The sequence below is a fragment of the Zea mays genome, chromosome 3 (genome assembly GCF_902167145.1).
Source record: "Zea mays cultivar B73 chromosome 3, Zm-B73-REFERENCE-NAM-5.0, whole genome shotgun sequence".
NCBI lineage: Eukaryota > Viridiplantae > Streptophyta > Magnoliopsida > Poales > Poaceae > Zea > Zea mays.
In genome coordinates this window covers 188,931,194-189,001,454 of record NC_050098.1, presented here as the reverse complement: position 1 = coordinate 189,001,454, position 70,261 = coordinate 188,931,194, and the positions used below count along the sequence as shown (strand labels likewise).

The window sequence follows — 70,261 nt, the reverse complement described above, 5'->3', positions numbered from 1 at the left end:
CCATTTGGTAAAGTAGTCAGTGGCAACTAACACGAACCGATGTCCTTTTGATAATGAAGGATGAATCTCTCCTATAAAGGCCACAATGGTTGCAATATTTGGATTTTATGTAGTTTAAATATGTGAGCCGGGCTTAGGTCGCTATGGCTTTATAAAGGCCCGACATGTTTTTAGGATTGGACCGTGCCACGGTTTCTACTCTTAGACTTGCACGATATAGCCGATTTATGTTGGCCCGAAGCACGATGGACTTAGGTTATGCCGGCTCATCTCAATCTAATTCCTAGTGCTAGTTCACGACACATGTCAGTAATGTACATGTCCGGAAAAAATAACTCACATTGCCAGTATTATACACACGTCAGTCATTTGTATATAATTTAGAAAAAAACAGACGACGAGAGATTTATTTTTGACCAAGGGCGGTTTATATTTACTCTCACGAGGAAACGATATCACTAAATTTCATAATGACAGATGTGGCTAACTATTTAGCCGTGGCTACTGTCGTCGGTGGTGACTGGTGATAGGGTCTACTGAATCGATGGCAGGTCTTTCTGATTTTTATAAGAACTTTTTTAGTATATTTTATGGAGACTGTAAAGTGGCTGAATATCTGCTGGTTCACGGTATCACGGGGGCACTGAATTTCCGAGTCCCATCGAACACATGCGTCATGTGTGCCAATCAAAACCATGCCGTCGGATCGGAGCACAATTTTAGGCAAATCAAACACGCCTACTCCGGCGTCCTACACCTCGAGATCACATGCCTAGCATGTAGTAGTAGCCTAGTAGGATCCGTTACGCACTCAAGAACCACATGCTCGTTGAATCGCGTAATCATTTCCATGCAGAGGAGCGACATGGTCAGGTACCTGAACTGTGCCAGGTTCACCGGGTTAGCCATGGTGCCGAACTCTTGAACGCATTTTGAACGAAATCTGAATTGGACCAAATGTGTTTTTTTTTTCCTTCGCTTTTCGCTGTATTATGGGCTCGTCACCTCGTTCACGGCTGCTGAATCTCGTTGCATGTCAACACGGTACAACATAAAAGGCTACCTAACATACCTGTACTCTGCTTCTGGTAATACTGGGTAGTGACTAACCAGGAAAGATGTTGAAACAATTCACTTCCGCTTTTTTATACCCCATCCGTTCTAAATTATAATTCTTTCTAGCTCACTTTTTTTTTTCACTCACATTCGTTCAAATGATAATGAATATACACATACATGCAAAGTGCACCATATGTTGTTTAATAAATATATAATTAGTGTGAAACGAATTATATTTTGAGACAAAGAAAGTAGTCATTTTAGCTCTTTATTTTTATGTCTATATTAAATAGATGATGAATCTATCTCTCTCTATATATATATAACATAAAATAATGTTTGAATCTATTATTTTTTATTATTTTATAACTAGCTGCAACTCCAAGTGCCTATGTCAAATCAAAACATGGTTGTACATGCTTAAGTTAAGTTTGATCGCCTAGAAAATTCTCTATCTTAGACCAGCATCTAAGTTAAATGGTCTGAAGCTGTCACTGAACTTATGAGCAAGATTTCATCCAGATCCCTGGACTGTTGAATTACAGTTTTATGCCTCTAAATTAGGGAAGACAATTTAAACATGGACCAGAAATCTGAGGGGTACCTAACAGGTATGGTATAGATGAACATTTTGACTCACGGATGCATCCTCACTCAACCTAAAGTTTCGTGGGTGTTTGTGTGAGTTTCTATTTCAACTAATTTCAATTAAGAGTTGTTCTACTCAATTAATGAGTAAAGTTTAGAGACCGCTAATTTCACTTTACTCATTAATTGATGTTGATCCTATAATCTAAGATTTAGCAAAAAAAAACCTCAAATACGCAGCCATGGAAAGGATCTGAAGAGAGAACAGTGAAACTTAGCTAATTATAAAATTTCAAAATGTAAAGCAAAATTGTTTAATAAAAAAATCAGTGCATCTGATCCCCGTAATACCATTGGACGTTTGAGCTGGTCAAAGAAACAATTCGTGACCACCAACCCCTCGTGTCACCCAAAACCTTACCCGCCTGCGCACCCGCCTCACATGACCCCAGCCACGTCGCCACCGTTCACCCACGGTGTCCGCCGCTAGTGGTGGGTATCTGGGCGTCATGCCGTCGCGAAGCTGGCCTGGCCAGCGAGGGCCGCCAGTCAAACTCCACGAGCTTTGACTGGTCAACAGTCAAACTTTCCAAGCCTTATATACATTCCAACTCCCCGTCCGAACAAATCCAAAGCAGTTCCCACCTCATCGCCTTCCTCCTTCCACCGTTCCCTGCCCGCCAACCAGGACGTACACGCCGGACACACGTCACAGCCTTGAAGCCTCCCTCCCACACAACCCCAAGCCCCAACACAAACACACACACACGATCGGTCTCGTCGCAGCGCAGCGCCGCGCCGCGGGTTTGATCGTCACGAGTGGCGACTTCCTTCCCCTCCCTCTTTCGCCGATGACCACCTCGTCCTCCGGGAGCATCGAAGCACCGGCGAACTCCAGACCCGGCTCGTTCTCGTTCGCGAGCACGAGCACGAGCTTCACGAACATGCTGGGGGGATCTGCGGACGCGGCCGGCGGGGCGTCGAGGTACAAGGCCATGACCCCACCGTCCCTGCCCCTGTCGCCGTCGTCCTTCTTCAGTAACATCCCCGACGGCCTCAACCCCGCCGACTTCCTCGACTCGCCGGCACTCCTGAGCTCCAGTGTAAGCACGGACGAACCCCGCACAGACCGCGCCATCATTGCCCTGCCATTTCTGTGTGGGTCATGGTCGCGCGGCCGAGGCGCTTTGACTTATCGCGCTGAGCCGCTGAGCACTCACCAGGGCGTGCGTGTGCGCAGCTGCGCCACGTACGTTGAACATCGCCGTGCATGCAGCGGCGCGCACTGCCGTCCACATGTTCCTGGAAGCTGGAATGCTAATGCGCTTTGCACGTTTCAGATCTTCCCCTCGCCGACGACGAACGCATTCGCCTCGCAGCAGTTCAGCTGGCTGGTGACGCCAGGCGCGGAGCAAGGCGGCAAGGACGAGCAGAGGCAGTCGTACCCAGACTTCTCGTTCCAGACCGCGCCGACGGCCGAAGATGCCGTGCGGACGACGACCTTCCAGCCACCGGTTCCAGCGGCCCCACCGGTGAGATCAGCATCCATATATGCCATGCCATCCTCTACGTCATCGCCCTCTCGTGGGTCCTTTGCTGACTTTGTCCAAAAGAGAAAACTACACCACTAAAAAAGAGAGAACTACTGGCTGGCATAGCATCCTGGACTATTTGTTTCATAATAGTAAAGCACACAAATATAAAAGAACACTTGTGGTAGTATCATGTCATGATCTTATAATCCTTTTTTTGTCTATACTATAATTGTCAAAGACATAATTATACTCCACCAGAACATATTACTAATATATCCTTTGCAACACTTCAGGTTGAAGAGGCGTACAGAGGTCAGCAGCAGCCATGGGCCTACCAGCAGCAGCAAGCTGCAGGCATGGACGCCGGATCCAGCCAGGCTGCCTACGGCGGGCCGTTCCACCAGGCAGCCTCGTCGGACGCCGCCGCGATGGCGCCGCACGTGCCGGCGAGCGGCGGGTACAGCCACCAGGCGCAGCAGTCGCAGAGGCGGTCGTCGGACGACGGGTACAACTGGCGCAAGTACGGGCAGAAGCAGGTGAAGGGGAGCGAGAACCCGCGCAGCTACTACAAGTGCACCTTCCCGAGCTGCCCCACCAAGAAGAAGGTGGAGCGGTCGCTGGACGGCCAGATCACCGAGATCGTGTACAAGGGCACGCACAACCACGCCAAGCCGCAGAACACGCGCAGGAACTCCAGCAGCGCGGCTGCGGCGCAGCTGCTGCAGGGCGGCGACGCGTCCGAGCACTCGTTCGGCGGGATGTCGGGCACGCCCGCCGCGACGCCCGAGAACTCCTCCGCGTCCTTCGGGGATGACGAGGTCGGCGTGGGCTCGCCGCGGGCCGGGAACGCCGGCGGCGACGAGTTCGACGAGGACGAGCCGGATTCCAAGAGATGGTGCGTGCTTTGGTGATAGATACAGATGCAGTACCTTTTTTTTTTTTTTGCGCCAAGCTGTTTCTGTCGCATCCTTGGAAGAACGAACAAGCGGAATTGAATTCCTGTTGCTTCTGTCAGGAGGAAAGACGGCGGTGACGGCGAGGGTATCTCCATGGCCGGCAACCGAACGGTGCGTGAGCCGAGGGTCGTTGTCCAGACCATGAGCGATATCGACATCCTCGACGACGGCTACCGGTGGAGGAAGTACGGGCAGAAGGTGGTGAAGGGAAATCCAAACCCAAGGTAATTAAGATTTCCCCGTCTCGGTGGAACAAACAAAGCACTCCGTAAAAGCATATCGCAAGCGTCAGCTTTTGCTCATCGTGAACGTTGTCTTGTGGCTGCAGGAGCTACTACAAGTGCACGACGGTCGGGTGCCCCGTGCGCAAGCACGTGGAGCGCGCGTCCCACGACCTGCGCGCCGTGATCACCACGTACGAGGGCAAGCACAACCACGACGTGCCCGCCGCGCGGGGCAGCGCCGCGCTCTACCGGCCCGCGCCGCCGCCCGCGGACACCGCCGGCCACCACTACCTCGCCGCGGCGCGGCCGGGCGTGGCCTACCAGACGGGGCAGCAGTACGGGTTCGGTGACCAGCTGGGCTCGTTCGGCCTCAGCGGCGCGCCGGCGCAGAGCGGCGGCGGCGGCTTCGCGTTCTCTTCCGGCTTCGACAACCCGATGGGCTCGTACATGAGCCAGCACCAGCAGCAGCAGAGGCAGAACGACGCCATGCACGCGTCGAGGGCCAAGGAGGAGCCCCGGGAGGACATGTTTTTCCCGACGTCGTTGCTGTACACTGACTGAAGGACAAGGACGGCAGGACATGGCGTGGTGTGGTGTCCATAAACTGTTCCTTTGGCACACGGATTGTTGTTGTTGTTGTTGTTGTTGTATCTAGGATAGGTTGAACAGATTTCTTTATTTGTTTGGAGGCCTCCATGTTGGCAGTGGCAGATGCTTGCCGTGCCGCAGGGGTGTCTCCCTTAACACGTGAAAGGGGGGAAAGAAAGGGATTTAGGATACTAGAGTCTAGGACACGTGGCAATTACACAGAAGGGGTAAAGAAGTTTTGTTCCTCAAAGACAAATTCACACATGAGACTTGTTGTAGTCAGGATTGGACATAATTTCATGTCACAGAACATTTGTTAAGATTCAAATTGATTGTTCTCTGGTACATTGAGGTGCGCGCGCTAGTGCCGCAGGAGTATGCTTGTTTGTCAAGGGTAGACTAGCCCTGTAGGCTGATGATTAGTTATAAAGAGATGCGTGTTTGGCAAGTTTCTCGTCTTCTTGCGAAAGAAACATGATTTGAAGACTTGAGCTTGAGCTCAGCAGAGCAGACTGGCCTAAACCACATAATCAGTTCAGTTATGGCTCAGGCTATCTTGAGAGTCGGCGCATCCGTCGGCTGTGTTCTGTACCCCAGGCAAACGTTCTCAAAAAGTAGTTCTGGTAATTTTTCGCTCTCCCTGCCAAACTGCACGTAGCACCCGAATGGTTCGTCCTTCCTTCCACGGCCGGGTACACCTCCGCACTGTCAAGAACACGTACGCATTGACCCGAAGGCAACGAGCGCCGAGTACATGCAGCCGGTCAGCATGCTGGTCCCTTGTACCTGAGCCTTTTTATTTTAAACGTGTATAAGGATTTGACGACCGTGGATTTTGACCACGGTTCCTCCGTGTGCCTAACCACTAGTAAGATGAAGTTTCAACGGACCGTGTGTCCCAGGACAAGAGGGCAACAGACTCGCTCTCAGGGGCGAAGCTACGTTGGCGAGTTGGGGTCAGCCGACCCCGACGACTTCACAGTTGCACCTTATACACGTCGATTTTCTACCAGCCAAGACCCCGGCAAAAAAACATCGTGACCCCGGCACCCCGCACTCGGCAGCCCAAAACGCTATGGCCCAACGAGTATTTACTCCTCTCCTTTTGTCAATACTCAATAGTCATCAACGAAAATACGAAACGCATGCAGTCCAACCTGTACTAGCATACCACGTCCACACCAGAAGCCCATATTTGTACGTTCTGCCTGTTGGACGTCAGGGGTGGAGGCTAGCAAGTAGCAAGTAGCAGCAACCCAAAAGGCCAAAAGTCTTTTGTCTCTTGATCCAGGGTTCAGGCGGCTAGCAGAACAACAATCTGACGATTGCTCTCCCGGCGGCGTTATTTGCTAGTTTGCTTCGTCAAAACTGTGCTGTGCGTCTCCCCGATGCGGCGACGTCCCTACTGCCTACTCCCTTCCACTCCATAGTTCCACTCTTCCCTTCCACTCTTCCAGGCTTCCTCGGTCAATCGTTCTCTCAAGTGATCAAGTCTCAACCTCGGATTTTCTCGCGGTGTTCGCCTGTTCGGCATCAAATTCCAAGGCTGCTGGTCTGGATAAGCTGATGAGGTAACCTAATTTATATTTTATCGGATTGATCATTGGTGGCTTGATGCATTAAATCTACATCTTTATCAAGCCTAAGTTTTAGGTCTTACCGTTTTATTGATTTGTTTTATTTCTAGTTACATATAACCAGAGGCAAGCACCAAGCAGTTAGTCTCCACATTTTTTGCTCGTGACTTTGGTTCAAGCAGAGAGGTTGTCGTTGCTCTTATTCAAGGAAATGTCAAGTAAGAAAAGTGTGTTTTTAATTAGATATATGGCTGCAATAGACACATCCAATGTATTATTTAATTATGGTGATTAATTTTATAGGCAACCAAAGCAAGTTGGAACGATTCTTGAAAAGGAAAATACCCCCAGCCAATGATAATGACAATCTAGAAGGATGCACTTCAAGAAGGGATGACAATACATCAAATATCAATCGTCCTATTCATTGTTCTTCACGAGTCCCACAACATGAGGTAAATTTTGATGAACTTCCATATGATCCAGCTGACAGAAGGAGAATATCAGATTATATAGGCCCTGATCTACAAGATGACATAAGGCGAAAGTATTTGACTAGAGGTCCTTGTAGACCGCCACCTGGTTTTAAGTTTCCACAAACGATCATAGCAGGTCATCCCCGTCGGTGTCAAGCTGAATGGTTCACTACATATGGCTGGTTAGAGTATAGTGAGAAGGTGGATAAGTGTTTTTGTTTACAATGTTACTTGTTCAGAGATTTCAACAAAGGCCAAGGTGGGAATGATGCATTTGTAATAAATGGTTGGGATGGCTGGAACAAATCTGATAGGCTTCGAGATCATGTCGGCAACAAATGCAATAGTTTTCATAACACGGCTGTGAAGAGATGTGACAATCTTTTGAAGCCTGGACAATCTATTGGAAATGTTTTTAACAAACAGACCACTGTCAGTAAAGAGGAACATCTGATTAGATTAAAGACTTCCATCAAAGCTGTTCGTTACTTGTTGCATCAACTTGCAGATATGATTGCTTGAACCCAATTATTGACTTACAACTTGCAGAGTTTAATGATCGTTTTAATGAGGTGAACTCTCATTTGCTTACTCAAATTGCTGCTTTCAACCCCAAGAATTCTTTTGAGGCCTTCAAAGTTGAGAGTTTAATAGAGTTGGCTAAGTCATACCCTGATGATTTTGATTCAACACAATTGAAGGATCTTAGTCGTGAGCTTAACTTTTTCATTGATAATGTGCGAGCTGATGAAAGATTTTCTAGCTTGATCTCTAATTCTGCACTTGCAAGGCTGATGGTGGATACAACAAAACATACGAGTTTTCCTTTGGTCTATCGACTTCTCAAGCTAGTACTGGTTCTTCCAATCGCCACTGCATCGGTTGAGAGGTGCTTTTCAGCGATGAAAATTGTGAAGACAATGTTAAGAAATCGTATTGGAGATGGATTTATGAATGATTGTATCATATGCTTCGTGGAACCAGGATTTCTAGCCACAATTCCAACTGATGATGTGATAGTTCGCTTTCATAAGATGGAGGACCGTACCCGTAGAGGAAAAATATAGAAGGTATGTAAATACTATTGCAAAAGCTTATTTGTCACAATATGTTGCTTTTCTTTTTTAAACTATCGATGTTATGCATGACATTATATTTTTCAACATGTAAGTTATTATCGACCCCAGTAACAAATTATCCTGGCTTCGCCCCTGCTCGCTCTGAACGAAGGCAATGCGAGGTCAGCCACACTGCTGGATTGGAGCAAGAAAGACCAAGAGGACGCTGCACTGATTAGTTGTACGCGGTGAGCGGGGTCAAATTCCGTTCAGCACACACTGACACTATGGTACTACGTACGCACGTAGCGTTTGCTCCCTAGCTTTTTTTTCACAAAAGAAAAACGACATAACGATATGGCTAGGTCTTGGGAGCCCAGCTGAACCACTCGATGATGGCACAACAAATGTTGCGGTCGTCGACCGATTTGCGTGTTCCCGAGCGCCCGGGTCACGGACGCGGTGCGGTGCGGGGTGGCATTGCCGCATTGGCATGCCAATTGCCATGCAGGACCGGATCAAAACAGCCGCAGCTGTCGCTGCTCCCGTCCCCTTCCAGCGAAGTTGATGCGGCCAGGTCTGCCGAGGCGCCAGAGCGGGCGATCCAGGGATGATACACCTGCGAACTGCAAGGTGACGCACGCAAATAGCACCCGATAGCTTGTATTTAATTTTATTAAAGCTATTACATTATTACATATTTGATTTTTTATTAATGTTTGTTTGACTGTAATTGTTATATCTTGATGCTCACCAAATATAGTACATCTATATTTAGGGGTGGGCGTTCGGGTTACCCGAAAATTTCGGCTCAGGTAATTCGGGTATTTAAAATTTCAGGTTTTAAGAATCGATACCTGAAATTACAACAGATTTTACAATACCCGGAATTTCGGGTTCGGGTATTCCCGAACTACCCGAACTGTTGTGTCGGCTTCGTAAAAACACATACACCCTATTAAATTAGTATAAAAATATAGTTTGAATAATGATATACATGGACATTTACAACACAAGCAATCTACAATCACAAGCTATGCACATTTACACATAATTAAAGATGTACAAATTAATAATTAAGCATGACATGAGTACATGACACATGTTCGGGTAATTCAAGTATTTCGAGTACCCGATTGTGATACCCGAATTATCCGAAATAAATTCGGGTTTTACAAGTTGCTACCCAAAATTCCCGAACAAAATTCGAGTTTCGGGTATTTCGGATTCGAGTTCGGGTGTTCCGGGTTCGAGTTTCGGGTTTTTTGCCCAGCCCACCAACTCTATATATCGTCACTGGATTCTTGGCTTGAAGACCCACTCTCTTCCTTCTTATTCTATTCCTATCCAGTGACTGCACACTTTTTGGTTGTGGCAAGATGCTGGTATCCTTCGATTTTTAAACATAACTAAGTCGTTATCAAAGTCTCTAACAAAATCTTATGTTTTGCGCCCCGTTATAAAATTTAATTCTAAATAACCTTGCACCTTATCCACACGTTGCCTTTTTCTCTGAAACATTCCTAAATTCCTCACAATACTGCTAGTATATGCTTGAGCTATTATCGCCTCAAAAAAACATTAGGCCCTGTTCGTTTGTATCGGATTGCACCCGGAATCGTTCCGTCTAAACAAAGTTTATATAAATTAGAGAAGCAATCCGGTTAGGAATCGTTCCGACCCACCAATCCGGTGAAAACGAACAAGGCCTTAGTCGGTCTTCATCACACAAACATCCATTAGCGTAACCATTCCAAAACCAGACATCCATTAGTTAGTAGAAGCCAGGCCCATAGTAAGCTTTGTTGGGAGCCGGTTGGCACTTCCGGGGGGCTCTACTCCAAGGGCCAGGCCTTAAACAAGCCACATCTAGGACCCTACACGTCTCGCAACCAATCGCGGTTTGTTTGGTTACAATGACAGAACAAAATAATATAGAACTATATAAAGTTGTTTAGTTTAGGGTTAAAGATTGAAACATGACTATCTCAGTATTGTCCTCAAAATTAGACGAATGAGGGGGAACAACATGAGACATGATTGTCTCAGCTACCCCAGCTATCCCACAACCACACACACTAAATGTGTGTTTTGATGCCTACATACACACACACTAAATGTGTGTTTTGATGCCTACATATGGTCTGCCTAGACTCATGGGTGTATACGGCCAAACAGGTTGTACGTCACGACACTGACATTAGCACTATTAGGCACGATATTGTTAGTAATCATGTCATGATAGTGCCTCGACATCGGCCCAGGCACAACCCTATAGTGCCTAATCATGTTGTGCCGGCACCAGTTCCTAGGCATCGGCCCAATCATAACACTATAGTGTCTAATCATGCTGTGACGATATTATATGACACTGACACCTAACGGTGCCTATGCCGGTCTAGACACTATTTCACTTTAAGAGCTAAAAAAATATAGAAGATATTTATTATTTTATATATAATTTTAAAACTTGAACATTTATACCATTCTAAAGTGAACTTTATATGTTTAAAATCATATGAAATCATAATTCACAATCACATGCACACATCACAATCACACCACCAATTGGTCTAAATTGTGCATAATCGTGTTGTGCTTGTGCCGGGTGGCGGTCCAATCATGACACTAGACCCGTGTCATATCGGCACTGACACTATATGAATCATGCCCATGCCTACCGAAGCAATACATGTCGTGCCATACTTTGATATATGTTAGTTGGGCTTTTTAATTTGGTGCCCTTAGTTTTGGTGTTGTGCTCATCTATACCCTTAGTCGTGTTTTTTGCTCAGATGTGCCCTTCCAGTGCTATAGAACAGAAGGGCATAGCTGAGCAAAAAACACGACTAAGGGTATAGATGAGCACAACACCAAAACTAAGGGCACGAAATTAAAAAACCCATGTTAGTTTAGCTAAGAGGTCCATGTAAAAATTAGAGATCATTTTATTATTGTTTGTTAAGTGTTTAAAAAACAAATATAAAATTAATTTAGCTAATAATTAGAATAAAATATCACTTAACTTGCTTAATAATATTAATAAAAGTTTCAGTAGTTTATTAATATATTATTTAGCTCTAGGAAAATATTTAGCCTTAGAAAACAAGAAACGAACCAGGAAAAACATTAAGCTGTAAAGTTGCTCTCTTAAAATTATAGAAAAATTAGAACAAATATAATATCTAATTACTAATTTTTAAAATTATGTAAATTTTGGACACTACTAGAAGATAGAATTGAAAAAGAAAAAAAATAGTAAATTAGTTTCACGTCGTCAAAACCGCTAATTGAAACAACTTAAGAGGTTATTTGTCTGGTTTTGTAAAGGTGAGGAGTTAAAAAACCGATTTTAAAGATAAGGAGGTAAAATAGGTTACCCTCTAAAGGTCAGGAGTTAAACTGTGTGCCACTTTGATAGGAAACAGATATTCTCTGTGAAATCGGCATATCAAACCCTACATGGCCAGTTAGTTCAGGAAGCCTAGGACAAAAAGGGGAGCCCTCAAGCGCACGACAAAAGGAGAAGCGAGAATGGAGGCAAGTCTAGAAATTGGAATGTGCACCTAAAGTCAAACATTTTCTTGGTGGTTAGCACATAACAGTCTTCCTTTCGGATGAACATAAAGAAGAGGGGGATGGAAATAGATACAAGATGTTCGGTATGTTGGGTAGTATTGAATGAAGATGGGGGGTCACTGTTTCATGGAATGCAAATATGTTGTTCAATGCTCGAGGGAGGCCTGACTTGAAGGTAAAACTTTGATCGATGAATTTTGTCTCAAAGCTGAATCAAACTTTGAGTGATGAGATTTGTCTCAAAGTTGTTATGATGTGTTTATGCATGGTGGGAGGCCAGAAACAAAGCAAACGCAGGAGGAGCGCGACAAACGAGCAAGTCCTCCATCGGGCAACTATGCTAGTTGCTAGCGATCGAGTCCATGCCGTCGAAGAAGAAGGTGAAGAACTATCCGCCGAGGACAGAGAAGTGGGCCCAGCCACCACCGGCCTGGTCTACTCATGGTGAACTCTGAGACTGTGTTCAGCGGTTATCTCTAAATTTGTTCCCCTATATCCCACTCACGTGCGACGTCAGCGTTCTCTTCCCCCTATATCTCCACCTTGTACAACGGTTCTCCCTAAATCCTTTCCCTATACCCCACTACAACCATAAAATATCATTTTCTATACCTACTTTTCATCTCTTACCAATTTTTTATTGACTAATAATTAACCATGGACCCACAGCACAGTATATAAGGGAGGAAAGGAGAGCACGCTGCATTTGGGAGGAGAGAGAAAAGGGTAGTGCGCGCCTGTACCATAGAGGATGCTTTAGGGTGAACCATTGAAGCTTTTAGCGTGTTCCTGTAGCCGCTACCGTAGCGGAGGGGTACCTCCGGCGGGAAACGGTGAAGACAGTCTGACGGTTCTTTCTTTCCTGAATCAAAAAAGGGCGGCTAGGGCTTCGTGATTAGGGAGTTAGGGACTACGGTGGAAGAGCGAACGTTGCAGGATCTGATTCTCTAGCGGCTGGCTGTTCATGGTGCTGACTCTACAGAAGCCCAAGTTTGTATTACTGCTCTGCAGCTGGCATCGGAATCAAGGTTTTGCCAGAATTATTTTTGGAGATCGGCTCAATGAACATGGTGAAGGCCTCGCACTCGGATGATCCGGGTTTGTGCCCTTCCTCCGTCCTCTATAGAGAAGTGCGGTATTTGATTCAGTTGTATTTTAATTTGGTGCAAAGTTTACATGTCTCTATGAATTAGCTTGTCCGAGGCGGTTGGGCCCCGAATCAACCGTACATATGGCTTCATCCCCTCCCTAGTTTTGTAGGACTCAGATTCGGTGCAGCACGGTAAGTGCAGTACCAGTCACTGCGTGTGGGCCTTGTCGCACGCGAGGCTCACTGCACTGAATCCGCGCGGAGTTTTGTAACCGATTTGGTGGTTTGTGATTCTGGTGAAGTGTTATAACCGGATAAAAAGACCTAGTTGTGATGACAAAAAAAAAGGAACTCGGAACAATGAACAAGACGTATAGTGCGCTAACAGATTATATTTATAACTAAACTGGAAGGAGAGCTAGCTGAGAAGATCTAAAAAAAGGGTGCCTTGCAGATTTTTGAAGAGCTTTGTATAATCTAATTAGCGAACACTTGCAGAGTGTTTGGTTTGATAAATAAAGTAGTCATCAACTTCTTACTCCCCAATTTAATGTTTGGTTTGTGGATTAGAATGGGTTGATCTATCGTTAGTTTATTCCTACTAAGCTAATAATTAGTAGTAATATGATGATTGAGTTTATTCCACCAAATTTGTAGAATTGACTCTTAATATAAACGCACTTCCATGTCCTGATCTCGGATATGCATCCCATATTTAAGATAAATAGCTCTGTGGCATCACCTATGAGTATGACAAACTGCGCATGAATACGATCTGTTAGCAACCGAATCCGCTTTTAAATCGCCCGTTTGATGTTTGTTTCAGGCATTGATCATTTGAGCTGTCGTCTCCATGTTAGTTTTCGACTCGAGTAGGAACAAGCTGGACAGAGAAAAGTGGACAGGGGACGAATGTGTTTGGAATTTTAGCTAGATGAACTCAACCAAATGTTTCTGTACAGGTTGGGGCTGCTACATCGCGTGCAGTTATTTTGTCACAATTTCCCCCCTCATCTCCCGAACTAAAACGCCGCTCAACCCTGGACATCACGCAATACAGCGTCGAGGGGGATCGAGAGGCGAGAGCCGGCCGGCGCCTCGTCCTCGGTCGATCGCGGTATTCGCATCGGCAGATGAGAAAGAAAACCAAAGAATATAATAAGTAAGCGGAGCCCAAAGAGGAGAGATGGAGGTATTAATTGGAGCGGTGGATCTAGTCCGAGGCCTCCTCCACGATGCTGTCGAGCTGGGGCCGCCACACGCCGACGCGGGCGCCGCTCCGGCGCCGCCGGTGGCCGCCGCCGCTCGACGCGGCCTTCTCGGAGAGCAGCAGGTCCCCCAGGTAGGCGTCCTGCTCCGCCGTGTCTTCGCCGGCGCTCTTCCTGCCGCGCAGGTGGCGGCGGGCCGGCCGCTTGCTGCTGCTGCTCTGCTTCTTGCCCCTCCGGTCGGCCGGCAGCGTCGCGGACGGGATGAGGAAGTAGATGCGGCCGCGCCTGAGGTCGGAGTCGCGCGACACGATGACGAGCTTCCTGGAGCCGCACCCCGGCGCGCCGGAGGGGGACCACGCCGTGGTGAGCGTGTGGTTGGGGTTCGCGGCGAGCACGGCGGCCGCGGCCACCGGGCAGCTGAACTCCTCGACGTGCCCGCTGAGGTGCACGATGCGGACCACGTCGAGGGCGCCGCACGGGACCATGCAGGCCAGGCAGCACCGCAAGCTGTTGCCCATGACGATGTCGTCGTCGTCGTCGTCGGAGGTGGTGGTGGTGGTTGGTGCTCGACCGCTGGACGTGGGGGCACGCGGCACAGCTAGGCTTCTGCCTTCTTGATTGGTTTGCTGCCGGTGGTGTCCCGAACTTGGGATGAGATGACACGCCTTGTGATGGGAGTGGCGGAGGGCAGCTGCTCTTATATATAGCGCGCCAAGTGGGAGTGGAGCCGGGGGGGTTACTTGTGCCATCCTGCCACCTGCCAGCCATCTTTAAAGCCATCTCGCTGGCTATGGGATTCAATAAAACTGTGCGGTGTGCAGAGTTCAATGCTCCATTCAGATCTTAAGAAGACGACAGTTGCCGCAGCAGCGTTTTATGTAACTTTTAAGAAGATGGCAAGCTCATATCCAAGTATAGTACATACCGTAATTCTTAGACTATGAGTTCAGTTAAAGATAACTACTGATTTCGGTTCAGCTGTTTCTACAAATTCTAGACAGTACACGAAAGTGTAATCATCCATATCCTGTACTGTAGTAGTTCTAGCATATCATTGAACATTGATGGAGCATATGGCCTTGTTTTCTTTTTCTCCTTCTCAAGTAGTACTGAAGAAAGAAAATTATAATTCGCGCTGCAAGCAGGACAAGGAATGCCATCGTGCATCATGTTCTCCGCCCCCCCCCCCCCCCCCCCCCCCCCCCCCCCCCCGCTGGATTCGTCTTAAGGCCTACTAGTATTTTAGTGCTCTGTGCATCACTGGATACATGTTTGTTTCGGTTTCCAATAGATTCCTTTGGACCGTCTCTCCGGTAGTTTGGTCACAGATTGGCAAAGCCTCTTAGATTATGAATCCAATACTTTGGACTCGCTAGCATGGTCTTAATTGCCCCCTCTAATCTCACCAGGAAGCTGCCACGAAGGAGCCATTCGCAATGATTAGGAACAAACAAAACAACCCTCCTCGGATTACTACCTGTTATGGTTGTACATTTTGAGTGTAGACTGTACAAAAAAAGATACAGTACGTATATATAGCATTGAACTCAAACGTAAATTGGCACGATGTTGTATGATAAGCATGGTGATTTTTGCATCGTTACTGACGCCAAAGGTATGTTTCAGGTGGAAAAGAAGTTACCGTGACATTCCCCAACCAAGACTGATCTACGCGGCGCCAAGATTCGAGACACGCCAAAAAACGCACTGGCAGTCTGGCACGCCGCCGACGCCGACCCGGGCAACGTACCGAGCGTTGTACTTGTACCTACAAAAGTACGCGTGCCGGCGTAGTACGTCGTCGGCGCGGCCGTGCGATCTCGGGCGGGGGAGCAGCCGGATCTCTGGGGAGCTGAAAGGTTCCTGCGGTTTTGGACGCACGTCTGCGGCCCGGCACACTCGTGTTGCGTACTGTACCAAACAGCTAGCTCCGGTGGGTAGGGTGGATATGACGAAGACGAACCGTGCATGGCCCGATACATCGGCTTCATTTTGTTCCAAGATAAGGTGACCGTACCCGTACCACCCTGGCACCGTACCAGGCTGACTATGGTACGAGCTTTACCTAATCATTAAGGTAGCTCTGGACTCCAGTCCAACTAATAATAACTGAAAATTGATGTTCATATATATATATTTGTTTAATCAGTTCCTGAAAACATGTTTACAGTACCACGGAAAGAAAATGTAAAGGTCCACTCTACGAATGTCTTTCATCATTAGTCAGTTCTTGTTTAGAACAGCTCCACCAACTCTAGATTCATCGAAAATAGCTACACTTTATTAAAAAAAATTAGCCAAACGGTTTGTATATACGAAACCCAAATTCACTAAATTGGTAAAACCTATCATTATCACTGATTACACACAAAATGTTTCGTCCTTTTGTTCTTCGCGTCTTTTTCTTCTTCCTCGCGAAGATCTCGGATGCGCTTGCTCCAGACTGTGTATGCTCCTCATCTGCATGCTCTCAACCGGATGTGCATGCTTCACCACCTAGCACACGACCATGGTAGCCGGTCCCGAGGCAAGATCACATGCTCACTGAAAGGGAAATGGTCTTTTACCATTTTTCTCTAAATCGATTTTGATGATTAATGACCATCACAATCTAATTGACTAACTAGTTTGCCTAGTTGATTGTTTTACATTTGCATAAGTCTATCCATCTCAATTCTATGTCGACTGTCCGGAATAACGTAGATTATTTCGGACAGGAGAGCTTTATGAAGAAATCACCTAGGCTCGGACCGACACCTCGGCGCACCTCAGACAGGAATTATGCAAATCTCAGAACTCCTACTACGGACTGTCCAAAGGAGATAAGAGTATTGTCCGAGACCAAGCGCGGATCGTCCGATCCTCAGGCGCAGACTGTTCGCCCGTTGGAAACCAGAGAAACCTGAAGGTGCCAGGTTCGGTAAAATTTATTTCTCCTACTGCGGATCTTCCCTACGAGCTGGCCAGACGGTCTGTGAAGTCGCAGAGGATCCTTTCTCCTACATTTCATCTCATTTCTCTATAAAAAAGTTAATATATTGTATGGTTTTTAAGCATTGAAATAAATATACGTGAATTACTTAATTCTAAATATAAAAACTGATGTGGCTATGGGCTGAGGTTATAGCCTGCTACAAGCTATGTGCTGAAGCAACTGGGGCGAGAGTGGAGTCGAGAGTTGACGTGGCAGGGGCGAGAGGGGGATGGTGCACCAGCACCATCCTAGGTGTGTTTGGATCCATGGTGCTAAAGTTGAGCACTACACTTTTAGTATACTTTAGCACTTAGAGAAATAAACATGAATGCTAGAAGTTGCTAATAGGTACTAGAAATGAAGTGCTGAACTTTAGCACTTGTTGTGGTTCTTCTTCTTTCGAAGGTCCTCAAAAACACTCACCCAGTAACTGTTACTTTTGTTTTATTGTGTGTGTTGCAGGGTTAATGACGAAAGTAGATTTCAAACAGAACATGAGGGTGTTCGAAGAAGCTTCGGATGACCATCGTGTACATGCTTCGGACGAAGCATAGTATGAACAGCCTTCGAGGTCTAAGGAAATCAAACCAAGAGAAGGAGAAGGACAACTTTACCCCTGGCATGTACAATAGTTTGAATATATAGGGATTTATATAGGGATTAAGAATATAAATGTAAATTATCCTGAAACATATCCTGAGCCTATAAATATAGGAACGGTGTCAATGCACTGGGAACACTTTTTGAGGGGTGAAACTCGTTTTTGTCCCTATACGAAGCTGTAACTTCTGTACTCTCTCATTATAATTTTTATGAAGCTGTAACTTATGTACTCTCTCATTATAATTTTTACGAAGCTGAATGAGCCGAAGGTATGCTTGTAAAACCCATTTATCAGAAGAGATAAAATAAAATACTAAGGTATATGAGATGAGTTGGATATGAAGGGATTTCATGTTATTTCATTATGTTTCTATCTAAAAATATTTGTCCCATGTTCTACCACTTCAAAAGAGGGTTAAATCAAGAGGACAAAGTTCTTTATATCTAACTTGTGTTATCTTAGTTTTCGATATCTTTAAGAAATTTGAAATCAAGTACCAACAACATCGATTAGCATAAAGGAGTGCTAAATTTTAGTACGTGGGAGCCAAACATGCTAAAGTCATAAGCTATGGTATCCTGAAGCGTAGTTGGCAGCCGGGGAATCCAGATAAGGGCTTGTTTGGTTAGCTCTCAATCCATTTGGATTAAGTGGGATTGGGTGGATTTAAATCCCAAGCAAGTCAAATTTCTTCATAATTTTTTCTAGTCCCGTCCAATCCATAGGTAACGGGATTAACCGAAAAGGCCTAAGCGATCACCGCGTGCAAACCGGCGAGGCTAGGACTCTGCGACCGTACACGTAAGTACATGCTACCCTGTCAGGCCAGGCGAAGCCTGTGAGGAACACTGGCAGATGGACCCATCGCGAGCAGTGCGCCGTCTCCACGTGCACGCGGCAGCTCCAAATAGCTCGAAGCGTGCCGGAGATTGCTGCCCTGCCATACACCCTGCCGGTGAGCCAACTGGAAGCCGCAACCGCAACGAAGCTTCGTGCGGGCTCGGGCATGGAGTTGGAGCCTTGGGGGTGCATCCAACTGCCACCGTACGGCCACCGACCGCCTCGTCATCTGCGTCAGGATATATAGGAGTAGACAGGAGTAGTAGTACAGTATACAAATCAAATCCATCCATCATTTCCGCTTACGCTATCAAAATAGAGAGAATTCCCCTCGTTGGCATTGATCCATTCAATGTCGTCTAAATTTATAATTATATCACCATTATTCATTTAGATTTTTATATTCTTATCGTCATTGCCGGTGTATAGACAAATCTTATTCCCTCTGTTGCTATCTATATTTATACATAATTTATTCTCTTAAATACCATTGAGAGAACAAAACAAACATCATTATAAAGTTTTCGTTATACAGGGTTAACTTCGTGAGCACCGTTGACGATTAAATTAAATCACTCTTTATAGCCTGAATTTGATAGTGCGTTTAGACAGTTTATTTTGCCGGATTAACTAAATTTAAGTTTATCTTGGTATTATCTTTATGAAGATATCTTTTTTATTTTTATCTCTAAGATCTAATAAAAAAAAACTTGCACCCTTCGCTAGAAAGAGTCCGCATTTCACAAAGAGCTATCAAATTTTGTTTAAATAACAAATTTCACAAAGAGCTATCAGCCTATCAGATCAGAAAGAGTCCGCATTAAAGAGGGAGATTTCTCTAGAAAGTACTTGGAAATACTAGATTACGTTTGATATGGAAGAATGTGCTGTTTTTTTTTAATTTTTACCATAGGGATGTCTGTCAATTTTATTTCCTTTTCAATATATCTTAGCGATAAAAATAAATTGAACAAAATAAGTACAAATTCAAGCTTAAATCTAGTCAACCTGACAAAATAAATTGCGTGAGCATATTATAAAAACTACGCTATAAAAGGTAATCAAATTTGGTTATTTCAAACATCTTATAAGAGTGTTTTGTTCTTTCAACGGCATTTACTACAGCGGATTATCTATATAGATGTTGTAGCACATAGTTCACTTCTGAACCGGCGATACTTACTTCTAATAGCCGTATAGAATCATAGGCTATTCGTATAGACCAATATGAGTGCTTTGTGCGCAATTTATCCTTACTCATGCACACATGAGAAGACTTACTTGTCGGTCACCCATCGCAAAACTACTCTAGGCGAAGCACGCTGAACCCCGAGGTTCTTTAGAAACAAGCTTCCAAAAATGAAAAAAAGTCTTGTCGGTATGAATATTATATCAATACTATTAAGTTTTAGGCTAGGATATCACAATCCACTCGAATTAGGATATTATAGACATAAATAAAGGGAATAAGACTTATCTATATAACGTTACTAAAAATGCTAGGATAAAAAAATTTAATGATTGGCAACGAAAGAATTCTATAGTTTTAGATAGTGTTTGGTTCGGTGTCAATGAGGGTTGGGACGGGATCAACCCTGGGCTGACATCATCCCTTATTTTTTGAGGGATAGCCTCATCCACCATTTTTGAAGAATATTATTTGATCCTGACTCTGGACCTCCAAACCAAACACGGGTCAAGCTAGAATGATCTCATCTCATCCCTCTTTATCCTTCCTCGTCCCTCCATCCAAACACTACTTTAGATGACAATGAAAGGATTGGTATAGATTTAGGTGGCAGTAAAGAAATTGTCTCATAAAAAATACTCCATCGAATCCATCACTTGCGCCAGGGAGGCAGGCACTATTCTATATACTATCTCCATCCGCGTCGTGCGTGTTACAAAATATTTGTACATGTGATCTAATCCCTCCATGTGACAGTTATTCCCAAGGGACACACCCCTTGGGAACACTTGTATATATACTACCCTGCCTGCAATAAAGAAATCATCCCTGTCATTTGTCTCTGTTCTCTCCATTTGCCACTGAGCACTGCAATAGACTACAACACGTTATCAGCACTGTCTCTGTCTCAAGAAGAAATCAGAGAAGGGAAAGAGGAAGAACACGCTGTTCTTGACAAGAACAGCAAGATCGATCTACACGTCAACAACAAGAAACATGTCAACCAAAGAGTTCGAGGAACTCGCCCTTGATGGGCATAACTACCCAACTTGGGCTTCAGATATTGAAATAACTTTTGCTTCTCGTGGGATCATTGATGCCATTGCAGCACCCATCACTGGTACTGATATAGTGAATGAGGTTAAAAAGAACACATCACTTTTCCTTTTGAGGCTTTACATCCATAAGGACCTTAAGCAAGAGTACCTTATGGAGAGATGCCCTCATAACTTGTGGAAATCTCTCAAAGAGCGCTATGAACAGCAGAAGGAGCTCATATGGTCGTCAGCCAACCATGAGTGGAACCACCTTCGACTGCAAGATTTTAAATCTGTTGCAGAATATAACCATGCTCTTCATAGCATTTGTTCTGAATTGAAGTTTTGCGAGAAAGAGCCCTCTGAAGCAGACAAGATAGAGAAGACTCTATCTACCATGCTTCCAGAGGACAGGATATTGCATCAGCAGTATCGCTCTAGCAATTTCCAGAGATATTCTCAACTCATGCACACATTGACCCAAGCAGAAAAGCATCATGAGCTTCTTCTAAAGAATGCTCAGCAGCGCCCTCCTGGGTCTGCCCCTCTGCCTGAGGTACATTTCAATGTGCATAAGACTGAGAATAAGAAAGGATTCAAGAAAAACTTCAAGAATCCTCCTGGACCTCGCAAATTCAATAAGAACAAATTCCACAAGAAAGGTAAAGGAAAAGGAAAAGGAAATGGCAAGCCTCTACCATCTAAGGGCAATAGAGCTTGCCTTAAATGTGGTACTGAGGGCCATTTTGCTAGGGATTGCACTTGCCCTAAGCACCTTGTTCTTTTGTATCAACAATCCCTAAAGAAGCCAAAGTCTGATAAGCCTGGTTTTGAGGCTCATTTCAATTCTACTGAAGCACCAATTGAGGTTGGAAGTTCTTCACTGGCTTCTGGTGACCTGAAGAACACTCTTGCTAAAGAGCACCTCAATGTGGTTGACAACAAGCCTCCACTTCTACAAGAAGATGAATCTGATGATATGATCATTGAGTATATGTCAAAGGATCCATTTGGAGATTTGGCATAAATCTCTCATGCTTGGAGATTTAATCATGATCACTGTGGCTTGTGTGGTTGTTCTATACTGTCTTTATAATGTTGTTGTAATAAGTAGAGGTATACAATCTCATGTTTTGAGATGTAACACACTCTACAGACCAGTGTTGGGTCCTGTGAGTAGTGCGAACTCATTGGATGAGTCGCCATACCATTATTGTAATATTGTTTCGACATTGTGATATTTAATATCATGTTATGTATAGTACTAAGTTGCATCATAAAATTCTTATTCAGAATTTTTATTTATGTATAGATGCATAATGATGACAACTCGACAAAAGAGGAATTATGCCTTGTGGACAGTTGTACCACAAACTCTATACTTAGGGAGATCAAATACTTTCAGACTCTTAAGAAAAGAGATGGGAAAGTTTTGACCATCGCCGGACGCGATGCTGTGATAGTTGGCTCTGATCGAGCAACTATTACCCTCCCCATGGGTACTGAAATTGTGATCGAGGATGCATTATTGTATCCTGATTCTACACGTACCCTACTAAGTTTTAGAGATATCCGGCAAAATGGATTTCATATTGAAACCCATGATGAAAATCAAGAAGAGTTTCTCTTCTTGACCAAGCCGAATAAATATGGCAAGCGCATATGCGAGAAAATTCCATCACTCACGTCAGGGTTGTACTATACATATATTAAGAGCAATGCACATGTTGCATACAAGGTAATTTTCCAAGATGTTGATGCATTCCAGATTTGGCATGATCGACTTGGTCATCCTGGCATAGGGATGATGAGGAAAATTACAGGCAATTCAATTGGTCATAATTTGCCCACAACAAGTTTTCCCAAATCTCAGGATTTTGTTTGCACCGCATGTGCAACTGGGAAACTTATTTTGAGACCATCATATCTCAAAATTAAAGTTGAACCGCTTAAATTCCTTGAAAGGATTCAAGGAGATATTTGTGGGCCAATTATACCAACTTCTGGGCCGTTCAGGTATTTCATGGTACTGATTGACGCATCTACTAGATGGTCACATGTGTGTTTACTATCAACACGCAACCATGCATTTGCCAAGATAATGTCTCAAATTATCAAGTTAAAGGCAAATTTTCCTGAACATCGGATTAGTTCAATCCGAATGGACAATGCTGCTGAATTCAAATCTCAGGCATTCAATGATTATTGTATGGCACTGGGGATTCAAGTACAGCACTCGGTACCGTATGTCCACACCCAGAATGGTTTGGCTGAGTCACTAATCAAGAGGATTAAACTCATAGCAAGGCCATTATTGATGAATTGCAAATTGCCTTCGTCGTGTTGGGGTCATGCAGTTCTGCACGCTGCTGACCTTATACAATTACGACCAACTGCATACCATTCAACATCCCCAATACAAATGGTACGTGGAAATCCTCCAGGTATTTCTCATTTGCGTAAATTTGGATGTTGTGTATACATTCCAATCTCACCACCTCAGAGAACAGCTATGGGCCCACACAGGAAAGTGGGGATCTATGTGGGATTTCAATCTCTGTCGATCATTAAGTATTTAGAACCCTTAACAGGGGATCTATTTACAGCCCGTTTTGCTGACTCTATTTTTGATGAGGAACATTTCCCGGCATTAGGGGGAGAATTTAAGTACCAAAAAGAATGCCAGGAAATAAATTGGAATACAAAATGTGTTCCAGGTTCTGATCCACGTACTTCAGAAACTGAACTACAAGTTCAGAAAATTATACATTTGCAAAGACTTGCAAATGAACTGCCAGATGCATTCACTAATTACAAAGGTGTCACTAAATCATTCATTCCTGCTAGGAATGCACCAGAAAGAGTGGAAGTACCGAATAAGGCCACTCAACTCCTAGAGAGGAGAAGTATGGTGAATAAGCGCTGTTCTGTTGCTAAGAAGCAAAGAACTATAGTGAATGCAAAAGGACACCAATATGATACAATGTATCATGTGGATTGTGATGATCCACAACCCAGCTCGGATGTGCACATAACCGAGGCTGGGACATCGGAAAATCCTAGACACATCAATTTGGGAAATTCTGATGAGTCTCTAAGGAATGATGAAATTGCCATCAACTATGTTGAGACTGGTGAAACATATGATAGAAAAGCTACCAATGTCGACATATATTTCTCCGAGCAGATTGCTGAGGACCTTCAAAATGATCTAGATCCTAAGACCATGGCAGAGTGCAGTAAGCGCTCGGATTGGATCAAATTGGAGGCAGCAATCGAAGCGGAGTTAGCCTCGCTTTACAAAAGAGAAGTTTTCTCTGCTGTAATACCTACACCACGTGATATCTTCCCTGTGGGATATAAGTGGGTTTTCATTCGGAAACAAAATGAAAATGGTGAGGTAGTGAGATACAAAGCAAGCCTAGTAGCACAAGGGTTTACGCAAAGACCCGGCGTTGATTTCAACGAAACTTATTCACCAGTCATGAGTGCAATAACATTCCGATATTTAATATATTTGGCAGTGCAAAATCGTCTATCTTTGCAGTTGATGGACGTAGTGACCGCATATCTCTATGGGTCACTGGATTCTGATATATACATGAAAGTTCCTGATGGAATAGATGTACCGAATCCAAAGGCAAAGCACAACATGTATTGCGTAAGGTTGCAGAAGTCATTATATGGCTTAAAACAATCGGGCAGAATGTGGTACAATCGATTGAGTGAATTCCTTTTACGTAAGGGATACACGAAAAATGATGATTGCCCATGCGTCTTCATCAAAAGATCCAAAGTGGGATTCTGTATCATATCAGTTTATGTTGATGACCTTAACATCATAGGAAATAAACTTGATATTGATGAAGCACGTCATCATTTAACGACGGAATTTGAGATGAAGGATTTGGGTAAAACCAAATTTTGCTTAGGTCTACAACTTGAGCATTTACCTTCTGGAATCCTTGTACATCAAAGTACATATACCCAAAAGGTATTGGAAAAATTCAATATGCATATGTCTTATCCTTCAAAGACTCCTATGGTGGTCAGATCTTTGGATTTAAAGAAAGATCCATTCAGACCACGGGATGATGAAGAACAGACATTGGGACCGGAGTTCCCATATCTCAGTGCTATTGGTGCATTGATGTATCTTGCTAACAATACCCGGCAGGATATTGCTTTTGCAGTAAATTTGTTAGCAAGACACAGTTCTGCCCCAACGAAAAGACACTGGGTTGGCATTAAGAATATTTTCCGATACCTAAATGGCACAAAGGATCTAGGACTCTTTTACAAGAGAAGTAATGATCCTAGTTTAATTGGGTATATAGAAGTTGGCTATTTATCTGATCCCCACAATGGCCGATCGCAAACAGGATTCGTATTCTTACAAGGTGGAACTGCCATCTCGTGGAAATCGTCTAAGCAGACTTTGGTGACCACGTCCACCAACCATTCTGAAATAATTGCATTATTTGAAGCATCACGTGAATGTGTATGGCTTCGTAGAATGGTGAATCATATACTCACAACTTGTGGTATTGGTTCTCTTGACTCACCAACAATTATCTATGAAGATAATTCAGTTTGTGTTGTTCAGATGGATACAGATTATATCAAGAGCAATATCAATAAGCATATTTCTCCTAAACTGTTTTATCCCCATGAACTTCAGGAAAAAGGGGATATAAACATCTTGCAAACAAAGTCTTGTGATAATCTTGCAGATCTATTCACGAAATCTCTACCATACTCTACATTTCAGAAATGTGTTGAGGGGATTGGTATGAGAAGACTTAAGTGCTTGCAAGGTTCAGGGGGAGTAATTCCCCATGATATATAACCTGTATTGAACCATCATATTACACTCTTTTCTTTGTATGAGTTTTGCCGTTGCTAAGGTTTTCTCATTCAAAGTTTTTAACGAGGTAATATCAACAAAGTTATATGCTTCATCATTGATTTTCCCCACAGGGGTTTTTATACATGATGATTACAAGCATATTTTCTTTTGGAGACTATGTGAGATGATTCTCATTATCCAAAAGACATTGTGTACTCCTTATTTTTCCCACAGGGTTTTTGAGGAGATCAAGAATTTGATGACAGATTGCAGATGATCAAATGGATTAGGATTGATCAAGTGGGAGTGTTACAAAATATTTGTACATGTGATCTAATCCCTCCATGTGACAGTTATTCCCAAGGGACACACCCCTTGGGAACGCTTGTATATATACTACCCTGCCTGCAATAAAGAAACCATCCCTGTCATTTGTCTCTGTTTTCTCCATTTGGCACTGAGCACTGCAATAGACTACAACAGTGCGGACTGCGGAGACCGGAGAGATCACTGGTCCTGCTCGGTGACGGGGCCGGGGCCTGGCCTCGGCTGCCGCGGCTACATGTGGCAGCCAGAGGCGACGACCAACCTGGCAAAATGTGAGGCGTCAGTGTATTGGCTGTACGCCGGTGCACTGCACAGTACGGTTTTGACCCCGTCTCTGGCACTCTAGCTGGCGCCTGGCGGCCGTGGGCAAGTCATGTGAAGCATCTAGCCACGGTATCTACTTGCCTTGTATAAAAAAGACAGAATTCTAAACTTGCCATTTTTAAAGGTAACTAGATTTAATATGTTTAGTATAAATATATATTTTAATGCAAAGGTACTTATTTATATTATATATTATAAATATTAATGTTTATATATATAGCGTATGGTGGTTAGGTTGGTAACGAAACTCTAAATTTTACACTATAAGATTTAAAGATCGAATCAGATTAAAATCAAGCTCTATTTTTATTTATTTTTGAACTAAATTTTATTTAGCGTCCTAAGAATCATTTCGATCGTGATCTAATACCAGCTTTGACGGTGCATTCATCTCTGGTTCTGTCCCATCATATATGCTGTCACTGTTGGGATTTGGATAAGTGGTCCAAACCAAAGATGGCTCTGTCCGTGGGAGTGTGAGCAGGCAGCGCAGCAAATTTTATAGGCTCCTGTGATAAAGAAGACGATTCAAGCAGTTGCTCCGTTGGACGGTTGATGAGACTCACTCGGGAACTGGATTCGTGCGACAACGGCACGAGGCTACCGCATGGGGTTTGGTTGCACGAGCGTGACAGCCTGATGGATCCCTGCGCTGCGCTCGCCGTACTTGAAGGAACAGGTAGAACCTGTGCACGAGGTGATAGATGCCCACTAAGCATTGTCTCCTTGTTTCAGACTTTTTGAGCAGAGAGCGATCTGATGATTCTAGCACGAACCAACAATATCACTTCTGTCATGCCATGAATTCTTCGTGACTGCAGTGCTCTGTACCTTTTTTGACACGCGGTTACGAGGAAGAAATGCCACGTGAAGCCAGCCTATTTGGTTTGACATCAGGCATGCTGCTTGCCTGGCACTGGCAGGCAGGCAGGCAGCCATAAGATTCCCACGCGTTGGATTTTGACTTCCTGGGATCAGATCTGCCTGCCGCAGCCGGAGTGCCGGGTAAACTTTGCGTGGCCCGGGATTCAATCCAAACAGGAGCGGAGAGGATACATGCTGGTAATCTGTCAAGAAAAAAACCGACTTCATGGTTCACCACTCACTGACTCACCAGCGTTGGAAAGGCAAACGTGGAATACTGGAAACATAGGGACTAGTTTGATCACACCACAGCAATACCACAGGAAACATCAGGCCGTCGCACGGTTCGTTCAGACAATAAAATCACACGTGCACTCTGGATTCAAGTGCATTGCATACAAGGTGCATCACAATTCACAAGCAACGATCCTGATCCTTTTTGCCATGTGACAATCTCCAGTAATGTTTTCTGAACAAATTTCACGTGTAAAATGCTGTACGTGCTCCAAAGAATTCTTCGGCCGTCTCCTCTATGAATGTACAAACGGTATTCACCCCATGATGGTGTGTAAAAATGGCTGTGATCATAACAAGTCGAAAGTCTTCAAAAGCTTTACTCTTCAGGATTTCAGATTCGTCTCTCCACATGACGCGATGGCTAAGCTTCACAGCCTGGCTCTAAGAAGACAGTCCCATTTATATGCATGTACGGTTTGTCTAGTATACGGTGTGCCATGGAAGGAAGCTGCTCTGTGTTTTGTATGGCCACTGCGCGATAACTTATGTCAAGTCATTTGACTGGTTACTGCTGTCGTCCGCATTCTGTACCTCTGCCGTGCCACATTCTAGCAGTGGCATTTCAGATGCGCTCGAAACCTCAGGAGAAGGCAGCTCTTTGTTAGTTCTTTGCACGCCTGTAACTCGTGCAAGATCGATCCATTGCTGCAAGAAACATGGTGTCAGTACAGCAAGATGCATCACAAATACTACCATGAATCATGGAATTTCATCAAGTCCTTCTATTGTAATGTTTTATTTCCTTCCCAAGATATTCAATAGAATTTTATCAATAGGGCCTGTTTGGATCCTCATTTTGGAGAAATTAGAATTTACTTTATAGACTAGGTTATTTGGCTTGGAATTTGACATTCCACAACTTTCTGAAGTTAAGATATAAGTTTGTCTTAAATTCATAGGATGTGAGAGATAAAAATTGATTCCTCATGATATGTTTCTGCTATATAACTTGTAAAAAGTATGCACGTACGCTCGCTCGTTGCGAGCCTGCAGCGGATTATTAATTTCATTGATTTTGACTAAATTGTGATTATTAGAATAGATTTCAGTTCCAAGGATCCAAATGGGGACTGAAAGAAAAGCCCACTCAAGAAGCAACAATAAACTTAATGAGTGTTGATTGTTCCTTTTATCTCCATTAAACCAGGACCAGCCTAAAATCATATATGCTGAAGTTCGTGCAGCTAATTTGAACAGGCAAAATAAAAATGCCAGATATTAAGCAAACAGTTCCAGAGTCCAACGCTCAACGCTAGCACCTAGCGGACTGAGTTGCATTCTAACTATGCCTACAAATTGAACAACCAATCATTAGAAGTAGAGGGTTGCCCACTTGCATACCTTATTCTACAGTCTTTGGTCCTATGCTATAAGAAAGAGTCTGTAAATTCTTCTGTTCAAAGAAAGAGAACACTATTTTTTGGTGTTCAGCCAACTTCAAAAGTGCAGATTTAAATACCAAAACATTATCAAGTTAATGTAAAGTGCAAAAGTGTTAAACCTGTGTTCCCCAGTATGAGTTAACTGTCCTTGAAACAAAGGACAACAGGTTAGCAATAAGTGGCTGGTCATAGTAGGCCATCAGATTCTCTCCTAGCCGATGCTCAATCAGACCAGCTATGACCTGAAACATGTTCATTGGAAAAGGTTAACACTCCTGTGTAAAATAGAGCAAATTATAAGCTGCATTTACTAGAATAACCTATTGCATCAGTGAGTTACTGGTTGCACATTATCTGCAGTTGCAAGGCCTAATCTTGATGTTAACGACTTTCCATTCTCAGCATGTAGTATTATTACAACAAATTTTGACCATTACCGACATATGCCCCGATACATGCAACCACCCACAAAATAGCTTCGCATAACTAATATCATTTGAGTAAACAGAAAGATGCTCTTGGCAAACTACCTGATATCGCAGGTTTGCTGATGTTCCAAGGAAGCAACTATAAACAGCTGCTGATTTCCAGATCGGAGATCTTTTGCGCCCCACTTCCATATTTGCAGAAGGTTTAAGAATCCGACGGGCACCATATAAGACATCTGAAGCAACTCCAGCTCCAATACTAGAAATGAATCCAACTCCAGCAAGTTTTAGACCACCCATAAGCACCGATGCAAACCTCTGGTTAATGTTCCAGTTCTGCCCAACAATACCCTTTTGAAATGCATTATCTGGCAGTGATCCTAAAATTCCTTTCAGAAGCTCCACACTCTCACCAGAGCCATCGTCGGCAAAAGATAAGAGTGAAATTGTAGGTGCAGGAAGCCACACTGTAAAGAAGTCAACAACAGAACCCCTAATTGTATCAGTGAGAACATAGTCGATCTCTTCAAAAAAACGTCCTTTTCGTTTTTCATATTGTGCTAGAAGAGTGGTAGTTATTGATATGGCCTCTTCAATAGCTAATCTATTCAGAAACTTGGGGTCTGCTAGCAACCTTTCACGAAAACCCTGCAGAAAATGGGCAGCTTTAAGTTTCAAATATATAATAATCTCTTCCTACCTAAACTACTAAGCAACATCTTTGATTGGCATTTCCAAAAGGGGAAAGAGTGCGAGATAAAGAGTACAGGAGCTGCTTACTTGGAAACGGTGAATCAGTTCAGCCATGACAGGGTATTTCTCGAGGTCAAAGAAGTTCTGCAATATCTCAGGAGAAACTACACCAAGATCTATTCCTTTCTGAAGATCCTGATACAGAAATACAATAAATTTCATCAGCTCCGATGTAAGAAAATATGAGTACTTATAATAGCAAGATAGACTTCAAAACGAGTTACCATAGGTTCATAACAATATTTCTTGTTCTACAGTTCATGTATAACAATCAGTACTGATTGCATTTTCCTTTAGACTAATAGCTACTCCCAAGATGTTACAGGAAGCAGGTAATACATATAGCACCAAGAGCACTCAGCTTATACTGAGAAAGAATGAGTGATAACCTGAGGTAAAGCTTCACGCCTCCTGCCAGCAGCATTCATAACTCTAGCAATTTCAGCACGATCAAAGCAATTCCGACTGCATGGCTTGGCAGCAGAGTACCATAAGAAATCAGCTACAGGGATTTCACCTTCTCTCCTTATACTTTGCCTCTCAGGATCAAGAAGTATCACAACTTGATTTTTCTTTTGCATCTTTTTAGATATCCTAGCAGGAACGCCAATTCCTCGTGGCCCATACATTACATGACTCGCACCAGTTACAACAACGAGCATTCCTGAAGGATCTCCATTACTAATTTCTTTCATTATTGTCTGGGACATGGTATAATCATCGACTACTCTTGCCTGTGCTGATAAATATGAGCTTGGGCCAAAAGGGGAACCACGAGTTGATGAAATTTTGTCTATCAATGATCGACCTGAGATGGATGTAAAGCCAGAAACGAAGCCTGAGCCAGCTGGAGGAGCATAAAGCTTTCTTTGAGCTTTTGAAAGGCTTCTAATTCCTTCTGCTTGCACAGTTCTTACCACCTAGTCAAGAAAAAGTATTGGATAATATTCACACGGTAATGTAGGGTAAGCTAAGCTTACATATTACATTTACATATCAAATATGCATCATATCAGAGATTTACTAGCGAAGGGTTGAAAAGACGTGTGGCAGAGGTGCTTAAGCAGGCAAAGATATTACTATACGTGGTACAAGAAAAACCTCTCCTGTTTGAATAACGCAAATCAATTTTAAATTATTACAATTTTAGAATGCTACAATCCCACAATTCAGAAGTATAAACGAACAAGATTACTTATGGCTCCAATATGCCTGAATCACATACAGTTATCTTGAGAACCAATTAATAATTACCTCAAGTGGAGTCCCACATGCAACAAGCTTTATTCCATTATCACGGCAGTAATTCAGAAGTGGTTCATACTCCTGCCATCGCTCTGGTGCCCAGTGAGATGTATAAAGCCTTAAGGTATTGCCATCAATTCTGCATAATGCAAAGAATTGTTACAAATTCATCCACATGAAGTGTTGGAAGGCTTTCTCTGCTAGAAGATATAACAAATATAGGCGAAAGGTAAACCAACACTATAGTACTTTAATTGAGCTTAACCTGTGTGGAACCTATATGGTTGAAATAGTAGTAGTCCTGTAGATACAGATAGTTATATCAAACCCTCGAGGATGGAACTTAAGAGTAGCAGTTTATTGGGGCAGGGTCAAACTACCAGCTAGACATTTTTAGTTATCCTAGCAGAGCCACGGTTCTGGCTCTTGCCACAAGCCATTTCCCTACTTCTCTACCTATGAAAAGCAATTCATATTGTATGTAATGTTGCTCAGCTATACTTGTCACAAGTAGCAAATGGTAAGATTCGTTGTGTTAATTAAGCCAAATAAGTAAGGTAACTGCAACAACCTGCCATCCATGAACCGATTGAGCTGCTCCTGGAGGTCGCAGGGAAAGGCCTCGAGCGCGAGGGAGATGCTCCTCCCGGCCTCGGCGCAGCCGGCCGCGAGCTTCCTGACGATCTCGAGCTCGAGCACCCTGTCGTCGCGGTCGGGCACGAGCTCGGACTCACCGAGGTACACCACCCGGGCCGCAATCAGCTTCTCCCACACCCTCCGCCGCGCTTCCTTCCCGACGGCCTGGGGCTCCCCAATGACCGTGGCGTCGTATACCCTCGACAGAGCAGGCTCGTCCGCTGGAGGCGGAGGCGGAGGCGAGGCCGGAGAGGCGGGCGCCTGCGCCTGAGCCGGCGTCGGTGGGGCCGGCTTGTCATCGCCTGCCGCGGCGGAGGCGGCGAGGGGAAGGGACTGGAGGACGGTGGACGCTGCGACTAGCGAGGGGACGAGGACGAGGAGGTCCCGGCGTGTGGCGGCGGCGGCGGCGGCGGCGCAGAGGCGGCCGCGCGTGGAGGCGGAGGCAGAGGCGGGGGTGGCGGTGGAGGAAGAGGTGAGGAGCGGCGGCTTGGTGGGGAGGTGCGGTTTGAACCTGAGGGCCCCCGAGGTTCGGGATGGCGCGTGCGGCAGCATCCTCGTGCGTTGATACGGCGGTGGGGGCGGCGAGGCGCGCCCGCGCTGGTGCCGGTGCACGGCGATGGGGGTGAAATGGAGGACCTGGGAAAGCACGAAGCAGTTGGAAATAGACTCTTGAACGGACTTGGAAATCTCGGTTATTTCGCTTCTCAACAGTAGTTTGAACTTTGAGGCATGTTTCTATCAAATTTGTCATCAAAAGCCTAACCTACAGGCTACAGCCAACATGCCATCCACTCGTCACTAGAGGACAAGAGAGCCGTGTGCTACACCAGTTTCGATTGGATTATTTTCATTTTCACCGGCAACGGAACTCTTTGACCTGCCCGGCGGCACCAGCAGGCAGCACAGCCTCACAGTGCTAGATTTTCGGGCGAAATTCTTGTGGCGAAAATAGTGGCGACTTTTCATGGCAGAGCTCGAGCGGCAGTCAGTATTCGCTAGCTGCTGTTGTTTCAATTTGTGGTGGGATCCGGAACCTATATGTGCTCGGAAACCAGGGAAGGGAGAAAGAAACCTTCGGACGAACGATCAGAAGTTTACAGGTCCAAAACTGAAGGAAACCGATGCCTACGTGTATAGGATAAGCACTGATGTTGACGCCGATGGCCCCAAAAGGGGCACCAAGGCGCCACGGCAACCACTAGCTCGCGTTCACGTACAGTCAGCATTTTTTGCAAGACGAGTGGCTCACCTTTCTTTCACAGACGTGGCGCTCGGTTGGTGTACCGCGATTCGGATTACGGAGACCCACCGCACATGGCCCAACCTAGTATGGACTCTGGAGTTTAGGCCTTTCACGCCAACAAGATCTTTCGGGTGAGATAATGAATAATTTTACACAATAGGGCTAATTTTTGAAGATTGTTTGATAGTGTTTATACGTGATAGATTATGAGATTCAAAGCTAAAGATAAAAACTCGGAAGACACACAGGTTCATACAGTTCCAGGCTTTCAATATGTGAGATAATATCCTACGTATGTTTGATTTGTTCTTGATATGATATGAGATCTGGTGCCTTTTAGAGCAACCCCGACCCCTTTTGTATTCTAAGGATGGGCTATGGTTACATGGTACTATGGTAGGCAGAGTCGGTAACTAAGTTGGAAACATAGTGGAGTCAGTATCAAGTGATACTTACATATGAGTCAAACTCTATATTTATAAGTGTATCTTTCTTATCAATTGAGATCTTTGTTATATCTCCTATTCTGATGAGAACTTTGCCATATTTATGTTTATAGAATAGATTAAAGCTTCCTCCCGGTCTTGATCACCGAGTACCTAGCGCCTGACCGAGTCCATAGGCCCTTCTGTTCAAGCTCTTCTTCATAAAGCTTAAGTTGGTTATCTATGTTACATATTATTGATAATAGTCCCGAGTCTCATTTGGTTGAGTCATTAATTCTGAGAAATAAGACTTCTCGCAAACATTATGAATAACTTGAATTAGACTAAAATTTTCGCATTTATATTGTATTATTTTGGTCGGGTGTTTACCATCTCAACTTAGTTCATGGAAATGAAATGGTTTCCATTCGTTAAAGTGAAAACGAATAAATTTCTAACTTAATTATCTTCAATCCCTAAAAAAATTTGAGTTTTCAAACTAGCCCTTAAAGCAACTCAAAAAAACTCCTTATATTCTTTTTAATTGATATAAAAAGAGATTTTTGTAAAAAGTACTCTCCAACAGCTTATTCAAATGGCTATCTAAATATAGCCATTTTTATTTCGGGTTTCTCGCCAGCCAAAGATAGAAAACATGAATGGTTCTCTATAATGCAAAACAAGGTATAGAAAAGATGATGGAGATTGAAAAGATATATAAAAAATATTTTTATATAAATGACTTTTATAGTTTCGTTTTTCCTCCTTAATCGTTTGACTTTTTCTTGTGCCCATTTAGACCTTGTTGGTTCTTGTGGGTTTTATCTCTTTTATGTGTTTCCCCGTTTCGTCGTTTTTCGGTTCTCCTTTGCCTTTGTTTCCCCTTTTTCTTTGGAGGTTGAGCTCTGAGGTTTTCACACGGGGTTTCATCTCTAGCCTACCCCAACGTGCTTGGGACAAAAAGGCTTTGTTGTTGTTGTTGTTGACTTTCCAAATGATAATTTAGAGAGTGAAATTTAAAAACTCTTGAAGATGTTCTTATGTGTATTCAGGTCGAAGGAATTTGAGAGGGATTAAATCCCATCCCATTCATTTTTGACTAGGAAAGAATTTAACCTCCTATAATCCTAAATCCACCTCAAACACAACAAACCCTAAATAGACAAGGAAAAAACTGATATTAAGGCAGCGTTTACCTTCTCGCCCGGTACCCGGTAAAAATTACCGTTCCTGGTATAGAGCACGATTTCGATTTGTAGTGTATTCGATTTCAAATTTGAAAATATAAAATTCAAACTTTGGTCAACAAAAAAGTTTTTTGAAAGTACAAAACGAAAATGTAAACCCTGTATGAAGCCAAGGCTGCGGAAACGAAGCCGTGGAAAATGGTATTGCTATATTTTCTGAAAAAATTCAGGTACACAACTTGAGATACCAATCCCCAGAAAAATCCATAGAAATGTATCCTTCGGGAATGAAGAGTGTGGTCCTGTTTGTGTATAAGCCAGTCGCATGATTCTCAATGAGTGTAGCTATTCACGCTGCACAGTAACAGCTCAAATTCACCTGAATATGTACATCCTACTTCAACTGCTGCTGTTTGCATATCCTTTTGTTTCTTCTGCTACCTTTGTCCATATGGTAGCAAAATGATCCGAGTATGTGGCCTGAACATAGCAACAGAAAACAAAAAAAAAGACAGAGATCCAAATTAGTAGCTTCCATCAATGCAAGGTTAGATTACACTAATTTAGCATGCATCGTTAATGCCATTTGTTTAGATGGGCATTTTGCGCCAAAAAATGACATACAGGATAGCAAAGTGCCGTCTCTGAACAGTACATTGTGCACCCCTATATTATCGAGATTTTTTGCCCGCTTTCCCCTTCTTACGGTTCCTGTCTTCCCTCGTCAGGTATACAAGGGAGACTCACGGCGCCGAAAGGAGCTTTGTCAAGGTGCAACATCGCTTAGAGGAGTTGGAGAGGGGGAGGCGCCTCCTGTCGGAGGTAGTGGGCGCCATGCGCAGGCGCTTCAGGGTACCCCCTCCATCCGGGTCCGAGTCGCCGATCTTCCGCCTTGAGGGCCTCGCGGGTCGATTTCGGGAGCTTGAAACAGAATCCTTCTGCCAGGCCTTCGTCGTCGCCACGTCTCACTTTGAGGGGGGGATCGAGCTGGAGGCCCTAAGCGAAGGTTATTGCGACGCCTGGAACGATTTTGATCTTGCCAGCATGGTGAAGGCCACAGAGCCTTTTGCTCGGAAGCTAGGAGCCGCCCTGCTTGGCAATATCCCGCCCAAGGAAGTCAAGGAGGATCTACGCCATTGTAATGTTTATATGGAAGGATGGCCCTTCCTTTTCTCGGCGCCCTACTTAACTTTGTGAACACCTTTTGGTACTTGCTCTCCTGGGCGAGTAGATCCAACGGGAAAGTAGAAAGAGTATTCGCAAAGTTTGTCGTGGGATGACAAAAGCTTTGTTAATCTACCCCTGTGATGGCACTGTACGGGGGTATTTATAAGCACTCGAGCGACCACCCATCCCTTGTCAAAGACGTTTGTGCCCTCGAGTACCCAGTTTATCCCCAGAATATTCCCACGAGGGGAGGTTACAAACGGTCATTACAGCAAAGGCTATTACAAACGCGGCCCACAATACGCTTCTCCACGCGGGGCCCGTTACAATGGGCCGAATCCCACATGGGCCTCCCGGCGCAGTGACGACGTGAGGCTCGTAGACTTCGACAGGGCCTTCGTCTTGCGACGGCGACGACGAAGGGGGACCGCGCCTGTCTTCATCCGATCGACGCCTTCGGCTTGCTCGGGCGTGTTCTGTGGATGTAGTCTTCGTCGGATTGACGAGGCGACGAAGGCATCGAGCGAAGGGTAGCGTGTTCGCCTTCGCCCCAACATTTGCCCTCCGAGGGACCAGTTCAACTAAGTCATCTGGTGCCGAAGACGTCGCTAGATGGTGGAGACGCTGCCCTCGCTCGAAGTGGTCCCGCGGGGGTTTTTTGAAATGTGACCGTTGATGGACGTGTTACTGTTGGACTGCGTGTTTCCCGAAGCGTCGCGTCGTGTCTATAAAAAGGCGGCCGCGGCCGGGACTGTTGCTTATCCTTGTGTGCGCCGTAGAAACCCTAACTTTTGCAAACCGCCCGCCTGCCCTCCTTGCTCTCCCACTTAGGAAATCTGGCCTGCGTCAAGCAGACCGCACGCCACCGTCGACGGTACGAAGCAATGTCTTCTTCCTCATCTGCTGCGAGTGCGTCGTCGGCCGATCCGTCGTCCGAGGATACCTTGAGTGATTTGGTGGCGACGGAGCTGCAACCGTGGAGTTCGGCACTTCGAGGATTTCCTCAGTCCGCGTGCAGGAGATGCAGCAGCTCGGCTACTTTGGTGACGGTGTCGGGCGGGTTCCAGGCGCTGAGGAGATCCCTGAGCCTGAGGGCGAATTGGTTGTGTTTGAGGCATTTTTCATTGCCGGCCTTTGTCTCCCGGCGCATCGCTTCGTGGCGGAAGTTTTGCGGAGGTTCGACGTGCAGGTCCACCAATTGACGCCTAACGCCATGGTTGCGCTGGCGAAGTATGTTTGGGCGGTTGCTTCTTACGGCGGGCAGCCGTCTGTGGAGGTCTTCGCCAAGAACTATTGCCTGCACTGGCAAAAAAGGAAAATAGGAGATAAGATTGCACAATTTGGATCGTGCACCTTTACGCCGAGGACTGGAAAGACTTCGGCGGAAGTCGTGGAGATAGTCCCTTGTGCCAGGAACAAGTGGAGCAACTGGTGGGACTTTTGGTTTTATGTTTCTTGTGGGGAAGTCGAAGATCTGCCTGGGCTCCCTGCGGCCATCATGTGTTCTCACTGCTATGTGGCGTTCCCACGATTCGAGGTGGCGGAGGATGATGAAGACGAAGGGGCCCCTCGGTACGCTGCCCGCATGAGTAGCGGGCGCGATTTGGTTGAGGAGTTTATTGGCTATGGAGTGTGGCCCTTGGCACATGGCTAGGTACTTGGCGAAGTGTGCCCCCGCCGGATGTCGTCCATGGGCGATCAGTTAGTGCGAAGTCCATCCTTCGCTGTGGATTTACGGGGCCGGAACCCGGCCGCGCTCGTGCGCGAAGTGGAGGCCGAGGCCACAAGGATTGTGGGGAGATATGTGTCGAAGACCGAGACCTTGCGGAGTTGGGATATTCGCGGGTCAAATGTTTGGTTGAATCGTGTTTTTGAACTGAACCGTCTGCCATATGCCGGCTACCCGGGAGACGACGATGTCGTTGGTGGTGACCGCCGGGGAAAAAGAGTGGTGGCGGCGGTTGACGAAGGCCCTTCACGGGGAGTAGTACTGGCTGCGACCGCGAAGAAAAAACGAGGTACAACAGCTGAGGGGTTGGGGGTTTTCGATCGTTTTGTTGTGGATTTGATGGGAACCTGCGCGGCTCCCGGGGAGAGGATGTATTAGCCCGAGCTCCGGGAATCTTCCGCGCGAATGCTGAAGGTTATCGGGGGTCGCTGGCCTAGGAATGTTCCGATCCCCCGGGCGGGTGGCGAAGACATGTGTACGTCTCGATTAGCTCGTGAGATGAAGATTTTTCCTTACGGACGGAATGTTGCTGCTGTTGTATCGACAGTGATGGAAAAGGATCGCCAAGACGCGTCACGGAAACGCCAGCATTCGCGAGGGTCGGGAACCCGAGCCGCGAGGTCAAGAAGGCGCGGGGGGTCGCGAAGTCTGCCGCCCCTGGCGCCAGCAAGCCTCCGCCGGGCGCGAAGTCCGCCGCCCCCGGCCCCATCAAGCCGCTGCCTGCCCCGGAGCGGAGGCCTCCATCCCCGCCGCGTACCGTTGAGGCGGAGGTGGGTGGGGCCGCACTGGTCTCCATGGATATTTCCGTGGAGGACTATCTTGTGGGCGGGGTCGCGATGTTCGACGCCCATACTGGGCGGGGACCCGTCGGTGGGTTTTTTTTTAGCGGGGCCTGGGTTTTTGACGGGTCTGAGGTGCAGGGTCGGAGGCTGGGCAACTGGCTGTTGTTCCAGCGCCGGTGGCGGGTGGGTCGGTCGCCGTGGCGGCTAGGGCGAAGGGGTCTTCGTAGGACCCATGGTCCAAGTTTTGCGCCAGTGGCGAGATCGCTTCGGCCGCCGCCGCTAAAGACGTGGCGGGTTCGGTTGCGCAGCAGCTGAAGCATGTAAGTAGTCTTGGACTTGGTTAGTTTGTCATTGTTGCGTGACTTCGAATTTGACGGTTTTTGACGCCAGGCGACCGCCTTCGCCGAACATATTGCGTCGGGGGCCCTGACCTCGGAGTTCGCTGCTGAAAGGCGACGACTCGATGGGAGGATTGAGCGCCTCCGGACGCAGCACACTGAGGCCGTGCGGGACAAATCGGCCGCGGAGAACAAGAGCCGCAAATTGGCAGAGAAACTGGCGGCCGCGGAGGCCCGACTGGCGACGGAGGAGGATGCGGACAGGGCCTGCGCGAAGAGGCCAAGCTCGCGCGCGCAGAGGCCAACCTCGCGCTCCAACGTGCTGCGGAGGCGGAGGCGCATCACAGTAGCCTGCGCGGCCACCTGGACAAAGCGGAGGCCTCTACCCGCACGGAGGTCGACCAAGCACATGCGTTGCTCGTGGACGTGTACCGGGAGCTTGGTGCGCTACCGCCCCCTTTGATGCAACCGGTAAGGAGGTGGGCGTCCGCTTTCTCGGATAGTTGTAGGAGGAACTGGAAGTGCTTCCGTCGATCGTGACGGGTCTCATGTCCTTCGCCTCGCTCATCACCTGTGAGGGAGCCGCGAATGCCTTGTCCCGTGAGGGATGTAGGCAATCCGAAGTCTTTGATCGGTCTAACGAAGACTTCGACCACGAGATCTTCCAGGTTGAAGATGCGGTGCTAAAGCGGTCCGCTGGGCGCTTTATGATAGGATGTGGGGCCCTCACAGCCGTGACACTGTTCGAGAAAGGTCTGACCGGGCGATGGAGCAGGTACGGATTGTTATTATTTTATTTTATTTGTTTTTAAGAATGTGTACTTATGTTTGTTACTTCTGTAGATGGCGAATGATGAGGAGGTCGAAGACTTGGCAGGCCTGGAGAGCAGCCGGCGCCGCCAACTGGTGATGGCGAAGACGACCCTGTGGCCGCCGCCGCGCTGCCTGAAGACACTTCGGTGACGGCCGCGCTAGCTGCCGAAGACCCTGCGGCATCGGCCGACCCTTCGCAGGTGGCGGAATAGGGTTAGGGTGTTGGATGTAGGGCTTTGTTTTTGTGATACTGAAAATCGGTTGCTGCGCAGGTTCCGACATCTGGGCCTGCGCAAGCAACCACTACTGATGATACTAATTTTGTGCCGGCCGCAACTGCAGTGCCTGCTAACGATAGTATGTCTGGTTCTGAATCTGGGTTTTTTGCATCTGATGGTGAGTTTGGTAGCCTGTTTTCCTGGACCGAAGAGTCTTCGAATGAAGACTTGGATTATTTTGCTGCTTTAGATGTGGCCACGGCGGAGTCCTCGCTGCGGCTGGAGGTGGGCGAAGCGTCTGGCCCCTCGGCTGGCGCGAGGATCGAGCGCCGGCGACGAATAGTGGTGTCGAAACATAGCGTTGGCGAGATGTCGCGAAGTGGTAGGCGTCGTAGGATGGGGATAGAGCGAACCCGCCTCCGAGTAGATCAGTGTGGTCAACGAGGTCTGTTGTCCGCGCCGACTAGGACGAGTATTGTTGAGGGGGATTTGCGGAATCTTTTTGAGGGTGAGGAGTTAGAAATGATGTTGTTTAATTATCGGGAGGCGGGCATAATTCCGAAGGCTGAGCCGATGTATTGTGTGATGCCCTCGCTTTTCGTGCGGTAGTAAATGAAGACGCTGCCCTCCCCCGGCTCGCAATAAAGAGGGAGGGGAGAACGCAATTGTATTTATTTGTGCGGTGGGTCTGGTGGCCCTTCGCCGTGTGCATGTAATGTGTGACTTGTATTGTAATGTGGCCTGGTGCCCTGCGATTGTTGGTGTGATGTTGTGACTGTCCGGCGGCACCCTTGGGCGACTTTTGCACGGATTTGTCTTATGTAAAAGACTTCGTATGATGCACTTGTTGTGCTTGTCCGGCTGCACCCTTAGGCGACTTTTGCGCAGAGTTTGTCTTTTAGTAAAAGACTTCGCATTGTGCACTTGTTGTGCTTGTCCGGCTGCACCCTTAGGCAACTTTTGCGCGGAGTTTGTCTTTTAGTAAAAGACTTCGCATTGTGCACTTGTTGTGCTTGTCCGGCTGCACCCTTAGGCGACTTTTGCGCGGAGTTTGTCGCACGCGAGGGTAGTCTGCGCTACCTGTCGCAGTGACTTCGGATCGATCGAATGCCGAAGGCCGTCGGAGCGGTCTTCTTTCGACATGATGCCTAGGAATTTTTTGTGGGGGATTTTTGCTGGTATATTACATAGCTCCGCCTCGTTAAAAACCTCACCCCCCAGGAGGAAAAGAGTGCGGGCCTGAATGGCAGTGTACAGAGTTACAAAGGCGCGTAGGCCTTGGAACCTTAAACAAAAAATTTCCTGAGGTTGTCGATGTTCCAGGAATGCTCTAAGTCTTCGCCGGATGATGTTGCCAGCCTGTAGGCGCTGGGGGATGCCTTTGTCTTGACTATGAATGGGCCTTCCCACTTCGGCTCTAGTTTGCCTTGTGATTCTGTCTGGGTGGTTCTTACGAGTACGAGGTCCCCTTCGTTGAATTCTCTTGGAACGACTGTGTTGTCGCGCCAGGCCTTGGTTTGAACCTGATATTTGTCGAGGGCCTGCAAGGCGAAGACGCGATCTCCGTCGATGAGGTCTTTGGAAGTTGGTTCGTCGACATCGGGGACGGCTGATGTGTTTGTTCGGGGGGACCCGTGCTTTAATTCTTGCGGCGTCATGGCCTCAGATCCATATAATAGGCGGAAAGGTGTGAACCCGGTTGCCCAGCACTCTGTCGTAATTAGGGCCCATACCACTTCAGGTAATTGGTCGGCCCATTTGCCCTTTTTGACGTCAAGAAGTCTTTTCTTGATGGCGCTAAAAAATTTGCCATTGGCGCGCTCAACAACACCGTTGGACTGTGGGTGGTACACCGAGGCGAAGACAGGCTTGGTGCCGATGGAAAAGCAGAAATCCCTGAACTCTTAGCTGTCGAACTGTTTGCCGTTGTCGACTGTGAGTTCGGACGGGACTCCGAAGCGGCAGACAATGTTTTGCCAGAAGAATTTGAGCGGTCTTCGATGTTATTGTGGATACTGCCCTGACCTCAATCCATTTTGTGAAATATTCGACGGCGACGAAGGTGAACTTGAGGTTCCCTTGAGCTGTAGACAGTGGTCCAACGATGTCCAGCCCCCAGCGTTGAAGTGGCCATGTATGGGCGATGAGTTTGGTGAATTGCGAGGGGCTGCCTGAGCGAGGGGAGAACTTTTGGCATGCTTTGCATGACCTTGTGACTCGATTGGCAGTGCAAATTATTGCGGGCCAGTAAAATCCATGGCGAATCACCTTGGCGGCGAGGGCCCTGGGTCCTGAGTGAGAGCCGCAAGTTCCGCTGTGGACTTCACGGAGGATTTGTATGCCTTCGGTTTCAGTTATGCACTTCAGCATGGGCTGGCTGATCCCCTTTTTGTACAGCTGACCCTCGACCAATGCGAAGTCTCAGCTTCTGTGCTTTAGTCGTTTGGCCTTATTGCGATCGCTTGGATGGTAGTGGCCCTGCAGGTACAAAGTTAGTGGGGCCCTCCAGTCTTCGGCCATGATGAGGTTGACGATGTGGTGGCCTTCGGTGTCCTGGGTTATTTGTAGGCCTTCAGGGTTGCGGACAACTGGCGTGCCGATGACGTGGTAGAACACGTCGGACGGCAAGGCTTCGCCCTTGGTCGCTACTTTGGCCAACGCGTCGACCTCTTCGTTCTTGGCGCGGTCGACATGCTGCAGGGTGAAGTCCTTGAATTGTCTCTCGAGGCTGCGGACGGCTGTGAGGTATTGCATGAGCGCGGGGTCTTTTGCTGAGTATTCCTTCTCAACCTGGCCGGCGACTACTTGGGAATCTGTCCTGATTATGTATGTGGTGACACCGAGTGCTCGTAATTTGCGGAGTCCCAGGATGACGGCTTCATACTCTGCTATATTGTTAGTGCATTTGTCGGACTCCAACGCGAAGCTGAGGCGTGTTGCGTATCTGTACTTGACGCCTGCGGGTGATGTGATAATTGTCACGGCGCCTGCCCCCGCATGGCACCACGCGCCATCGCAGTGGATAGTCCACACTTTCTCTAGGGACTCTTCTTGTTGCCATGTTGGTCCTGTCCAGTCAACGATGAAGTCTGCCAGGACTTGTGATTTAATCGTTGTTCTGGGTTCGAAGGTGATGTGGTACCCAGAGAGTTCGGCTGCCCATTTGGCGATTCGGACGGACGCCTCCGGGTTCCTGAACAGTTCTCCCAGACCCCTGTCCGAAGTGACCCGTACCTTGAATGCTTCGAGGTAGTGGCGCAGCTTGCGCGATGCCATGACAACTGCGTATGAAATTTTTTCTAGCTCGGTCATGTTGCACTTAGAAGCCGTGAGGACTTCGGAGACATAGTACACTGGGCACTGTCGAGTCATGCCCTCTCTGTCCTGCTCTTGGATTAACGCTGCGCTGACTGTGCATGGTGAAGCCGCGATGTATAGCAGAAGAGGCAGCGAAGGGTCGGGGCTAGCAAGGGTTGCTAAGTCGGACAGGTGTTGCTTGAGAGACTCGAAGGCCGCCGCCTGCTCTGGTCCCCAAGCGATGTTTTTTGCACCACGCAATGTCTTGAGGAAGGGTAGACTGCGCTCTGCGGATTTGGAGATGAATCTGTTCAAGGCGGCCAATCTGCCCGTCAGTCGCTGGACATCCCTGGTTGACTGCGGGGGTGACATGTTGATGATCGCTTGGATCTTTGTTGGGTTGGCCTCGATCCCTCGGTGCGACACCAGGTAGCCAAGTATCTTCCCCTGGCGAACTCCGAAGACACACTTCTCGGGGTTGAGCCGAAGTCGTGCGTCGCGCATATTAGTGAATGTTTCTGCGAGGTCGGCCAGGTGATCCTCTTTGTTTTTGCTCATGACGACAATGTCGTCCACGTAGGTGAAGATGTTGCGGCCTACTTGACTTTCGAGCACCCTCTTGGTGTGGCGAGAAAAGGTTGACCCGACGTTTTTGAGTCCTTCTGGCATCCTGATGAAGCAGTAAGTGCCGAAGGGTGTGATAAAGCTTGTGCTGGCCTTGTCTTCCTCTTTCATGTAGATCTGGTGGTAACCGGAGAAGCAGTCGAGGAGGGACATGACTTCGCATCCTGCTGTGCTATCGACTATTTTGTCGATCCGTGGTAGGGGGAAATTGTCCTTGGGACAGGCCTTGTTGAGGCTGGTGAAGTCTATGCACATGCGCCACTTGCCGCTTTTCTTTTGCACCATGACCACGTTGGCGAGCCATGTAGGATAAGCAATTGGCTCGATGAAGTTGGCTTCCAACAGGCGGTGCACCTCGGCCTTGGCGGCTTCAGTCTTCTCGTCGGACATTTTGCGCAGTCGTTGCTTTTTTGGGCGCACCGAAGGGTCAATGCCCAGGCCGTGCTCTATGATGGTGCGCCCGACCCCGACCAGATCGAGGGCAGACCAGGCGAAGAAGTCCTTGTTTCGGGAGAGGCAAGAGACGAGTTTTTCCTTGTCTCGCGAGGTCAGGTCTTCGCTTATTACGACCGTTTGCTTAGGCGTAGCCAGGTCGAGAGGTACCGCCTTCGTTCTGTCGTTGCTTTGTAGTTGTGCCTTTACTTTTTCGTCGGCGACTAGGCGGGTCCCTTCAAAACCTTCGTGTTGTGCTGTGAGGCAGTGCACATTCCGTTGCCCTAGGACAAAGTCTCTTTCAATATTGCGCGCAGTCTGCTGGTTGACATAAACTGTGATCACGCCTTGCGGACCTGGGATTTTCATGCAGAGGTAAAGTCCATGAATGGCCGCTTCAAACTTGTTGATGGAGCCTCGACCCATTATGGCGTTGTATTGGTATACCATGTCGACGATGTCGAAGGTGACCTGCTCACTTCGTGCATTGGGTGCTACACCAAATGATAGGGGTAGCTCTATCTTGCCGACGGGGAAGGTGCCCTTGCCGCCGAAGCCATATAGGGGGTTGTCCGAAGGCTTGAGTAAGCTGCGGCTTATGCCCATGCGATTGAAGGCGTGCAGGAAGATAATATCAGCTTGACTGTCGTTGTCGACCAGGACTTTGTGTAGGTCCCAGCCTACGACACTGCAGTTGATTACCATGGCGTCTGCGTGAGGTGCACTGCGTAGATCAACGTCTCTGGCGTCGAAGGTGAGCGGTACATGGGACCACCTTGTTTGCACTACTGGGTCAGTGAGAGCGACGTGGTTCACGCTTCGGTAGTGATCCTTTTTCTGCCGCTTTGTTTCGAAATCCGCGCTAGACCCTCCGGTGATCATGTGGATGACTCCGCGGTAAGGTGGTTCGGCGAAGTCTTCCTGCTTGGGTGCTTGTGGGGGTGGTTATGGTGTGGCGGATTTGGGTGATGCGGAGGCGGTGGTGGTAGAACCTGCACTTCTGGATGGTGCTGGTATGCGCGGATGGGTGGGTGCTGGATTGGTTCATTGTGGTAGGGTTGCTGGTGGTGGTATGTGTGCGCGACGACCCTCTGGTTGTCGGCTGGTTGTGCTCTGGACATTATGTCCTTGGTGGCCTTGGTTTCTGGGCAATCCCTTGTTGGGTGTGCGCAATCCTCGCCATGAAACAGACAATAGAATCTGCGCGGCTGCTGCGTCCGTCCTCGTCCTCTCCCTCTGGTGCCGTTGTCGTGACCCTAGGGGGGTATTCCTGACGACGAGCAGTGTCTCCGGCTGAGTGCTGATTGGTTATGTTGTGCACTTGCTGGTGACTGCGGCTGCCCCTTGCGGAGTCTGGCTGTGATGGCCTGGTCCAGGTCCTGCTAGATTGCGGAGGGTCCTTAGGCTTCCTCTGAGATTCAACCTTGCGTTGATGCAGCTCTTCGGATCTGGCGTACTTCTCGAATAGTTGATATAGCTCTTGTAGGTTTCTGGGTGGGTCCCTGATGCAATGACTGTACAGGACGCCAGCTCGAAGGCCGCTGATTGCGTAATGGATCGCGATGTGATCGTCAACTGATGGCAGTTGCGACTTAAGTCTCAGGAATTTTCTGTAGTACTTGCGAAGGGTTTCCTTGTCCTGCTGCTTGCAGAGGGATAACTCGGCCAGGGCGTCGGTATCGGGTCTGTACCCTTGAAAGTTTAGCAGGAACTTGTCGTGGAGTCCTTTCCAGGAGTCAATGGACAGCGGTGGTAGCCTGGTGTACCAAGTCAAGGCCGGGCCTTCGAGCGCGATGATAAAGAATTTGGCCATTGTGCCATCGTCCCTTCCGGACAATGCGACGGCGACCTGGTAGCTCATGATGTATTGTGTCGGGTCAGTACTGTCGTTGTATTTGGGGTAGGTGCCAGCCCTAAAGTTGGCGGGCCAAGGCGATGCTTGGAGTTGCGGGGCTAGGGGGCTTCGCTCATCGAGATAGTTGATCCCTTGGAAAGCCGCGGCGGGTGGAATGAAGGGGCCGCGCTGTGGTATGAATGGGCCTCCGGGTTGGACGCGCTGCTGTAGTGGTGCTAGCGGTCCAAGCGGTCCATGCTGCAAATTGGACTGGCCTTCGCTCTGTATGAGCGCGATCTCTTGCTCTAGCTCCCGAGCTCTCTGCTCCTCATCTTGTATCATCTGACGCACCTTGGCCTGTATGGTGACACGTCAGCGCTTGGCCTCGAGGACTTCTTTCTGTTTTTGGAGGTTGTGGTTCTTGATGCGCAGGGCCCGCAGATGTAGCTGGTCTTCGGCTGAGATGCCGATGACTTCTCCGTCTTCTACTGCGTCTTCGCCCTCTGGTGGAGCGAGGCCTGGCGGTGGTGCATGTGGTACGCCTACGGAGCTGCAGGTGCGGAGGGTGCCCTCGGGGGTGGGGTGGTCTTGGCGCTGTCTTTTGCTGACAGCTTCATCTTCGAAGGCCTCTTGGGGGGTGTTGTCCGCGAGGGCCTTGCCTTTTTTCTCCGCAAGTAGTGCTGCCTTCGCTGCTTCGTCGATGGATGGGGCTGCCTTCGAGCTAGCTCGCTTGGGGGCCATCATGGGTTGTTTTTCGTAGCACGAACGGTGGGCGCCAAATATTGGCACTTGCTCTTCTGGGCCAGTAGATCCAACGGGAAGTAGAAAGAGTATTAGCAAAGTTTGTCGTGGGATGGCAAAAGCTTTGTTAATCTACCTTTGTGAGGGCACTGTACGGGGGTATTTATAGGCACTCGAGCGACCACCCGTCCCTTGTCAAAGACGTTTGTGCCCTCGAGTACCCAGTTTATCCCCAGAATATTCCCACGAGGGGAGGTTACAAACGGTCATTACAGCAAAGGCTATTACAAACGCGGCCCGTAATACGCTTCTCCGCGCGGGGCCCGTTACAATGGGTCGAGTCCCACATGGGCCTCCCAGTGCAGTGACGACGTGAGACTCGTAGACTTCGACAGGGCCTTCGTCTTGCGACAGCGACGACAAAGGGGGATCGCGCCTGTCTTCATCCGATCGACGCCTTCGGCTTGCTCGGGCGTGTTCTGTGGATGTAGTCTTCGTCGGATTGACAAGGCGACGAAGGCATCGAGCGAAGGGTAGCGTGTTCGCCTTCGCCCCAACAACACCCATCCCTAGCGGTGCCCCGAGAGTACCACTTTTAATCAAACCCAGAACTTGGAAAAGAAATGGTTTTGCCATCTAGGAGCGTTTGGCGATGGCCGGATGCGTGGGGTACTCATCGTTGCTTGGTTACGATGGGCCTTTCTGTCACTGTTCCGCGCCCAGCCCTAAGAAAAGCTACGTAGATATGCTTTTATTCATAGTTGTTCGAAGGATATACAAACGAGGCGCAGATCCGCTCCGACCGGACATTTTACTAGGGGCTCTCGTTAGAGGCATTACGCCCGACGATCGCTCTGATTCCTACCATGTGTGGCGCCCCACTTGTTGGTACTGCCGATGGGGCTGCAGAAGTCGAGCGGTCTTCATCCTGCTCGCCACTGGAGAGCTCTTCTTCGCTGCTCGCTGGGGAACTTGGATCCGAGTACAAGTCCATATAGAGCGTGTCGAAGATGAGGTCTACGCCGCCGTCGACCATCCCTGCGAACTCCAAGTCCTCGTAGGTGGGGACCTTGCCAGAGGCCACTAGGGCTACGATTACCGTCGGAGCGCGGAGCAGTCGAGGCAAGAAGGCGTCAGGGCCGTTGCTAGAGCCACCATAGTAGGACGACGCTTTTGCGTCGTATGACGCGGAATGTTCCGCCTAGGATGCGAAGAAGGCCAACAGGTCGTCATATGTGGGGTTGGGCCCCATATGGATCGCGATCTATCGCCTTATCTCGTCGGCCTCGAAAGGCGAAGCTAGCTTATGCTCCTCGCGCCGCCCATGTGGGATGAGACTGAGGCTACCAAGGGCTTCCGAGACGGTGTCAAGGTTTTCGGGTAAGGAGGTCAGGCGACCATCGCCCTGACCAAATCGCCCTCCTGGTTGATGACGAAACCGAGGTTTCCGAAGCGGATGGCTGCTCTAGGGGTGTAGTCGATGCGGGGGCCGCTGCTGGCCCTTGCAACGTGCTGAGACTCCTCGACGGAGGGGGTCGAGCTTCCGTGGCCATGACCTCTTCTTCGCCTTCGTCGTCGGGGGAGAAGTCGAGGCTCCTGAATTGGATCGCCGCTTCGGGGGATCGATTGGCGTTGCGCCTAGCCAACCAGAGCTTGAAGAACTTCGTTAGGAACTCGCAAGTCCCCTACCTAGTGTGCCAACTGTCGATGTTTCGAACCTCGCTCCGACAAGTAAATTTTTGTGTGCGCGTTCCGGGCTCCAAACGGTGTGCGCGGTGGGCGCAAAATTTATACTAGTTCGGGCAGAACGTCCGTACATCCAGTCATCCGCGGCTTGCGCTACCAGCACCATTGCAGATCAATACTCGTAGTAGGGGTTACAAGCGGGCGAGAGAGGGAGAGGCTCCCAAGTCTCTATATGGTGGAGGAAGTGGAGCGAAGGGCTACAGAGTGGAGTCCTAACTAAGTCTTGGGTTGGCCTCGAGGCTCCAGCCTCTGGGTCCTCGTCGGTGCGTCCTCCTTCCTCTCGTCGGTCGGTTGTATTTGCGTCTTGATGTCTGTATGGGCGTCTCCTCGTGTCTCTGTCCCTCCTCCCCTGGGGACCGATCTCCTCCTTTTATAGGCCAAGGAGGGGATCGGCTAGCGGTGGCTTCCTCAAGAAGGAGTCACCGGGCGATGGTAAAACCGAGCGTTCTACCGCAGGGTGAAGCCATGCATGCTCGTGGGTCCCGAGGTCGACTGGTTTTTCTCGTATTATTTACAGCGAACGGCGCGGGCAGCGTGCGACCCGAGCGTCATCATACGAGCTACGTCGACCCCTGGCCTCCGTAGCTTAGGGCTCGGCATGGCTTGTCTTGTTGTGTCGTACGAGCGGTCTGCGCATTCAGGCCTAGTCCCGATAGGTCATGAGTGCGCGGGTCACAAGTGGAAGGCGAAACGACGCCTTTGTCGTGGCTCCGTGACAGGCGTAGTAGATGTGGTCGGTCAATTATGGTGGACCAGTCTCGGGCTAGGTGAGGGATCCACTCGAGTGGTTTCCCTTAGGTTCGCCCGTCCCCCCCCTATCTGGTTTCGCCACGCTCGACCCCGGACTCGGTGCCGCGGGGTTCGTCCGGGGGCAGGTGCTTCCAGGGTAGACGTTTTCCTCCTCCTCCAACTGACCGACGAGCTCTAGTTGCCTGCTTTTCCCTAGTGCGCTCGCTGACCGATGGTCCCCAGGGGCTAGGTATCTTATCCCCGACAAGGAGATCGATTAGAACCAAGACAAGATGTTGTCTACCATGTGCGAATAAATACTAGATCTAGGCAATTCAAATGTCCCACAATCCTTAAGTCTTAACTCCAAAGCTTTTCCAGCATTTCATCCAAGCAGAGACTGCATTGGAAGGTTTCAAGTTTTGTTACCTGGCCATTCCCCTCCAACGCACACATGGACACACACAATTCACATAACCTTACCTTTTTCAGGAACAATGGAAGAAGCTCTGCCTTTTATGAAGATCTAAAAATGCATGACACACCTACACTTAACACTCATGTTTTTCCTTTTGTTCAAATAGCAGGCAAATACTTCTGTTAAAAAACATAGAGGTACAAAGACAGATCTACAATCATCAATAAAGTAGATTGGTTATTGAACTGATCAGCTTAGTATTTTTATTTTTGTTAAAGAACTAAAACTTTACTTCAAACTGAAAAAATAGCTCAAAACATAAACCATGTAATGAAGTTGAGAGCTTCTACCTGATCCAATACAAAGCCTTTTAGCATCTCCACCAAATCCTGGCGCCTTTCCTTGTTAAATCTTTTAATTTCATTCATGTTATTTTCCTGTATTATCAAAAAAAAGGAACGCCATAAATACTCCATATTGAATTGCAACACAAACCATTTAGGATTTAAAATTTCAACAGTGAAGCCTTGTTCCAATTCCCAAGTACTAGAAAATTGTACCTATGGTTCAAAACTCTGGACAAAACAGTGTTTGACAGTGAGTTGAAACATAAATGCTGATGGGGCAATAAAAAAGGGTAGACCCAGTGCCAGAGACTCCCACATGAGTAGGGTTTGGGAAAGGGATAAACCGAGGCAAGCCTCCCCCAGTCCCCCCACAAATGAGGAGAGGCTGCTTCGAACCCACGACCTGGTGACTCAATGAGACAGCTCTCAGCTCTCACCATTACACCAGACCTGCCCTTCCTGATGGTGTAATGCATACAGCATACCAATATTTTTGTATTCACCTGAAATGGATGCAACCTTACTCTCAGGGTTGAATAGAAATCTCCAGCTGTACAGCATTTCTAGTACTTTAATGAAAGCACTTCTTCCACACAAAAAAATAGTGCCTCCATAGTTTTTCTTGAAGGGTTCAAACAGAAAATCCGTTAACAATGCATGTACTATAAAATTCTTGATACTTCCACCATGGCGCAAACATGACAATAGTCAGAGAGAAAATCTGGACTCTTGGTATGGTAGTTGCTAACCTGTTCATTCTGCTTCTGCGAGCTTAACTTGGAATAATGTTAATTGGACATGGTTAAAAGTGTTCGCTAATGAGAATTCCATAGCACAAACTAGGACAAATAGCTTTAATCAGACTGCTTCAGCGGATTATCCAAATATATAACATTAGTTAGTGTTAGGTGTCATGCTACAAAATAACCTACACCTTATATCCATGTACTGCAAACTGAATAGTCTATAGACATATTTTTGGTATCGAGATTATTGCGCCTTCCAAAATAGAGAATAATGTGTGTGGGTCTGTTTTGAGTAATAACAACATTGCAGTTTAAATTGTCGCACATAATGTACACCTTCTTTGATTCAGAAGTTTGGATGAATTACCTTGATAAGTTCCAATTCTTTAAGTGCACGTGTTTTTGCATCTTCCGTGGCTCTTACTGTTTCTTTCAATTCTTCTATCTTTTGATACCTTGATCTCTCCTGATCCATTCCTCTCGCTGATACAGATTCAAGTTTTCCTGCCCGGGTATGCAAGAAATATAGATCTGCTGACAAATTTTGCACACGAAGCAAAGCATTGGAACGATCAGTAAAAGCATTATGAACAGAAGCCATTGTCTCCATGTACTCATGGATAATACCCTGCAAAAGCATACAACATATCAAAATAAAAGGGAAAACAATAATCCTAAAAGCATATGTCCAAGCAAATATTCTTTTACTCCCCACTTACCAGATGTTTTACAATTTCAGTGTTTAGTTTTGTCTGTGATCTGCTAACTCTAATAACAGCACTGGCAAAATTACTGATGTCAGCAGCTCGTCTTTTCTGAGAACTACACGCAGCCTGCTCCTTTTCAAACATAGCCAGTTTGATGAATGACATTCCCAAGAGACCTGTCGTTGATCTTAGATCGTCAAAAGCTTTAACAAATGCCTCTGCCTACAAATGATGCCATGGTAGTAGATTAGCTAGTTTACTCCACTAGTACACAGTACAGAAAACTTATGATGCATAAAATGTATCTTTCTGCAAGTAGCAAATGCAAGTGTATGGGCTGCTCCAAACAAGCACTAAGAAGTCAGAAGTCAATCACCTTATTTATTTATTTATCCTGTTTTTCTGCCTTTAGAACAACAATGATACCAATGAAAACAAGATACAGAGTCTCCAGCATGGAAACTAAATATTCGCAAATATGCGGTTACCTGCTGAGATGCTGTCACCAGATGTTTCTCCAAGTCCTCAAGCTTGGCCTTGTGCACAAGGTACTTTGTGTCAATCTCCTCCTCCACTAGAGGCGGCCTTACCGCCACCCACCCATTCGTCACTGTCTGCTTCAGGCCCTTGAACACCCCAAAAAAGTCTCTCCCACTCTTGGTAGGCGTCACTGGAGCGGAAGCAGCCATGGACGTAGCAGCACTCATCGCAGGGCTCCACCTGGGAGACTCACCGTCGGAAGTGGGGATGCCGCTGGGCTCGGTGAGGAAGGCGTGGAGAATGGGGTTGCGGCCGACGACGGGGTGCGCGGCGAGGCGGCGGAGGTAGCGCTGGAGGGTGACGCACCGCTGGTTCACGAAGTCGTGCCGCTGCATGACCTGGCCCTCGACGATGCTCTTGTCGGGCCGCGCCGGTACAAAGAGGCCGCGGTGGGTCTCCGCGAGGCGGTCGGCGAGCGCCACGACGTCACGGAATCGCCGACGCACGCGGAACTCGCCTCCGTCGGGCACCTGAGTGGCGATGAGGTAGGAGACGTAGCTGGCCGAGCCGGGAATGACGCCCACGGCTCCGGTCGCGGGCTCCGCGTGCTTCCTAGGCTCGGAGACAGTGATCTCAGCGAACCACGGTGACGCCTCGCGGGACTTCGTCGCGGCCGTAGCGGCATGGGGAGCCAGCGGAGGCGTGAAGTCATCCACCACGTCCTCATCCTCCTCGTCCAGAAACGCGCCATGGTTCTCACCGGCGGTGGGAGAGAAGGTGGACGAGGGGGGAGGTGGGCGGAGCAGCGGGTCCGTCGTAGCCGCGAGAGTGGAGGAGGAGTCCAGGGGTAGTGTTTCGACGTCCTCGACGAGATTCCCCGGGGACAAGGGCTCGGTGGCCATCATGGCCACCGTCGGCGGTTAGGGTTGGGGCGAGAATGAGATCTGGCGGGGAATCCCGCGGCGGAGTCAAGTGACTCAAGTCCGGTTGGAAGGTGGGCGCCGTGATTCGCCGCGCGTACGCATAAGCAAAAGCGAAGGCAAAACCATTTCGTGCTATACACTCAATGGCAGGTGGGCCAGGTCATCTCTTTCGTTTCACTTCGCATTTCGCGACGGCGTCCCACTCGAACACTAGAGACTACTACTACAAGGAAATTTTTTTTAAAACTTTTTGAAAACTATTTCTAATGCTAGTTTGGAAACCTATTTTCTAAGTAATTTTTATTTTTTAAAAATAAAGTAGTTCATTTTTCTTAAAATAGAAATTTCTTGGAAAAATAAAGTTCTCAAACTAGCCCTAGCAGGTTTTTTTAAATTTAAACCATCTCAGTTATACCGTACCAATCAGTCTAATATGACCTTGGTGCTTGTCGTGACTCGAGTGCACTAGCTATCACCTAGGGGTGTTTCGGACTGCTATGCTCTAGAAAATTTTAACTCCACTACATACATCAGTTGTCAAACACTCCTAACTCAAATCAGCTCCGTTTCTGGAAAAAGAGTGAAGTTTACCTTAACTCCACCAATTTAGCGGAGCAGCAAAAGAGATGCTCTACAAATTTATGATTTTGTGAAGTTGGTATACAATTACCTGCCATACCAGTGATTACACGACTTAACGATTTGTTATGTTCTATTTTATCCACGTGCAGGTGGTTTCTTATTCGTACCACGTCACGTCTCGTGGACCATCGAGGCGTTTTCGGCCTCCGCTTCGGAGTTGTCGCCTGACGCGGGATTTGCCATGATTCAGGCAAGTGCTTCGTAGCGGCTCTCGCGGGACGTCTCGCAGACCGCTGAGGCGCTTTCGGCGTCTGCTTCGTAGTTGTCGCCTTGCGTGGGGTTTGCCATGATTCAGGCAAGTGCTTCGTAGCGGCTCTATCATCGCGTCTCGCAGATCGCCGTGGCGCTTTTTGCCTCCGCTTCGTAGCTATCGTCTGGCATGGGGTTTTGCCATAATTAAGGCAAGTGCTTCGTAGCGGCTCTCGTGGTTGTGGGTGAGTTCAAGTGGATGTCATATGTTAACAGCAATATGTCGTGTTTGAAGGTGATGATATCGCCACTGACACAGAGCTTAGTGTATATTAGTACCATTATATAGATTTTTGAATATACATATATATATATATACTAGGTATGTGCTTGTGCGTTGCCACAGAAATTAAAAATTTATATAAAACATAAATATAGAACAACAAACGTCACTATGGTATATATAATTTGTGTGCCAGAATATCACCATATCACTAATATTATATATACCCTCCATGGACAACAAAGTAAAAAAGAATCAATTGTGTGAATGTGACAATTTTTTCCTCTTCCCTACCTTGGTCTATCCAAACGATGTCCACCATTGTAGGGATGTCAAACTATCATTATGATTATATGTTATGTTCTGGTCTATGTTGTAGAATAACATCAATATAGGATGGCACATGCATTTCCTCATACTGCTTGCAGAAATATACATTCCTTAACCAGTTAGTCTCCATAAAAATTATTTTTTGTGTAAGACCTGATAGACTAGCCGTCATAGATAGCCACAAGAAGCCACCAAATAGTCTAACACTCCTAAAAAATTGCATTAAATAAAAGGCATACTATTGATTTTAGTTGTATATATAAACAAAGTTATTGAAAAATTGTATGTTGATTGACAATTTTCAGGCTTGACATTCTCTTAAATTAGGTACATATATTGATTCTAGTTTCGGGATGGCACTGGAGACCTGGGAAGGCATGCAACTGATCCATAGGAAGGCATCTTGGCTACTGTCGGTACCCTGGTTCAGGGGTACCCCTTACTACGGTATGAAGGCATGATGCCTGTGCGGCTATCCCTAGCCACGCGGAGAACAGCCCCAAAGGTATCTCGTGAGCGGTTAAGGTGGCGTTGTTTGAGACACCATCATCAGGCCCAGACCTCCTCAAGAAGGCGCAGGACCCCTATGCGCACAAAGCCGGACCCACGAAGTAAAGCAGACTGGAGCCATTGGGTGGAGTTTGGACCCACCAAGTAAGCTCCGGACCACCCATAACAAGGTCCCGGGGGAGGAAGTGTCGTGGCCTAGGCATGGGTCCGGTGCTGACACGTGTCCGGGCCCTATCCGGTACGCCTCCGCTCCTCGCTCGGTCGAGGGCCCGATACTACCACATGGCTTATTGCCTATGACGTAGGCCAGCGGGCGGAGCATGACGTAAGGACTCTGGGCCGCGCAATGTGCCGCCTACCCACCCTGCTGACAGGTGATGTGCCCCTTCGGCATTTAATGCGTCATGTCCACTCCGCTAACAGACGGCGCCCAGGCCATGCAGCAGGCGGCGTGCCCGTCTAATCCGAACAGTATGTCCGTCCTGTAGGATACGCAGATATGCTATGTCCACGAGCACTTGTGCATTACTAGGGAAGCTTCCCCAGCACACCAAGACTACGCGGATCACGGGTGTCAGAGCGCGGGAAGATTGCTCCAGCAGACAACTATTGCTGCCCCAAGTCTTACATCCATCATGCTCCTGGGCCCACATGTCGGGGCTCAGCACTCTTGTACATGCCCCCCTTGAGCTATAAAAGGGGAGCATGCAATGTTACAAGGGGGACTCAGACGCAAGTCATCCAGGCTTACACTCAACCCAAGCTCTCAAGCAATACAACGCACAGTGGAGTAGGGTATTATGCTCCGGCGACCCGAACCACTCTAAACCCTTGCGTGTTCTTGTGTTCATTCCTACATCTCGCAACAGGCAAAACGCTTAAGCCCCCTCCACATCTTAGGACTTAGGGCGGGTGCACTCCACCACCCGACCGGAGAATTTCCTCTCCGACATTTGGCGCGCTAGGTAGGGGGCTAGGCTTGAAGTTTTTACTTGTTTTCCTGCTCGACGCCATGGTCCATATCGTCGAGCACCAAGATTTCATGCCCGAGGACTATATGCTAGAAGGGGAAGCTGCCTCTTCCACTCCACGGACCACCAACCTCCCGGCACCTAGAGCGGCGGCAGCTGTGCACTCTGCACGATAGCACACTCCCACACAGGCGTCCAGGGCGTCTAGGGCAGCGCCTGGAGTGCTGTCAGTAGCAAGGGAGTTGCTGCGCCACCCTCTAAGCTCCACGGCCTCTCCAAGTGCCATGAAGCAGTGGTGCGACGACGTGGATCACCTTATTGGCATGGCGCACTCTGCCTCAACCAGGCCCAAACTTCGGTTCATCCCGGCGTCAGCACGGGACGTCGACGTTTGTGCGCTCGCCCTCGGTAAGGGTAGCTGATAGTCGCCTAGAGGGGGGGTGAATAGGGCGAAATTGAAATTCTCAAAAATAATCACAACTACAAGACGGGTTAGCGTTAGAAATATAATCGAGTCCGCGAGAGAGGGTGCAAAACAAATTGCAAGCGAATAATGAAGTGAGACACGCGGATTTGTTTTACCGAGGTTCGGTTCTCTCAAACCTACTCCCCGTTGAGGAGGCCACAAAGGCCGGGTCTCTTTCAACCCTTCCCTCTCTCAAACGGTCCCTCGGACCGAGTGAGCTTCTCTTTCTCAAATCACTTGGGAATCAAACTTCCCGCAAGGACCACCACACGATTGGTGTCTCTTGCCTCAATTACAAGTGAGTGTTTGATCACAAGAAAGAATGCGAAAGAAAAGAAGCGATCCAAGCGCAAGAGCTCAAATGAACACTACAAATCACTCTCTCTAGTCACTAGGGCTTTGTGTGGAGTTGGGAGAGGATTTGATTTCTTTTTGGTGTGCCTTGCAATGAATACTAGCTCTTGTATAGTGGTTGGAAGCTGGGAAACTTGGATTCAATGAATGGTGGGGTGGTTGGGGTATTTATAGCCCCAACCACCAACTTGACCGTTGTTGGAGGCCGTCTGTTCGATGGCGCACCGGACAGTCCGGTGCACACCGGACATGTCCGGTGCCCCCGCCACGTCATCAGTGCCGTTGGAAATTGACCATTGGAGTTCTGACTTCTGGGCTCGCCTTGATGTCCGGTGGCGCACCGGACATGCACTGTTCACTGTCCGGTGCGCCGGCATGGGCGACTCTGACTTCTGCGCGCGCTGCGCGCGCATTAAATGCCGTCGCAGGTAGCCGTTGGCGCGAAGTAGCCGTTGCTCCGAGGATGCACCGGACAGTCCGGTGAATTTTAGCGGAGCAGCTGAAGTGAAAACCCGAGGCTGGCGAGTTCCGGAGGCCGCCCTTCCTTGGAGCACCGGACATGTCCGGTGTGCACCGGACAGTCCGGTGAATTATAGCGGAGTGGTCTCTGGAAATTCCCGAAGGCGAGCAGTTCGGAGTTGGAGTCCCCTGGTGCACCGGACATGTCCGGTGGCACACCGGACAGTCCGGTGCGCCAGACCAGAGGAGCCTTCTGTTGCTCCTTTGCTCTTGTGTTGAACCCAACACTTGGTCTTTTTATTGGATAAGTGTGAACATTTTGCACCTGTATAACTTATTCACTAGAGCAAACTAGTTAGTCCAATATTTGTGTTGGGCAATTCAACCACCAAAATTATATAGGAACTAGGTGTAAGCCTAATTCCCTTTCAATCTCCCCCTTTTTGGCGATTGATGCCAACACAAACCAAAGCAAATATAGAAGTGCATAATTGAACTAGTTTGTATGATGTAAGTGCAAAGGTTGCTTGGAATTGAGCCAATATAAATACTTACAAGATATGCATGGATTGTTTCTTCATTTTTAACATTTTGGACCACGCTTGCACCACATGTTTTGTTTTTGCAAACTCTTTTGTAAATCCTTTTCAAAGTTCTTTTGCAAATGGTCAAAGGCACATGAATAAGATTTTGAGAAGCATTTTCAAGATTTGAAATTTTCTCCCCCTGTTTCAAATGCTTTTCCTTTGACTAAACAAAACTCCCCCTAAATGAATTCATCCTCTTAGTGTTCAAGAGGGTTTTGATGATTCAAATTGAAATACTATTTTCTCCCCCTTTTGAACTCAATAAGATACCAATTGAAAAATACTCTTGGAAAACACTAAGTTTTTGAAATTGGTGGTGGTGCGGTCCTTTTGCTTTGGGCTCAACCTTTCTCCCCCTTTGGCATGAATCACCAAAAACGGAATCATTAGAGCCCTTTGAAGTATTTTCTCCTCCTTTGGTCATAAAATAAATGAATGAAGAGTATACCAAAGTTGGAGAGATGCTCGGAGTGACGGCGAAGGATGAGTAGTGGAGTGGAGTGGAAGCCTTTGTCTTCGCCGAAGACTCCAATTCCCTTTCAATATACCTATGACTTGGTTTGAAATACTCTTGAAAACACATTAGTCATAGCATATACAAAAGAGATATGATCAAAGGTATACTTGTGTGCTATGTGTGCAAACTAGCAAAAGAAATTTCTAGAATCAAGAATATTGAGCTCATGCCTAAGTTTGGTAAAAGTTTGTTCATCAAGTGGCTTGGTAAAGATATCGGCTAATTGATCTTTAGTGTTAATGTATGAAATCTCGATATCCCCCTTTTGTTGGTGATCCCTAAGAAAATGATACCGAATGGCTATGTGTTTAGTGCGGCTATGCTCGACGGGATTGTCGGCCATTTTAATTGCACTCTCATTATCACATAGCAAAGGGACTTTGGTTAATTTGTAACTGTAGTCCCGCAAGGTTTGCCTCATCCAAAGCAATTGCGCGCAACAATGGCCTGTGGCAATATATTCGGCTTCGGCGGTAGAAAGAGCGACCGAATTTTGCTTCTTTGAAGCCCAAGACACCAAGGATCTTCCCAAGAACTGGCAAGTCCCTGATGTGCTCTTTCTATTAATCTTACACCCTGCCCAATCGGCATCCGAATAACCAATCAAATCAAATGTGGATCCCCGAGGGTACCAAAGCCCAAACTTAGGTGTATAAGCCAAATATCTCAAGATTCGTTTTACGGCCGTAAGGTGGGATTCCTTAGGGTCGGATTGGAATCTTGCACACATGCAGACGGAAAGCATAATATCCGGTCGAGATGCACATAAATAGAGTAAAGAACCTATCATCGACCGGTATACCTTTTGATCCACGGACTTACCTCCCGTGTCGAGGTCGAGATGCCCATTGGTTCCCATGGGTGTCTTGATGGGCTTGGCATCCTTCATCCCAAACTTGTTTAGAATGTCTTGAGTGTACTTCGTTTGGCTAATGAAGGTGCCCTCTTGAAGTTGCTTTACTTGGAATCCTAAGAAATACTTCAACTCCCCCATCATAGACATCTCGAATTTCTGTGTCATGATCCTACTAAATTCTTCACATGTAGACTCGTTAGTAGACCCAAATATAATATCATCAACATAAATTTGGTATACAAACAAGTCATTTTCAAGAGTTTTAGTAAAGAGTGTAGGATCGGCCTTGCCGACTTTGAAGCCATTAGCAATAAGGAAATCTCTAAGGCATTCATACCATGCTCTTGGGGCTTGCTTGAGCCCATAAAGCGCCTTAGAGAGCTTATAGACATGGTTAGGATACTCACTGTCTTCAAAGCCGGGAGGTTGCTCAACATAGACCTCTTCCTTGATTGGTCCATTGAGGAAGGCACTTTTCACGTCCATTTGATAAAGCTTAAAGCCATGGTAAGTAGCATAGGCTAATAATATGCGAATTGACTCAAGCCTAGCTACGGGTGCATAGGTTTCACCGAAATCCAAACCTTCGACTTGGGAGTATCCCTTGGCCACAAGTCGAGCTTTGTTCCTTGTCACCACGCCATGCTCATCTTGCTTGTTGTGGAAGACCCATTTGGTTCCTACAACATTTTGATTAGGACGTGGAACCAAATGCCATACCTCATTTCTAGTGAAGTTGTTGAGCTCCTCTTGCATTGCCACCACCCAATCCGAATCTTGTAGTGCTTCCTCTACCCTGTGTGGCTCAATAGAGGAAACAAACGAGTAATGTTCACAAAAATGTGCAATACGAGATCTAGTGGTTACCCCCTTATGAATGTCGCCGAGGATGGTGTCGACGGGGTGATCTCGTTGGATTGCTTGGTGGACTCTTGGGTGTGGCGGCCTTTGCTCTTCATCCTCCTTGTCTTGATCATTTGCATCTCCCCCTTGATCATTGCCGTCATCTTGAGGTGGCTCATTTGCTTGATCTTCTACTTCATCAACTTGAGCTTCATCCTCATTTTGAGTCGGTGGAGATGCTTGCGTGGAGGAGGATGGTTGATCTTGTGCATGTGGAGACTCTTCGGATTCCTTAGGACACACATCCCCAATGGACATGTTCCTTAGCGCTATGCATGGAGCCTGTTCTTCACCTATCTCATCAAGATCAACTTGCTCTACTTGAGAGCCGTTAGTTTCATCAAACACAACGTCACAAGAAACTTCAACTAGTCCTGAGGACTTGTTAAAGACTCTATATGCCCTTGTGTTTGAATCATATCCTAGTAAAAAGCCTTCTACAGTTTTAGGAGCAAATTTAGATTTTCTACCTCTCTTAACAAGAATAAAGCATTTGCTACCAAAAACTCTAAAATATGAAATGTTGGGCTTTTTACCGGTTAGGAGTTCATAGGATGTCTTCTTGAGGATTCGGTGAAGGTATAACCGATTGATGGCGTAGCAAGCGGTGTTGACCGCTTCGGCCCAAAACCGATCCGGAGTCTTGTACTCATCAAGCATGGTTCTTGCCATGTCCAATAGAGTTCGATTCTTCCTCTCCACTACACCATTTTGTTGTGGAGTGTAGGGAGAAGAGAACTCATGCTTGATGCCCTCCTCCTCAAGGAAGCCTTCTATTTGTGAGTTCTTGAACTCCGTTCCGTTGTCGCTTCTAATTTTCTTGATCCTTAAGCCGAACTCATTTTGAGCTTGTCTCAAGAATCCCTTTAAGGTCTCTTGGGTATGAGATTTTTCCTGCAAAAAGAACACCCAAGTGAAGCGAGAATAGTCATCCACAATAACTAGACAGTACTTACTCCCGCCGATGCTTATGTAAGCAATCGGGCCGAATAAATCCATGTGTAGGAGCTCCAGTGGCTTGTCACTAGTCATGATGTTTTTGTGTGGATGATGAGTGCCAACTTGCTTCCCGGCTTGGCATGCGCTACAAATCCTGTCTTTCTCAAAATGAACATTGGTTAGTCCTAAAATGTGTTCCCCCTTTAGAAGCTTATGAAGATTCTTCATTCCAACATGGGCTAGTCGGCGGTGCCAGAGCCAACCCAAGTTAGTCTTAGCAACCAAGCAAGTGTCGAGTTCAGCTCTATCAAAATCTACCAAGTATAGCTGACCCTCTAACACTCCCTTAAATGCTATTGAATCATCACTTCTTCTAAAGACAGTAACACCTACATCAGTAAATAGACAGTTGTAGCCCATTTGACATAATTGGGATACGGAAAGCAAATTGTAATCTAAAGAATCTACAAGAAAAACATTGGAAATAGTATGGTCAGGTGATATAGCAATTTTACCCAGTCCTTTGACCAAACCTTGATTTCCGTCCCCGAATGTGATAGCTCGTTGGGGATCTTGGTTTTTCTCATATGAGGAGAACATCTTTTTCTCCCCTGTCATGTGGTTTGTGCACCCGCTGTCGAGTATCCAACTTGAGCCCCCGGATGCATAAACCTACAAAATAATTTTAGTTCTTGACTTTAGGTACCCAAACGGTTTTGGGTCCTTTGGCATTAGAAACAAGAACTTTGGGTACCCAAACACAAGTCTTGGAGCCCTTGTGTTTGCCCCCAACAAACTTGGCAACTACCTTGCCGGATTTGTTAGTAAGCACATATGATGCATCAAAAGTTTTGAATGAAATAGCATGATCATTTGATGCATTAGGAGTTTTCTTCCTAGGCAACTTGGCACGGGTTGGTTGCCTAGAGCTAGATGTCTCACCCTTATACATAAAAGCATGATTAGGGCCAGAGTGAGACTTCCTAGAATGAAATTTCCTAATTTTGCTCTCAGGATAACCGGCAGGGTACAAAATGTAACCCTCGTTATCCTGAGGCATGGGAGCCTTGCCCTTCACAAAGTTAGACAAGTTCTTAGGAGGGGCATTAAGTTTGACATTGTCTCCCCTTTGGAAGCCAATGCCATCCTTGATGCCCGGGCGTCTCCCATTATAGAGCATACTTCTAGCAAATTTAAACTTTTCATTTTCCAAGTTATGCTCGGCAATTTTTGCATCTAATTTGGCTATATGATCATTTTGTTGTTTAATTAAGACCATGTGATCATGAATAGCATCAACATCAATATCTCTACATCTAGTACAAATAGAAACATGCTCAACGGTAGATGTAGAGGGTTTGCAAGATTTTAATTCAACAACCTTAGCATGTAATATATCATTCTCACTTCTAAGGTTGGAAATTGTAGAATTGCAAACATCAAAATCTTTAGCCTTAGCAATCAAATTTTCATTTTCTACTCTAAGGCTAGCAAGAGAATCATTCAATTCCTTAATCTTAGCAAGCAAGTCATCATTATTATTTCTAAGATTGGGAATTGAAGCATCACAAACATGAGACTCAACCTTAGCAATTAAACTAGCATTTTCATTTCTAAGGTTGACAATGGTGTCATGGCAAGTGCTTAGCTCACTAGATAGTTTTTGACATTTTTCTACTTCTAGAGCATAAGCATTTTTAACCTTAACATGTTTCTTGTTTTCTTTAATTAGAAAATCCTCTTGGGAATCCAAAAGGTCATCTTTTTCATGAATAGCGCTAATCAATTCATTTAATTTTTCCTTTTGTTCCATGTTAAGATTGGCAAAAAGGGTAAGCAAGTTATCCTCCTCATCACTAGCATTATCATCACTAGAGGACTCATATTTTGTGGAGGATTTAGATTTAACCTTTTTCCTTTTGCCGTCCTTTGCCATGAGGCACTTGTGGCCGACGTTGGGGAAGAGAAGCCCCTTGGTGACGGCGATGTTGGCGGCATCCTCGTCGTCGGAGGAGGAGTCGGTGGAGCTCTCGTCGGAGTTCCACTCCCGGCAAACATGGGCATCGCCGCCCTTCTTCTTGTAATACCTCTTCTTCTCTCTTCTCTTGCCCTTCTTGTCGTTGTCCCTGTCACTGTCACTAGACATAGGACATTTTGCAATAAAATGACCGGGCTTACCACATTTGTAGCACACTTTCTTGGAGCGGGGTTTGTAGTCCTTCCCCCTCCGATGCTTGAGGATTTGGCGAAAGCTTTTGATGATTAAAGCCATCTCCTCATTGTCGAGCTTGGAGGCGTCAATTGGTTGTCTACTCGGTGTAGACGACTCCTTCTTCTCCTCTGTTGCCTTGAGGGCCACCGGCTGTGCCTCGGACGTGGAGGGTTCGTCAAGCTCGTTGATCTTCTTTGATCCTTTAATCATACATTCAAAGCTCACAAAATTCCCGATAACTTCCTCGGGGGTCATTAGTGGGTATCTAGGATTACCACGAATCAATTGAACTTGAGTGTGGTTAAGAAAAATGAGAGCTCTTAGAATAACCTTAACCACCTCATGGTCGTCCCACTTTTTGCTCCCGAGGTTGCGCACTTGGTTCACCAAGGTTTTGAGCCGGTTGTACATATCTTGTGGCTCCTCCCCTTGTCGAAGACGGAAGCGACCGAGCTCCCCCTCGATCGTTTCCCGCTTGGTGATTTTGGTGAGTTCATCACCCTCGTGCGCGGTCTTGAGTAGGTCCCAAATCTCCTTTGCATTCTTCAACCCTTGCACTTTGTTGTATTCCTCCTTGCTTAAAGAGGCGAGGAGTATGGTTGTGGCTTGAGAGTTGAAGTGCTCGATTTGGGCCACTTCGTCCGTATCATAATCCTCATCCCCTACAGAAGGTACCTGTGCTCCAAACTCAACAACATTCCATATACTTTTGTGGAGTGAGGTTAGATGAAATTTCATTAAATCACTCCACCTAGCATAATCTTCGCCATCAAAAGTTGGCGGTTTGCCTAATGGAACGGAAAGCAATGGAGTATGTCTAGATGTACGGGGATAGTGTAAGGGAATCTTACTAAACTTCTTGCGCTCTTGGCGCTTAGAAGTTACGGACGGCGCATCGGAGTCGGAGGTAGATGTTGATGAAGTGTCGGTCTCGTAGTAGACCACCTTCCTCATCCTTTTGTGCTTGTCTCCTTTCCGATGCGACTTGTGGGAAGAAGATTTCTCCTTCTTCTCCTTGTGGTGTGAATAAGAAGATCTTTTCTCCTTCCGTTTGGAGGAGTCCTTCTTCTTCTCCTTCCTCTTGGTGCGGGACTCTTCCGATGAAGTGCTCCCTTGGCTCGTAGTGGGCTTGTCGCCGGTCTCCATCTCCCTCTTGGTGTGATCTCCCGACATCACTTCGAGCGGTTAGGCTCTAATGAAGCACCGGGCTCTGATACCAATTGATAGTCGCCTAGAGGGGGGGTGAATAGGGCGAAACTGAAATTCTCAAAAATAATCACAACTACAAGCCGGGTTAGCGTTAGAAATATAATCGAGTCCGCGAGAGAGGGTGCAAAACAAATTGCAAGCGAATAATGAAGTGAGACACGCGGATTTGTTTTACCGAGGTTCGGTTCTCTCAAACCTACTCCCCGTTGAGGAGGCCACAAAGGCCGGGTCTCTTTCAACCCTTCCCTCTCTCAAACGGTCCCTCGGACCGAGTGAGCTTCTCTTTCTCAAATCACTTGGGAATCAAACTTCCCGCAAGGACCACCACACGATTGGTGTCTCTTGCCTCAATTACAAGTGAGTGTTTGATCACAAGAAAGAATGCGAAAGAAAAGAAGCGATCCAAGCGCAAGAGCTCAAATGAACACTACAAATCACTCTCTCTAGTCACTAGGGCTTTGTGTGGAGTTGGGAGAGGATTTGATTTCTTTTTGGTGTGCCTTGCAATGAATACTAGCTCTTGTATAGTGGTTGGAAGCTGGGAAACTTGGATTCAATGAATGGTGGGGTGGTTGGGGTATTTATAGCCCCAACCACCAACTTGACCGTTGTTGGAGGCCGTCTGTTCGATGGCGCACCGGACAGTCCGGTGCACACCGGACATGTCCGGTGCCCCCGCCACGTCATCAGTGCCGTTGAAAATTGACTGTTGGAGTTCTGACTTCTGGGCCCGCCTTGATGTCCGGTGGCGCACCGGACATGCACTGTTCACTGTCCGGTGCGCCGGCATGGGCGACTCTGACTTCTGCGCGCGCTGCGCGCGCATTAAATGCCGTCGCAGGTAGCCGTTGGCGCGAAGTAGCCGTTGCTCCGAGGATGCACCGGACAGTCCGGTGAATTTTAGCGGAGCAGCTGAAGTGAAAACCCGAGGCTGGCGAGTTCCGGAGGCCGCCCTTCCTTGGAGCACCGGACATGTCCGGTGTGCACCGGACAGTCCGGTGAATTATAGCGGAGTGGTCTCTGGAAATTCCCGAAGGCGAGCAGTTCGGAGTTGGAGTCCCCTGGTGCACCGGACATGTCCGGTGGCACATCGGACAGTCCGGTGCGCCAGACCAGAGGAGCCTTCTGTTGCTCCTTTGCTCTTGTGTTGAACCCAACACTTGGTCTTTTTATTGGCTAAGTGTGAACATTTTGCACCTGTATAACTTATTCACTAGAGCAAACTAGTTAGTCCAATATTTGTGTTGGGCAATTCAACCACCAAAATTATATAGGAACTAGGTGTAAGCATAATTCCCTTTCAGTAGCGCCAACTGAGGACCTGAGGGCGGAGCTCGACCGCCGGCGCGCGGCGGAGGGCGCTCCGGTCTCTCTGGAGAAGTCTAATGACCTGCGGGCAGAACTCAACCGCAGACATACAGGCGAGGATGCCTGCATCTCCCTAGAGAGGGCGCGAGAGCACCGACAAAACATCGAGGGGCATAACCTCGATCAAGACTTCGCAGCGGTAACACCGCAAGCGCCGGTGGGTGCCCAGATCCAGGCCGGTGTCCCATTGGCTGGCGTAGGCTGCGCCGCTCTCGCGGATCATCTCCGCGCGACATCTTGGCCATCTAAGTTCCGACCGCACCTACCGGAAAAGTACGATGGTACGTCAAACCCATCAAAATTTCTGCAGGTGTATGTCACCGCTATCACAGCGGCAGGTGGAAACACCGTTGTGATGGCGACATATTTTCATGTCGCCTTGTCTAGGCCCGCCTGGACTTAGCTCATGAACCTTGCCCCGGGGTCAATCTACTCCTGGGAAGAGCTCTGCGCACTGTTCACAACGAACTTTGCCAGTGCTTACCAGCAACACGGTGTGGAGGCCCACCTCCACGCAGTGAGGCAAGAGCCCGGAGAAACTCTCCAGACGTTTATCTCCCGCTTCACCAAGGTGCGAGGTACTATACCTCGCATCTCTGACGCTTCTATCATCACGGCCTTCCGCTAGGGGGCACGTGATGAAAAGATGTTGGAGAAGTTGGCCACGCATGACGTGGAAAAGGTCCCCACCCTCTTTGCTCTGGCCGACAAGTGCGCCAGGGCTGCTGAGGGTCGTGCGTGGCACTCAACACCATAGACCGGGGCGGCCCAAACGGGCAGCCCAGGTGTCGTCACTCAGGATGGCAAGAAAAAGAAGAAAAAGAACTGCGACAACGAGAAGTCGCACTCCGTCGCTCTGATCGTGGTAGCTGCGACTGGGGGCCGGGGTGACCGCAGCAAACGCCCACGACCACCGAGGGGTAACGGCGGCACATGCCCAGTGCACCCCAACGGTCACCACAGCGCCGCAGAGTGTCGCGAGATCATTGACCTCGCGAAACGTGTCAACGCGTGGCGCGAGCAGTCTTCCGGGGATGGCTCCCCACCTCGTCGCCGACCCGACAAGGAAAGGGCCGACGACGAGGAGGTGGCCGCGGCAGAACCGGACCTCGGGTATCAGTCACCCGAGGGGGTCCTGAAGGATGTCTTCACTAGAGGCTCCAATTCCGGTGAAGGCAACTAGACGGACCACCAGGGGGCTCCGTGCTACCTGGCCTATGGGACCGAAGCCTGCCTTCCCCCGGAAACCCTTCTAGACTCCCCACGGGTCCAACCTTTCGATGGGTTTGTGTAGGGGCCACTACAGCGCGAGGACGTGGACTCAAGCGGCGGACTCAGATGTCAAGTTGCAACCCGAAATGCACATCGTAACCAGACGCTTAAATACTATGGCCGACGGTTCGTGCATAGTAGGGAACCCAGGGTCGGGACCTAATCCTGCGGCAAAGTACTGAGCCAAGAGGGGATCCGCAACCTCTCCCCCAGCAGGGAGGAACCCCTCAAGGCGATGGAAATATGCTAACCCAAGGGATGCCAACTTTGCCATATCTGAAGAAGTACCCCTTCCTATCTCTATAAGTTCAATCCATAGAAGCAACTTTGAGGGGTTAAATTTTTCTTCTTTTATAATTAAATATCGCATATGTGTACACCAGCCCGGTGAGGTCTGCCCACATAAACCCAGCCTGATGATTTACACCCATGCATGTCAAGTTATAAAGAGGAAATTCATCCCCTCGGACGTGTTTCTATGACGACTTTACCTTCCTCCTTCATGGATTTAACCTACAGTTTTGAGATAATACTTTTTATCTAACCCACTCGCACGGTTCCCATCTGTCCTGACATGATGACATCCGAATTGAACAGCCAGGCTTGCAGTTTAGGACCTCCTTTATGAAAGCTGGGAGGTCCGACAGCCCGGGGGCCGGTTCTAAAGAACGGGAGTCCGTTCCATGGAATGGTCTGGAGCAGTGTAGCCGCTTAGCCTGGTCCCGTACCGTAAGCCTGCATAGCCCACCATTCTGTGACGGGTGCCTTATTATTTGGAGCTATAAGTCCTGTGGGTCCGACAACCTAGGGTCCGGCTCCAGAAAACAGACACTTGTCCCTTGGGGTGGTCTGGAGCCGTGTATCCGCTTAGCCTGGTCCCGTACCGTAAGCCTGCACACTCCACCACCTTGCGACAGGAGTCCTAGTATCTAGAGCCACAATCCAAGGGGGTCCGAACACACAACTTGGCCACCCGGACTAAACCCTGCGAGTCCCGAGCATGTATCAAAGGATGGCTAATATCAGACAGGGACCCTATGGGTGTACTACTAACGCTCCCTAGCTGAAGCTGCGTACAGGTCCAGATCCCGGCCAAGGCTGCCTCCCGAGAGTTGTTGACAACCCTTTCAGATACGCTGGTATCCAACCTCGACACATCAAGCCTGCATCCCAGACGGGGGGCCGGGTACCAGGGAGGAGTAAACAACATCACACACAGCAGCAGGGACAGGCGATACACAGATAAGTGATAATGTTGCTTGAATCAAGCGGAGTCCTAGCTTCATCTCTACTCTGCAGGAATGGACTACTCTTCACCAATAGGTCACATTGGAAGCTAGCTCCGGGCGGCCTCACCAGCGGCGACAACCACCTCTGCACCGAGCAACTCGCCAGCGGTGATGGCCGCCTCAATGCGTGCGCCATCGCGAAGAGGTCCTCGCCCCCGCCTTCCTACAGGGGGCGACAACGAGGCCATTAAAGCCAAAAGAGCTGGAGGCTCGGTGGCAGGTGACGCCGGTGGTCTCGCCAGCGGAGGCAACCACCTCTGCACCGGGCAGCCTCACCAGCGGCAATGGCCACCTACGCGCAGACGGCTTGCTAGCAACAGCGAGCACCACAGCGCGTGCGCTACGCCGAAGAGGACCTCACCCCTGCCCTCCTGCGGGGGTGAGGACAAGACCATCTAAGAACGTGGCTGCCACCTCCATGGCGTATGATGTCTTGTACAACCCCTCGGGCGGCGTCGGAACAGCGTGGCCGGCGGCGCAAGGGACGCTACGGATGCGACAGACCTGCGCACGGTGCGACCGTCACCCGTGCGGTGGACGGACAGCCACGCCCCACTTGGCGGTGGGAGGCAGCGTTGGAGGCGGCACCAAAGCCATCCGAGCCATGGAGCCAGACATGCGGCAGCTGACGGCGCCCGCAGCCGGCCGACCCCGCGTAGCCGAGGTTCGCCTCCTACGCAAGGCTGGTGAACATCCTTCTCCTCCAAATGCTGGAGGAAGAAGCGGGTCACCAGCCCATGCGGAAGGCAGGACCCCAACTCGGCTCGCCTTCCACCCCAGCGAGGATGATGAACATCCTTGAAGCTGAGGGCAGGAGGAAGCCGCAGCCCGGCTCGCTTCTCTCCACCACAAGGCTGGTGGTCATCCTTGTAGATGACCACCGGCGGGAGACCGCAGCCGGGCTGCATGATGAAAATCCTAGAAGCTGAGCGATGGCAGAAGAGCGCCAACCCCCACGAGGTCGCGCTCCTCCAACAGCAGCAAGAAGAAGACAAGGTCGATAGCACCACCGCGCAGGAAACAAAGAGCACGACCTCCCCGGCGGTGAGGCCGCTGGGGGGCGGCCCTGGCGCGGATCCTTCCAACGAACATCAGTGCGCCCCATCTAGAGGCCCGGAAGGCAGAAGGGCACGGCGAATGGAAGAAAAGCGAGGCATAGCTACTGCCCGGGGGACGAGCTCCTTTTTAAAGGCAGATTTCCCCGCTCATGCCCCGAAGCGTCACCCCCAATGCACACCAAGGTATCCAGCCTATGGCATGGGGGCCCGACCCTACATGACTTACAGCTGGCTCGCCGGGGCGAAGAAGGCGAATCGTCGCGCAAGGAGCGTGTTACTGCCCCGCGGTAGGTGCACCGCTTCATCTTCGCCGCGACCAACGGTCCAACCTCAGACCAGGGGCCAGGTCTGCATGTCAGGCACCTGGCATGCCGGGTCCTGCGCATAGAGGAGACGGACCACCGTGGGAGAAGGCACGCCACCGCCCGCGGTGACGCGCCTCTCTGCCTCCACCAAAAGCAATAGCCCAGTCTCTCACGCAGGGGCCCAGACCCACGAGTCATCCACCGTGGGTGATAGTCCCTGGGTGCAGGGGAGTCAAACCGCCGCTCACGCTGATACCGCGCCTCCTTAGGACAGCCGCATAAGATGGGGAGGTTAAATTTTCAAAGCTAATACAGCAGTATCAAGGTGCCCTGCGCGTGACCCAGCGAAAACGGTTGAATACGGAAGTCACAGGTCAATAGCGGGAGAGCTGGAGCAGCATGGCAACCACCGATCAAGCTTTGGCCCCACCTGCAGGCTCGTTCCCTCCCCTGAGGCGGGCCCGGGGGCCGCTGTCAGTACCCTGGTTCAGGGGTACCCCTTACTACGGTATGAAGGCATGATGTTGTGCGGCTATCCCTAGCCACGCGGAGAACAACCCCAGAGGTATCTCATGAGCGGTTAAGGTGGCATTGTCCGAGATACCATCATCAGGCCCAGACCTCCTCAAGAAGGCGCAGGACCCCTGTGCGCACAAAGCCGGACTGAAAGGGAAATAGGGTCAAACCTTTTTTTCCTAAATGATTTTGGTGGTTGAATTGCCCAACACAAATAATTGGACTAACTAGTTTGCTCTAGATTATGAGTTCTACAGGTGCCAAAGGTTCAACACAAACCAATAAAAAGTCCAAGAAAGGGTTCAAATAAAAAGAGCAAAAGACAACTGAAGGCTGCCCTGGTCTGGCGCACCGGACTGTCCGGTGTGCCACCGGATAGTGTCCGGTGCACCAGGGAGATCCTCTCTGAACTG

General features: G+C 47.9%; 4 protein-coding genes and 1 long non-coding RNA gene across 8 annotated transcripts; 2 read left to right on the top strand and 3 right to left on the bottom strand.

The window, feature by feature from the left end:
* Positions 1-2,287: 2,287 nt before the first annotated feature.
* On the top strand, positions 2,288-5,278 carry LOC100279301 (uncharacterized). Its single transcript, NM_001367370.1, has 5 exons — positions 2,288-2,750; positions 2,988-3,179; positions 3,476-4,077; positions 4,198-4,362; positions 4,467-5,278. Exons 1-5 carry the CDS (start codon positions 2,499-2,501, stop codon positions 4,921-4,923), a joined length of 1,668 nt encoding a protein of 555 aa, NP_001354299.1. The 5' UTR covers positions 2,288-2,498; the 3' UTR covers positions 4,924-5,278.
* A 612-nt stretch (positions 5,279-5,890) lies between these two features.
* On the top strand, positions 5,891-8,153 carry LOC118476732 (uncharacterized). Its single transcript, XR_004857324.1, has 3 exons — positions 5,891-6,521; positions 6,638-6,745; positions 6,831-8,153. It is a non-coding gene; the product is annotated as an uncharacterized lncRNA (long non-coding RNA).
* A 5,494-nt stretch (positions 8,154-13,647) lies between these two features.
* LOC100274739 (uncharacterized) lies at positions 13,648-14,611 on the bottom strand. The gene has a single exon (NM_001149033.1). The coding sequence runs from the start codon at positions 14,454-14,456 to the stop codon at positions 13,944-13,946; it is 513 nt and encodes a 170-aa protein (NP_001142505.1). The 5' UTR covers positions 14,457-14,611; the 3' UTR covers positions 13,648-13,943.
* Positions 14,612-27,239: 12,628 nt separating this feature from the next.
* On the bottom strand, positions 27,240-32,753 carry LOC100191628 (Protein RETICULATA-RELATED 6 chloroplastic). Of its 2 annotated transcripts, XM_008673808.4 has the most exons (8): positions 31,623-32,753; positions 31,061-31,190; positions 30,196-30,726; positions 29,834-29,941; positions 29,156-29,701; positions 28,745-28,867; positions 28,585-28,636; positions 27,240-27,888 (listed from the first exon to the last, which is right to left on the bottom strand). In XM_008673808.4, exons 1-7 carry the CDS (start codon positions 32,237-32,239, stop codon positions 28,586-28,588), a joined length of 2,106 nt encoding a protein of 701 aa, XP_008672030.1. In that variant the 5' UTR covers positions 32,240-32,753; the 3' UTR covers positions 27,240-27,888; position 28,585. The 2 variants fall into 2 exon arrangements, with proteins under 2 accessions (XP_008672030.1, NP_001130529.2); NM_001137057.2 differs by lacking the exon at positions 28,585-28,636 and having other exon boundaries at positions 27,362-27,888; positions 31,623-32,674.
* A 1,927-nt stretch (positions 32,754-34,680) lies between these two features.
* Positions 34,681-52,749, bottom strand: LOC100191880 (PX domain containing protein). Of its 3 annotated transcripts, none has more exons than XR_563414.3 (6): positions 51,699-52,749; positions 51,223-51,432; positions 50,871-51,131; positions 49,971-50,260; positions 49,761-49,847; positions 34,681-35,022 (listed from the first exon to the last, which is right to left on the bottom strand). XR_563414.3 is itself a non-coding variant. In XM_020549435.3 (6 exons), the coding sequence occupies exons 1-6, from the start codon at positions 52,593-52,595 to the stop codon at positions 34,942-34,944; spliced, it is 1,602 nt and encodes a 533-aa protein (XP_020405024.1). In that variant the 5' UTR covers positions 52,596-52,749; the 3' UTR covers positions 34,681-34,941. The 3 variants fall into 3 exon arrangements, 2 of the variants coding, with proteins under 2 accessions (XP_020405024.1, NP_001130776.1); XM_020549435.3 differs by having other exon boundaries at positions 50,195-50,260; NM_001137304.1 differs by lacking the exon at positions 49,971-50,260 and having other exon boundaries at positions 34,735-35,022.
* Positions 52,750-70,261: the final 17,512 nt, after the last annotated feature.

Bases quoted from the DNA above. Each gene is read 5' to 3' on its own strand.
- LOC100279301 (NM_001367370.1), top strand. From the start codon at position 2,499: ATGACCACCTCGTCCTCCGGGAGCATCGAAGCACCGGCGAACTCCAGA. The intron at 2,751-2,987 runs GTAAGCACGGAC...TGCACGTTTCAG, and splicing joins CGGCACTCCTGAGCTCCAGT to ATCTTCCCCTCGCCGACGAC. The intron at 4,363-4,466 runs GTAATTAAGATT...TTGTGGCTGCAG, and splicing joins AAGGGAAATCCAAACCCAAG to GAGCTACTACAAGTGCACGA.
- LOC100274739 (NM_001149033.1), bottom strand. From the start codon at position 14,456: ATGGGCAACAGCTTGCGGTGCTGCCTGGCCTGCATGGTCCCGTGCGGC.
- LOC100191628 (NM_001137057.2), bottom strand. From the start codon at position 32,239: ATGCTGCCGCACGCGCCATCCCGAACCTCGGGGGCCCTCAGGTTCAAA. The intron at 31,191-31,622 runs GTTGTTGCAGTT...TGCATTATGCAG, and splicing joins AATCGGTTCATGGATGGCAG to AATTGATGGCAATACCTTAA. The intron at 27,889-28,744 runs GTTTAACACTTT...TGTTTCTTGCAG, and splicing joins ACTCATACTGGGGAACACAG to CAATGGATCGATCTTGCACG.
- LOC100191880 (XM_020549435.3), bottom strand. From the start codon at position 52,595: ATGATGGCCACCGAGCCCTTGTCCCCGGGGAATCTCGTCGAGGACGTC. The intron at 51,433-51,698 runs GTAACCGCATAT...CATCATTTGTAG, and splicing joins TGGTGACAGCATCTCAGCAG to GCAGAGGCATTTGTTAAAGC. The intron at 49,848-50,194 runs GTGAGAGCTGAG...TTGATAATACAG, and splicing joins AGGGCAGGTCTGGTGTAATG to GAAAATAACATGAATGAAAT.